At 37.3% G+C, this 72089-nt stretch overlaps 1 protein-coding gene across 1 annotated transcript; it reads right to left on the reverse strand.

Annotated features, from left to right (window-relative positions):
* Positions 1-1932: 1932 nt before the first annotated feature.
* TNFRSF19 (TNF receptor superfamily member 19) lies at positions 1933-45071 on the reverse strand (the record flags this gene model as incomplete). The annotated part of the gene is made up of 9 exons (XM_084227032.1): positions 1933-2025; positions 4425-4825; positions 6886-6988; positions 7799-7924; positions 9175-9339; positions 32117-32202; positions 34861-35039; positions 44337-44447; positions 45006-45071. 8 exons carry the CDS (start codon positions 45069-45071, stop codon positions 4432-4434), a joined length of 1230 nt encoding a protein of 409 aa, XP_084083158.1. The 3' UTR covers positions 1933-2025; positions 4425-4431.
* Between the last annotated feature and the right edge of the window lie 27018 nt (positions 45072-72089).

A 72089-nucleotide genomic window follows, 5' to 3' on the forward strand; every position in this document is an offset into this window, starting at 1 on the left:
TAGCTAAAAAACACTCTCTTAATTTTTTCCTCCCAATTTGCTCTCAAGCTTTCACTCATAAAAAAAAAATAGTATCTTTTTCTAGGGTTGCTGGATAAAAACAATTATACAAAGTTTAAATTCCAATGGGAAAACACACTGTGGCAGATGCTGGCAAAATTTTTGAACATTGCTTTTTCAAGAACTGTTATTAGTGAAAAGTTAAATCTCTGTATGTTCTGGAAATATTTTGCCATATACTGAAATGCACATTGGATTATTTTCTATTTACAAAGTATATACAAAGAAGCACACATCTCTTCATGTGCATGTAGTGAAAAATAATGTTTTGTAACTTCTTAAATGTATGAAAGTATACAAAGAAATTATTCAAAACTACTCATATTTAAATATATATGTGAAAGTATTTATCTGAGTAATTGTATTGTAGAACTGCTTATTATTCCATCAGTGACCAAAAGGTGGTATCTACTACGTAAAACACCAAACCCAACAACAGCCAGAAAATCACTTGGGCAACTTGTTCCCATTGGTTTGAATTTGGGAACTGTTATTCATGGCTTTGCACAAAGGAATAATCTCACTGGGGAAGAGCTGGAGCACCTCTCTGCCATGGCTGCTTGTACTGTTTTTAGCTATCTTCGTGCAGGTCCAACCTTCTTCTGTGTGCTTCAAAGCAAAAGTCTTTTTCCATATTGGATTCTGAACACTGTCTCAACATTTCCATTGCCACACAAACCATGTGTGGAAAGATGAGTAATATTTATTGCCAATTTGTTGGCATCTGTTTTGCTGATTGGTTTGCTTTAGTCAAGGCACATTGGGTACATTAAGGAAAAATTGCTAGAGTTCATCACAGACATGTGAGAGCCTGTTGAGTGTCATGAATCAGTGGAGGTTACTGGCATTATCCACCAAAACAAAAACTATTTTAGGGATGAAAATGGCTGAGAAAAAATGATATTAAGGGATGTGATAAAGCAAACCCTTCTTACGTTTTGTGTGCAAAATTTGAATTGACGCAGTACTACAGTGAGAAGGACAGAGGGTCTTGAATGAAAGGGACTCCTAAATGAATGAATCAGCTCACCACAGAGCTTGACCCTCAAAAATAATGCACTAATAAAAACATCTTGGTAACAGTCTCACTGTATAAATACTTTCATGGCACACCTGCTATAGTCTGACGTTCTGATTTGACAGTTGATTACAATTATTTCAACATTCAAAATTATATGCTATAACAAGAAGTGCTGTATTCCAATACTGAGACTACTAATTAAACACAATGTCCTTATCTATATGTCTGACCTTCATTAAACTAAATCTAATTTAAAGCTAATCTCCTGCTACACTTAACAGAACAATGCCACCTCCCAAAAATGTAATAATTGGATGGAGGGGACTTCAACCACACATACTGTACCATGCTAATTCTCTAACTCCCCAAACTAGCTTATTGACTAAAATGTAATACATAATAAAAGCTTCAGTTTATTAATAGATGATCCTTTTATAAACAGAAATGGATTTTTTAAAATAAATTTTATGTCCTTCAATAGCAGGAATATTATTTAAAATTAGAACCAGCAGAAAAAAAAATCCTAATGCATGCACAAATCTGCAGGCAGAGTAACTGGCACCATGTTGTCCCACATCATCTGACACCTGTAGCCATATTTGAGACCCCCCCTAAACACTCTGAAGCATTTCTATTTCTTGCTGTATTTACATATACTATTAAGCTCACTCCATTAGACCTTTTGAGACTCTGAGGAAATAGGAATAGAGATTGGAAAGGTCATAAATCCACTTTCAGGGTCCTCATAGGATGCTCCTTGAAGTTTAACTTCACAGCTGTTACAGCTCAGGCACAACTGCTCAGAAGGTGCGAAATGATGCCATTTTTTTCCACCTGGATTGGATACCATGCAACACTGAAGACCAGACTATGTTTGATGAGAATCAGCAGGGGAGTGTAAGGGAAGCATTCAGCTTTAGTTCTGGGAGAAACAGCTCCAGTCCCTAAAAAAAAGGAAAGAAAAGAAGTTGTATAAATTCATAAGAAACCTGTATGCACGTCTGTATTTGACTAAACACTAAAAGAGTAGAGGTATACTTACTGCTTGCTGTAAAACTCACCTAAACCTGAAGATTAAACCTGTATTAAAACCCACATTAAAAAGCTTAGACTTGTGTGTACCTATATAAAATATGCTATATTCTGATTTTGTGTTATTCTTTTGAAATAAAAAACCAGTGACCTATGAAAGACTGTAATACATCCTCAGGAAGTACAAAGACCATCCTTGCCTCAAAATATTTCAAAAAGACATGAAAGATGAAGAGCAGATGGGAAAAAATGCTATAGACTGAGATGAACTAATTGTCTTGGAGTTGTACAGCTGGCCAGTGTTCATCCTGAAAATACATCTCAACTAAGCCTAGTCCTGGTCCTCTCTGTCAACACGACTGAAATTTCTCTGCCAAAAAATGCACACATAATGATGCACTGTAGAGTCTGAATGGGGAGAAATTGTACAAAATGAATCAGTAGGGTCTATTATAGGAAAAAAAAATGAAGAAAAAAATTAACCCTCCTGAAGACCTTGATTATTCAAAATTATTCACAAATCTCAGTGGTAATAGAGGACAGCAGAAGACTATCAAAGCATACAGGATTTTGAGATGCTAGAAAAGCTGTCTACATACACATAGAAATCAATAAGAAAATTTACAGTTCATAGACTGTAAAAAGTATAGTGAAATAAAAGCTAATTTTTGTAGTTATATTTTGAAATCCTGTGGTTCTTTTGATCTAAGAAAATTCTTAAGTAATATTAATTGCATACCTCTGAAGTTGATGCATGGTTTGGTGGGAAAACACCCACAAATTTCTGATTTTTAAAATCTTGTTAATATGGAAACGCATTCCCTTAAAACATCAAGAACTGCTAAGAACTAGCAATGCTGAGATCTGAAGTTGCATCCATGTCACTGTCCCCTCCTACACATAGCTACCCAATACAAATGTCACCAAATGATATTGGGCACACACAAAAATAAAACTGTCAGTGCTGCTATCTGACACATGGGCAGTTAGTGCCCAGCATTGTTAGAGAAAAAACTTTACACTAAATAATACATTGAGAGAAAGATGTGCCACCTGGACAAGGCTGGTGTTGTCAGTGACACAGCAGATTTTCAGGGTGACAAGTTCCACTGAAGTCAATGGCAAAGCCATTCTTGATTTAACAGTCAGTTCCCTTCCCTTTCCTCCTTTTGACAATGTCACCTAAACAATTAAGGATTTACAAAGAAACTACTGCACTTACATGCTTTCAGAATATGTGTGGTTTTTGCTAAATACTAATTACTTTCTACTTCATATTTAGGAATAACACAGAAGTGTTAATGCAAACCAAATGGAAGAGGATCAAAGGAATGCAGTTTTACTTCTGCAGATGGCCCAAAACTTTCTTAATTACAGATAGCGTAATTTTCTTAATTAAAGTTGGTGCATTATTAATATTAGTGGCAACTTCTTGTGCTCCTGCCTCTGAGTTCATACACAGGAGACTGTTTCTCCTTTCCAGCCACAGCCTGCATAGGCCTGGAGTAACAACACCACTTGCCATCAGAACGCAGGCCATAACTTGGGATCCTTTCCAGATTAGTTACTTGAGGCTCCAGATTACTTCCAAAAGTAGAAAATTCCATTTTAAAAGTACAGAGCACAGCTAATATCTAAAAAGATATAATGATGAAGCAGCAGCAATGTGACTTTTTGCAACAGTTCTGTTGTTACATAGTTGAGACAATTGTTTATCACCTCTTTGCATTTTGACCTCAGACCTGCATTTTCTCTGAGCTTTTAGAAAGTTGCATTTTATGGACTAACTTACATTTTATTTGATGACATGGGAATATCAATGGCATTATAAGGCATTTGAGATTCTCTTGTGTTTCTAGTACTACTGCAGTAACTCCACAGAAAGGCTTTGTAAATATTTTTAAATGAACACTTGTATGTCTTTTATGCTTTGTTTGCAAAAAGCAAAGCCAACTCCTCGGTTCTCACTCATAAACAAAGGCTAGCAGCCTCACAAGGCTATTAAACTGAATTTTTCTCTTAAAATTTAATGAAAAAAATCCTTGATAAAAGCTGACTGATGTACAGACTTACTCCTGTATTCTGAATAATATTTCAACACCACAGTTTGCGTAATTACGCCTTTCAAATTTAGTTAATTATTTTAAAATGTGAAACTGCTGGATCTCTTGTAGAGGTTTAATTTATTTCAGCAATAGCTAGGTGTAACCTATGGAGAAATATAACCCTAGAACTTCTTACAATTCTATATTTATCTAGCTCTACATGCCTGGAGCACTTATTCTCATTCCTTTGTAGTTATGTTTTTTACCTCTTTATCAGTCTGTAGAGTCATTTGTTGTTCCATTACACTTCGTCTTTGGCTGGCCTTCAGCAGTCACCGAGTTCTGAAGTGATGAAACTTCTGTGCATGTTCTATGTTCGGAGATTTCAAAGGACTTTGCAACATTTCCATCAAGAGACTTAGCTGAAAGAAGTACTTCACTTGGTTCCTGGTTATTATCCAATTCAACAGCGGCTGCATTTTCAGTCTCAGGGCTGCAGGATTTTGCAGATCCTCCAGCCAGTTCTGAATATGATTCACAGATAGAAATGCTGTCACAACAAGCTGAGTTTTGCATAAGAGGCCAAGCATCTGGAATGTCTCCACAGGCAGAGTGTGAAAGAGAACCAAGGAAAGCAGGAATCATTTCTCCAACAGAATCAGAAGCTCTGCAGAAAGATAAAAGGCGCATGGTTTTACAAAGCATTCCAGAAAATATTATCAGTATTTTAATTACTGATCATTTATAATAGGTATTTCAAGAAGGTTTAACAGGGTTATATTAATACTCTAGAGACACCCTGTACAAACTAATTCTATTGAGAAAGAATACAGTCTGTTCCTTGGCTGGAAATAACAAAAGCTCTGGCGACCAATACTTTGGACAGTGAATTCAGGATTCCACAAATGTCAACTACAGTTGGAGTTGTTTAGGGTCAGAAATATGACAAAAAATACCATAGTAGTGTTCAGGTATAAACACTGTCACAAAGAAGAAGGATTTTTTTTTTCTCAGTGCATGGATAGGGGAGTATTAAGACAAGATGTAACAGGCTTAAAATGCAGCAACAAAGATGGTTGGGCAGAATCTATAATCTTCAACACTGGGGGGGGCTTGGTTGGTTTGGTTTTTTAATTCCCCAAATTAAAATTTTTTCTGTCTGTAGACAGACAAATGTCTAATGGAAGTAAAAAATGTAAAGTGGCTTCAGACTGGAAGAATGGAATAGGCAACGAGGCTTCTTGAAACTGTGTTTGCTTTAAACCTGAAAACGTATTCACTTTAGATTTTTCAGTTTGTTCTGTCTAGCCTTCAAAATGTGAAACGTTTTTCTTCTATTCTCTTTTACATGTAAAGGACATAATGTTAAAGAAGAGCAAGCATTATTTTTTTTTTAATGGAAAATGTAAGAAAGTATAAGTGGAAACTCAGTATTACCTACCTCAAGTGTATTTAAAGTACATGATAATAGTGACATGTGCCAAACACTGTTGAAAGTCTAGTAGTGTTTTTCACTATATATACACACCAAAATAAGTATTAACAAAGCCAGGAAGTCACACCAATGTTTTATTTCCAAAAACCGTCTGGTTTTTAAGAAATGCAAAGGCTATCTTAAGTCTGATATGCAGTGTGACAAAACTCGTCCCATATTAACATGCCTAGAATAGTTTTTAAGTAGCCATACTCATTTCCAAAACATGAGACTTTAATAGCTTTGATATACACACAAAGCATTTTCAGAGATGAGGCCAAAAGTCAGGACATTGCACCACAATTGAAGGAAATGCATTATTCTGGCCAAGGAAATTGGCACAAGCTCCATTTCTACTGGAAGGAACCACAGGATCTTTGATGTCCACATAGCATGGATATTACAGTTATTTTTAAAGCCTTAACCAAAAGATTCCTCAAAAAGTACACAACTCTCAATTTGTCAGCCTCGGTGGTATACAAGGATGACTCAAGCTTGTTGGTATTTAAACAAGTTGTTAGAGAAAACTTAGATATTTGTACTTAGGTCGCTAAGTCACCTTGCACAAACAATACTTACGAAGAAGCCGCCTCTACATTTTTAGTAACATGTGGCCATAAGAACAAAACAGCTGAAGACCAATTTAAACCTTATATGGAAAATCATTCTAGCTAAAAGAAATAAATACATCCTGTATTAAAATCTGTAACCAGGAAACTCTGAAGGACACCATAAATTTTATATATTTAGCTTGTGGCCCTGCTGTAAAAATAACTACTCCTATACTTATACTCAGCTGATTGGGAGAAAATAAAGGCTAAAACCTGCTAGAAATTCAGAAATAATAGATATTTCAAATCTTGCAATTCCAAAGAGTTCCTTAAAAAAAATCTTCATGCCACTTGTGAACTGCGCCTCAATGCCCTCAGATTCACGGGTGTATGCAGCAATTTGCTAACCATTAGCAGAAGAGGGGGTGGCCAAAGCCTATAAGGTGCCACAGGGTAGAAGGAACATTATCTGCTTGTGAGAGAAGCTACTTCTTCAGAGAAATCCATGGATCAAGTCAGCATTTACTAAGTAATACTTAATTTTTTCACCATAAACCTGTTCTTGCACAACACGGGATGATATGGGTACAGCTCATCAAAATCCCTCATTCCACCACAAGCAGCTGTTGTCTCTGTATAAATATTAATTTGACTGCATAAAAAATACTTCATGTTTAATACACATTTGTAAAACTAGGTTACCTTTCATTGAGCGTGGTCTGTGAGTGGAAAGCACAACTGTGACTGCTGTGCTCCATGCTACAGGTTTCATCACAGCACAGTGAGGGAATCAAGTGAACTGGTCCTGAGGAATGAAAATTAATTTTAATTGTGTTAAAACTATCAAAGCTCTGTATAAACTTAGTCTCTGATCTTTTTCAAACTTGAGTATTAGTTTGCCAGTTACATTAAAATACATGAATTAGGAAATGTTTTTACATCAAGAGATTTCTTGCTGTAAAAACATTTTTGAAAACCTCTTTATTCCTTTAAAATTGAAATATTTATAAAAGCCAAGTCCTTCCTCTAGTAGTAACATAGAAACCAGTCATGAGTACCTATTTTTTAAATTAATTTTCTTCTCAGTTGAATACACATAAGTGGAAGCTTTCTGAGTAAAGCTATGAGGATGATATTTAATCCTGTGCTTTTGTGTTAAATTATGTATTTCTTAATTATTCTTATTATTTCTTATTGTCTTATTATATCTTCTTATTATTATTTCTTAATGTCATAACTGCATCTGTTCTGATATGACTTCACAAAATGGCAATGATTTGAATTGTCCAGGTTGTTAATGTCCTTTAGCATTTATACCAAATTCTTATATACTATCTGGTAAATCCTTCACACTAATTTAAGTCTCAAAGCCATATGCAGTGCTATTTTTATCAGAAATAAATGAGATACACATTTTAATTTTTTTTTCAAGTAACTGAAATGAATATAGGAAGAAACAAAAAACAAAAACCAAATAGCTACTTAAAAATCCTTTCTGCTTATTAAGAAATTAGCCTAGGACAAAGGTTAGTTTGACAGTGTTAGCTCTGCAGTTGAATTGCCACAACTCAAGTGTTAGATAAAATAAAGTCACCTTTCAGTAGACACAACATACCACATGTCTGTGATGCACTTCTTTGGCACTGGCAGCATGTTCTGTGGTCATATTCACTTAGCCGTGGTCTATCAAAACATGACAATTCAGAGCCATTGTAGTGAATGTCTTGTGATCTCAGAGACCCTTTGAACAAAGTGAATAAAAATCCATGTCAGTAAGGGTTACCCTTTCTCCTGCTCAGAGCCCTCTATCTTCATGCTATAAAGTATGTCCATACATTTTCCAATTGAAAGACCCACAGTGACCGTGTGGTTTCCAATAATGTAAACCACAGATTTTGCAACAAAGCCTAGAACAGCTGGTTCAACTACAGCCTCTTCTAGGAAGACATCTGCTCTCATTTTGATGATTTGAGAGTATATCTTATTCACTGTTACATTTTTGCAGTGTGTAATGATTCTCAGTGATTCCCATCTGAAATTTTCCAGAGTCAGCTTTCAGCCACTGGGATTTTGTTTATATTATCTTAAAGAGCTTTATATTAACAGCAGACTACCTTTAATCTCTATAATTGTAGGCCAAGGCAAACAAGTTACTGCACTTCATGAAATGAAGTCTGAATTCACTGTGTCAGAATTTCTTAAAATTCATGTGTAAAGCAAATTCTAGGGTAGGAACTATTCTTACAATGCCTCTGTAAACCTTTTCATTTCTGCTTGTGCTGTGAGCAGCAATAACAATACCAATTGATCCTAGATAGTATTCTTGTTTGGCATCCAGGGTTCATTATATGCTATAAACACATTTTAATAAAAGTTTTATAAAACTATAAATGGAAACTAGAGTGCTTTTCACTTTTTTCTTTCTTGATTTAAATTAAGCGACAGAAAATTGTTTCTTATAAACAAATTACACTGATGAGCTGTTAAGGATTTAAAAGAAATTTACAGATCTGTCTCAGGCATTTAATTCATCTTGAATATGCCCATAAAACCAAAACTGTTAAGGACAAATCTCTCATCTACACTGGCCACATTCATTATCTTGATGACCTAATCTGTGTTTCACAATAGCATTTGATGCACAGATCTTCCAAAACTGGTATTTCCACATTGACATTGCAACTCTGTAATGTCCCATCTTGGATCATGAATAGCCCAAATGTATCTGTGCAGCCTCTAGCAGAGTATGGCATGGGAGTGATGTAATTGGAGTATTTCTGGGCATTTACACAGCATTTTCTCAGTAGCAGCTGAAACTTTCACACCGAGATGACAAACTTGGATGGAGTCCTGGGCTCTGCTGTATTGACCATCTCAATCTAAACTTGCTTAAATGATGCAGACATTTCATTTCTTTACCTACAGAGGGATCTGCCAAACTGATACCACTCTATAAATACTACCAAGAAACAGGAGAAATTGGAAACTCACAGCTTGGTTTCTTCTCCATGAACTGCCTCTTGCAATAGATAACACAAAGGATGAGAAGAGCCAAGAGCACTGTTGCAAGTGCACTGCAGATAACAGCTGCCAGAGCAGTGTCTCGAGGGCTTGAAGCAGTTGAAGGGATCTTCACAAGATTTACCTTGGTAGTACCTGAAATAAAATTAAATAATAATTAAGGCAAACTGCAGACATTTCCAGAATATAGTCATGTAAATGAAAGTCTGGGAAATAAAAGAGGTTTGTGGCACAGAAAAAAAGAGAATGTTTTTCAAAAAAATGAAAATGTATTTCTATGTGCAACATTAGTTGTACATGTGGATATGACCATCAGCACCTTCAGTATGAAAATGAGTCTTAGAAGAGATATATTGCAAAATGTGCTATAATGAGTGGAGATGCACACCAATACATTCAGACTGTCCATGAGAATGGAATCAGATCCTCACCATGAAAACAAAGACATTTGAATGTTTAATGCCACATGAATTTAATATGGAGAACATTCCTAGGGCAGAGTTGAGACAGTGATCCACTAGAGGGAGGCACAAATACATGAACTTCCCTTAATAAGGAAACTTTCTGGGTACTGAGACACCCACAGAAGTTCAAATGCTGCCAAAATTATCATCCTGCTTTGTTGCATATGTCATGACACGATGGTCACTTCCAAGATCAAACCCAAGATTTCAACTCTGCAAACTCTTTTTCTTCAGTGATTTTTTTTTAATACTAGATAATACCTCTAGTCAACATTCAACAGATTTTTATACCCAAATTAGTGAAGACTTAAGCAATGTTTCCAGCTACAAATGTTTTCACCTTTAGGTGGAAAGTGAAAAATATTTTTAAGGGATCACAAATTCAACGACAACTGTTGAAACTGTCGTAAATTATGTATTTTAAAATTAAATTATTTTTTAAACAATCTGTGAATTTTGACAGCCCATCTATTTCAATCTTCTGTGAAGTCTTCCTAAATTCAGTAAGAAAAACAGAATAAAACATAGAAGTTGAACTTCTATGACAGCAAAATTTTAAGAAACTGCAAACCATATTTTACTAACTTTCAAAAATAAATTACTGTGCCTATTTACCCCAGAAGATATTTGGTTAAAACTTAAAGACTATAATATCCTAAGTAATGGTCCATGCAGTCATAAGTTTAAATTGTGAGATAAATGTCTGCCAAAGTATATTAAAACCTCTAATCAAATTGCACATAAATACAATTGTTCAATATCATCACTGCAATTTCATGATGGCAGGAAAGAACTTCCTAGCTTAGCTAGTGCAATCAGTGGAATTGTATTACTGAGGAATAATTTTCTGCAACAATTATGGTATTTCCTCTACACACATCAACCATGGGCACCAAAGTGTTTGTGATACTGTGTTGCTTTGTTATAATACCTATAAGGATTGACAAAACCTAGGCATTTTGAAAAATTTACTTAATTCTAAGACTTTAGACCACTTAATGCCAAAGAAAAAACACTATTCTATGAAATAAAGAATCCAGAAAATTAAAGAAATAACCCACTAAATGAATTAAATAAAAACAGTTTCTGCAGCTTATAGTATCATGTAGTTGCTAGTAAATAGGGTAATATAAAAAAGTGGAGAGATCAGATCATGGCCATTATACAGAAGAAAGTTAGTTAAGTTGCTCATTTCCTGATTTCAGCATGAAGAGAAACCAGTATTATTGCATTTTCACCTGCTTAAATATTTCCATTTACCTTCTATTTGTACTATTATGTTCCACTATCACATCAAAATCTGAAGAGCAAATTCATAGCAGATCTTTTTTACATGTTTTCAACTTACCAAATTGCACAGAGTGGAGCAACTGGAGAAAGTACAACAGAGAGCCACAAAAATGACTGAGGAACTGAAGATTCTCTCTCATGATCAAAGTTTGAGAGAGCTGGGATGGCTCAAGCTCAAGAAGGCTCAGAGGAACCACATCAGTTTGTATAAATCCTTGGAGGGAGCATGCAAAGAGGACAGAGCCATGCTCCTTTCTCAATCAGAGAGAAGTTCTGTGGCCTCTTTTCCAAATCTCCAATATTACTTTTAAAGAAAATGCAATAAGTGTCATAATAATTTGTCATAACTTGAATGCTCTTGGCAGGAGCACCTCAATCTCCCACAGAAAAAAACTTTTCACTCAGTTTCTAGGATTCTTGCAGCTGTAGTTTATATTTTAAGCAGAGTGAAAAATTTCTGCATGAAGTTCCAGGATATCTGTGAGAAGCAGTAAATATATATAAAATCCTGCCTATATAGCAAGGTGTGCTGGCTTTGGTGTGAAGATCAGACTGTACTTTGGTATCAGGCTTTCAATTTTAGTTAACTGCCTGATCTAATCTTTAGAAGATTAAAGACAGACTGAACAAGTATTTAAAAACCAGACAATAAAAAAAGTGATCTGAACATCTTCAAATATCTTTCATATCAATACACCTATTTGTATTAATGTACATAAGAGCACTAAACAGTTCTTAGCAATTAGGCCTTCATAATTTGCAGAAAAAAGAATTATCAATTTTGAAGGGCAAAAAAGAAAAAGAGGACAGGAGACAAAGCTTCTATTTTTTTGTCTCATTTGCTTGCAAAATACATCTATTTTCAAGTATGGTTACATATCATGTATTCTAGGAAAACATAAATTATATATTTCTTTAACGTCCACCAGCAATATTCAAACTGGAAATGCAGTGATTTCATTTTGAATAGGGATAGCAAAACTGAAAAGTTTTTTAGCCATCTAGCTATTTAAGATTTATTTTGTTATTTTTTTTCACTTGAGAAAGCAATTTTCTATTCCTGAGAATGTCTACCACTCATCTTCACCTTCAAAGAACTTTTTGGAATAGCTACTCTGAGCAGTCCATTGTAGTCTAGCTCTAATTATAATGATAGTGATCTTCCCTGCAGAGACCAACATTTCAGAAGTGGATTGCTATTGTAGAAGTGGCCCGTTGGGCATTGCTGAACTCTGCCTTCAGTGTTACTCAGACATGTATGCATTTTCATAAACTCTTTCTTTTCACAGACTTAATGGTCCCACTCCAGTAAAGCAAGGAGTTGCATTTTAAATTTCAACTTGTACTTACATCTATTAGATGATTACATGATTAAATTTAAATATGCAATTAAACACTTTGTGAACTGGATGGGATACATTCAGAAAGGAGGGAGGAGGTGCACGCTGTTTTCTGATTGTGGAAAGCATGTGCATATTATCCGTATTTTATTTAAGAAATCGATTTCCTTTTTTAAGTCTTAGTTCTAACATATTCTGAAAATGTGCTAATGTTGAAGGAGAATTACCCAAATTATCAAACTGTCTCCTGCATAATTTTGAGCAGGAAGCCTAAATACACATTCTTCCCTTAATTAATCAATATTACATTATAATGGCAGTATATGCAAAGGTGTGGTCCTTAAAAGCAAGTAAACTTTCTGTTAATCCAAGACAGTTAAACAGCAGTAACTCAGCTAATATGGAACATATGAATCCCAGCTGTATCACTAAAATCTCTGCCAATAAACAGAATAGCTGAATTTTCGGCCTGTTATACCAAACAACAAGAGACAGGACAAAATATAAAAAGACTTCCTTTGTCACTGATTTCATGTTTGTTTTCTCCATTTTTATTTATTTTATTTTTCAGAACCATGATTCATTACAGTCGCTACTAGAATCAGCAAACCTAAAAGATTTTTGTGCAAGATCAACCATGTGAAAAATAACTTGTAATGCTGTATGTTTCTTCCATGGATACAGGAAACATCTACTAACTAGTAAAGCTGACAAGAATGAAATGTAGAATATTATGTTTGGGTTTCTTTCTTAATGTGTCCAGTCAATGCTAACCTAAAGAGAGTTTACTCAAAATAACAAAGTTAATCCAAAATGCACTTAAAAAGCAGCTAAATGGTAACATTGTACAGAGTGCCATCTGTTACTATCAGGATTGGAAGTAAAATGTAAAGCTTAAAATGTTAATTCCTGGAATATGGGTATTCCTGGTTGACAGGGGAAAGGAGTATTTGCCTATTACAAAAACTGTTTTCCCATTACCTTTGTGTTGAATGGCCCAACTCAGTGGTATCAGCCTTAATTTGACATGAATTAAGGGCTCAGACATACCCTGGAGTTATGTAATTTAACAAGTTGCTGCCTGTCAGCCGCACTGCAGTGGCTATCTGTGTGTGTGCCCTCGATCCACGGGAAAGGCAAGCCAGTGTAAGGCAATGTGGCTCACTTTGAAATTCCTCCATTTTGAAAAAAAACAAAAAAGAAGTAAAGATGTTTATATTCACTTAAAAGTAAGAAGGGAATATGTTTACCTCACCCCAAACAAGCTAAAGGATGTATTATATACCCTTATACATCATATAGACAATTCAGATACTACAAGATCCATATACATAGATTAAATACATATGTTTTATATACTGAGCACCAACATAAATGGAAAGCAAGTTTCCCCAAATACATCTTTGATTCTTTACAAAGCAGCAGATTGCCTCCCTTCTCCTGGTCTTTCAAGTAGGAGGTAAGAGACTTTATTAAACATTACTGTTGGAGACTGTGGTAAACAGTGGGGACAGAGTCTCCCGACATCTGTAAAAAGACAGCCTTTTGCGTGCACAGCCTACACCCAAAGTTCATCATGTCAAACCACATTTTTCAAATATGCTCCAAGTGCTGACTACAATTTTTTCTTTTTGTTTGTTTTATTTTGCTGGTTTTGTTATTTTTTAAATAAATGTACCAAAAAGCCCTAAGGGAGAAAATGACTATTCAAGTATTTATCCATTGTTTGGAAATCCTGAGAAATATGCTTATAAATTAAAATCTTTGAAATTTGATTTATTCATTTCCAAGACCATTTCTCTTGCACTGTGTATTTTCACAAACTCCAGCTGCTGACAGGCTTTTATGTTTAAAATAGTAGAACAATTGCACTGTGTATGTGAATTTAAAATATATATGCACTCCACAGTACTGGATACACACCACAATGTCTGTAAGACACAGTCAACCTCTGCTACACATTTTGCTACACATTTTTCTTTTAGCAATTCAGAGATGTGAAATCTCGTTATTACCATAGTGAACTAATTGAGCCGTTGTAGGGGCACAAAAGCAACATTGTTTCATACACAAAACTTCCAACTTCAAGAATTGTCTAGCATGTGAATATAGAAGTCCATGAGAGTAACAGCTCAGACCACTGCTACCCTCAAATAACAAAAACCCAAGAGTAAGAAAACAAAAAATAAAATCAGAGGAAGTTGGATGAAATCTGTGTCACCACTGAACTACACATTCTACCCCCCAACATAAGTGGTTATTAATAAGAAAAGACAGCTCTCTCCTCCATAAAGTGGAAACACCCAGCATGATCTGACGGCACCAGGTCTGTGTTGCTGTTAATGACTGTGGAGGTACCAACAATTTCCTTTCTGACTTTTGCTTCTAGAAGTCAACTTTACATTGGTGACAGTTCAGGGTGGGCAACACCTATTTTCTGAAAATGCAACTTCTTTTTTAAGTGTTTCCATGTGTTAATGTCCCATAAAGCTTATGTCAGAATATATGAGATTGCTTGATACAGCAGAAAATCTATTTTCTTACATCACCTCTAACTTGTACTTTCAAACGTATTCTTTGCCAGATATGTTCTGTGAAACAGAACACGCTATTTTAGGCTATTCTCTTGTTCAAATCCAACTCTAGACTCTATCCATCTCACACAGGCTATGAAAGCTGTTTCATCTTTTCAACAGAAAATGAAAGCAGGAAGTATTTTTTTGTATTTTTGTACTTAGTATCTGTATGTGCAGTCCTATTTAATCTTTAGGACTACCCAGTTAGAGAACAGAACGCCCCTGTGCAGAATTTGAGTCAGTTTGGTCTGTGTATGACACTTTCTGCTCTATTCAGTCTCTGTACACACTCTGCTGCTCTCAGTCCCAAAACACTTCCACAAGACACGGCCCTCATAAGCATTGATGAAAAGCAAACTGTGTTCATGTGGGCAACTGCTGCCATCACCCATTTGCTAAGGGAGGAGAGGGGGCCATGAACCCTTCAGAATCTACCTGTATATTCACCAGCTAAATGACAATGGCACTCGTGTAAATAGAAGAGTAAGCACATCTGAAGGTTGTCTCTTTAGCCAATAGAGAATAACCCACCTTCATTAAACAAAACTGTAATTGAACACTGGGACTCCCATGCATACAGGTTACAGATCTGTTCCAAAAGGTTCAAACAAGCTCTCAAAGCTGCTCTGTGATGAGGTTGGATTGGTGCATAGGTTGGTTTTCAGTAAGTTGAAATATGACAGTGTGCAAAGCTCTGTCCTGTGTCCATGACTGAGGGCTGGTAGAGCAGCTAAGCCTTCCCCTAGGCAGGGAACAGACATGCTCTTCTATACACATCAATGTATGTATTTGTACAGATCCCAGTAAAGCAAGAAATTACATGTAAATCAATCATAAAAGAGTTTTTTTTTCTATGATTCAACAAGAAGCAGTTTCTAACACTTCACTTTCTCTCCCAAATATTTCCCTCCTTATCCTGATTCAGCTGTGGTAACACCAAGGGAGTAAAGCAAAAGATTTCATAATGATTGCAAGACTGTGCCCTAAGTTTGTTGACACAAATTTCCATAAACATCACTATGCAATAAGTATTGCATATGTCTATGCAGTACATTTTCAAGAACTATGGCTTTTGTCCTTGCTTTAAAAATTCTTTGTAAAGGTAACAGCACTCAACTATGTTACTTCTGTTTGCAAGCTGTCATCAGAATAGCAGAGTATACTGTGATATAATTAATTCATAAAGTTTCTAAAGCTTTAGAAAATAGTGATTATATATTCAAAACCAAAAATACCAATAAGTGATACATTAAGAAAAACTACTCTATTTGAATATCAAATTAGGTGCAGGAATAATTTCCTTATTTTGGTCAAAAAGCAGCTTCTTGAATTTGCCAAATAACTTATCTAGTCCAGACATCTAGATGCTCCAGCATCTACCAGAAAATTTAATAAAGTTTTAGTAGCTTTACCTTGTTGCCTCCTGGCCTAAAATTAAAATCTGAAATAACTGGGAAAGGAAAACAAATTCCAGATAGTTAGGTTTCACTATTCAAACTCTCTGTAATGTACTAATATTTTTGCTACCAAATATGAAAAATATAAATGCCAAGGGACTTCTTCCAAGTATTAGAAATCCCATGCAGAAAGAGCCTAGTTATTAGATATGAATAATAAAAAAATTAGTACTCAAAGAGATCTGGAAATACATGCACACATGTGCATGTGTGTTCAACACTGGGCTATTTATTACATTAAAATTTTAAAAGATTATTTCCAAATCGAGAGAATTTATGAGAAATAAAAAAAAAGAAGACCCACAACTTTCAGATTGCAGATAATTCAGGGTAATCTAAAGTCAATACACATAAAATATTGATGCCATTGTATTTTGGTATCCATTTTGAAAAGTGACAAAGGGACAAGGCATAAGTACGCAAAAGTTAAGCTGTGAAATCCGTAATTTTAAAATACAAATCTATCTGGGAAGCTAAAGGCCTCTATTAGGTCACAAACTTCCTATACAGTGTGAAGAAAAGGTTAAATACAGAATAGAATTTGAAATATCTGTCATATGAGTAACACAGTTCCTTATGTCACCATGCTCAGCCTATAGACACAGAAACCTGGAGAAGGGTAATGTACTTTGCTCTTCCCACAAATTGCTCAGAGGCAGAGAGAAGCCTCCACTTCTCTTAAAACTCTATGGAGAACAAAAATCTATGATCTTATTTTAAAATTAAATTAAGAGACAAATCACAAGCATGGCTTATAATGCCTTTCAGATGCAGCTCTTGAAAGAGGAGGTAATGATGATGTTCCTGCCTTCTGAGAAAGCTTAAGAGCCCTTTGCCAAGACATATGAAATGAAGACTCTTCTACCACCTTCATGGAGATTGTTTTAGTGACTAGGCTAGAAGCTGAGCTAGATAAAAGCTTATTTCTCCTCTTCAGCTGAATTGTAAAGCTTTGGTAGAGGGAGTAAGGGCCCCTCTTTGCACAGCCGACAGTCACGTGATATGTAGACCAGAGCAAAATTAAATAAACTAGACTTAGCCTTGCTCAGCAATTACATTTTTCCTGTTTACAATTATTTTTAAATATCACTAAGTTACCTTAAATTCTCCACACAAGGCACATGTTGGGTAGAGAAATAAGTCTGCACTAGGGAAAACAAAAAGTATGTTTATGTAATTAAGACAGTTTCATAATACACTCCATTGAGCTGAATTACAATTCTGAATTAAGGTTAAGAGTTGCACAACCAATGCTACTAGTATTTTTAAAATTTTTAACCTTGCAATCCCAAGACCTTTTAAAACCCCTTTTTGCAGGGGTAAGTAACACAAAATATGTGTGATTAAATATAAATTTTCAAAATTCTGGTACATAGAGCTTAACACCTTTAGAAGTTGGCCATGCATCCCCAGCTTGTTGTATTAGTGCAGAAATCATAAATGCTCTAATTTACTGCAAAGAAATTACCTACAGTGCATCAGTGTGCATGCACATGCAAACTGTATTACAAATGAAAAAGCTGTAGCTTTGACATCAGAAATAACAATAGCTTATGAAAAGCAGTTATTAATTCACCACTTAGAGCTGTGGGGATCAGAAATCCAAGTTACACAAAACAAAAGGCTGCTCTATACCAGATCCTTGCTTTGTTATATTACTTAATCTGAAACATAACATCTCCCCTCTTTAACAGAAGGCAGTAGGAATTAGCCATGGAATACGGAAGACATTCTGAAAGGTTATCTTTGAAAAATCAAGCTTTACAAATGAGATTCATCTGACCAAAGCAAAGATCTGCTTTGGAGGGAATCACCTGAATTTTCTTTACAGGGGATGGGGAGGGCTGGAGGGGTGTGTGGGTAGGAGAAATTAGGGTGTAATTAGTCTGATTTGTTTTAAACACCACCCTCGATCTCACCATATAGAGAGAACTTCAGATCACCAGCTCACAGATGTAACCCTTACACATATTCACAGTCAAGAAGGTGGCATCCTACTCTGGTTTGTCAAGAAACAATGAAAGGTTTTGAGGGCCTTTGACTTCCTCTGTTTCAGTTTGTTAACAGATGTTAAACATTTCACGCCACTTCCATTGAAAAGATAAAAGTCAGTCACAACTGCAAAAGCTGTAACAACTTCTTTACAGCGGCAGAACCCCAGAAAAGTCCAGCAGTATTTAATACCTCACAATCTGCATGGAATATAAAATAGTGCGCAGCAAATAAAGTGAGATTTTCAGAATTACAGGTTTTGCCTATCCTGTGCTTTAAGTGAACAAAGGTCCAGTGGGAAATAATATGCAACAATGTAAATACAACCTGTATTAGAGTAACTATATATGAGGGAATCTCATGGTTGCAGGCCTCAATTCTGACATGTTCTAACTTTAGCAAGTTCTCTTAGAATATGGGCTTTGGTTTGTAAGAGACATTTTATCAAAAAGTAAGAAAAAAGGTTTTCTAAATTTTTTATTTGTGTTTTTACTTATATAGCAGGAGTGAAAAAAAAATCTACACTGTAAAAAGTAATTTTCCTCCTTACAATGAATTGAAAAGAAAAAAAGAGTAAGAGTCAGACACAATCGTTCAACACTGAATTGCAGCTTTCATCTAATCTGATATTGGCATCTAGGTGAAATTCATTACTATAGAAGTCTGAAGGTCTGAAGACAAAGCCAGAGCTAGACACCTTAGGCTCTCTTTCTAAAACAAAGCCAGAAACAGAATCTCCTGAGAAGTAATTATTCTGAAAAGGCTTGAAAGACTGCTTAGCCTTAGTCAGTGAAGCTTACCTTATCTGGCTTGCCTGAACTTTTGAGGTACCTAATTCTCACCCCTGATTGGGAGTTTGGGCTGGCAACTTCAGGGCTAAGCATTAAGATGCCCAAATTAGGGTGCACTAATTCCATCTTAAATTTCCACATGCAGACAGGGTAACTATAAATCCCATTCAGTAATATGCACATAGAATCATACCACTGGACTGAAATGAAACTTTACTAAAACTTCTGGACACAACCCTTTATTTAAAAAAGCTCTAACAAAGAGCTCATGTTTTTAGGAAATAGTCACGGACTATACCTCAAAGGCACTGCCTTTGTCACTGCCTAAAATAACATGTGAGATTATTCTGTGATCTTTGTAATAGGGGTGTTTGGCAGTATATTGTTTTAGCACAAGTGAACCAGAGAGAGTGAGAATGTGTGAGGTCTATCACCCAAAAAATCAAAGGTGAGCAAAGTAGAGGACAATGATTTGAAGGATACAATTGATCTGTAAGAACATTAGGCCCTTCTTCTATAAGGCTGCTCCAGCTCTGAGGTGTTGGTTTATAATGAATCATTACTGCTAAGGTCCTCAGCACACAACTCTTGTTATAAGGCTACTGCATTTTATCCTACTTCCAATTCCAGTCCTCCAGGTAATTCCAGTCCTCTGGTGTGGTATTTCAGTGTTCTTTTGCTTGACAATGATTCTCTTAATAGAGAGCTGGCAGTATGGAAAGTTTGAGCCAAATAGATTCTATGTTTTCTTCTGTATTTTCTTAAAAACAAGAAACAAGTGGAACACAGCCAAAGAATTTTGTAGCTGAGCAACTTAGAATCACTGAATCTTTAGAAGTTGGGAAAGACCTGTAAGATCATTGAGTAAAATACCTACCAGCAGCAAGTAGAATAAAAACCCCAACACACTACTGTGCACTTGTTTAGCAGTATTTTATATTCATATGCCTGTCAGAGCTTGGACTCTGTGCCCAAAGTCACAACAGTCAGCATGGATTTATGCCAGAGATACCAAAACTCAGCGCTTCTGAAGTGGTGCTAATGCAACCATTCCCTGTGGGACTATGAGAGATACATTTGAACCAGTATTTTCAGTCTGAATGCAGCTTAAAAGCATGTTATTAAATTAATATATTTGAAACAGCTAATGCTTCTGTAATTAGAAATTGTCTAAAAAATACTGAAAAGCTGAAACCAGTACTTTTTTTTTTCAGATTGCCCCTAAAAACAATAAAGTAAAAGTTAAATGAAAAAAAATAATTTTGCAGCTTTACTGCAATGCATGCAATCCTGGAATAATTTTGAATAACCCAATGGCCAAGTTAAATAAGAACCTTGCAAATCCACTCCATACAGAAAATAGATAATTGCTTATAGCTACTGCAAGCCCGGGCTGAAGGGCTACCCACAGTAGTAAGTGCACATAAGGCAAAAACCATAGGAAATAGTACTTATTCACTACAGGTCACAGATTAGCCCCTTCTCTGTAACTCAGGAATTTCAAGCTCACTTTAATCTAGTGTAATTGAGCTAACCAGCTCTTACATTAAAAAGTAATGATTAAGTTAAATTTCTTGCAGACTTTCTGTACCTAAAACAAACATGCAGTATGCCTCTGGCAAAGAAGGATACTAATTATAGGATTGACTCATAAGATGAAAGGTTGCACAAGTTACTACTAGAAGCTGAAGTATGGTAGGCTGCTTTGAAAAAACACATTGAAATTCTCATAGTCTGCAGTTGAGAATTTAATGTCCTAACTGTACTTAACAGTGACAAGAAACAAAACTAAATATGCTTGCAAACTGCTTGTTCACATTTTAGATGAACAAGCTAGAAGGGAATAGTGATTACTTCATCATTCTGTAACAAGGATTTTTAAACGTAATAAAGAAGTGAGCTCTACAGTGAGTTTTTATTACATGAAAGCATGAGAAATTAAGTATTTTTGGTCATTCTTAGCTTCCTTTTGTAATATAAAACATGGTCTTACAATGGGTATTTGAGGATTCATTGCCTGACTTCACTCTTAATGCAACAATTAATTCCCTAATTTAACAGGAATCACAAAAGAAACACATCTCCAAGGCTTCAGACATCTCTGGGAAAGGATATGCAAGTTCAAAAGTAGTTTTGCATTTCCAGCTGCAGCTTTCTCTGGGATTAGCAGACAGAGTTGCCAGCTGTGAGTTGGAACAAAGATACAAAATATGCCCTATGTGTTGTCGTGAACTGGTCAGATGCAACCTTCTAAGGCCAGATGGGTACAGCTTATGCAAACTCCTATTATCAGCTGCATGAGCTTGGGATGGGAATTCATGAAATAAATGAAATTTGATTCAATTTTGTTCAAAAATCACTTGCTGACATTTCTACTTTCATTTTAAGATATATACTTTCCATCATATCCTAACAAGAAACAAGAAATGTATTTTCCAAGAACACTGTGGAATAGTGTTCTCTCCAAAATACATTAATACATGCTTTAGTAGATAAAAAAGAATTACATATAATTAGTGCAATTCTCATGCTGAAACTAGACAGCCAAGGCCATTCTGAGCACTTCAGCTTGGTCAAACTTTGCATCTACTTTAACTGGATTATGACCATATATATTTTATATATTACATTTCCAGAGATTATGAACAAGTAGTGAAAAAAGACATTTTTATTCCTAATTTATTCTATGATTTACATCTGTATTATGGAGCCATTTGCATTATATTTTCTCACTCTGAAATAAATTAATATTTATATTGCTAGCATCTTACTAAGTAGGGACTGCTAATACTAATCTAGATTTTATATTAGATAGATGATTTTTTTAAAGTTTCAAACTCAAGTATTCACATTTTTCTGTTCTTTCCTCCCAGTCATAATAAATGAATGTTTCCATGAGGTTCAGCAATTATAATTAGTTTTCCATTATTTTCTTTTCTGTACATTTTCCGCAATCAAGAAATGTGGTAGGAGTTTATGCCACAACATTCTCATCTCAGTAAGTGCCCTAATGTGGCTCTCTCTTCACTAATCATTCGTTTTTGTAAAATCTGAAAATTCTTTGTCTGAGATCTGTTACTCTGTCAGCACAGACAAATTAGTCATCATGGTCAAAAGGATTAAAAAGGGATAAATGACAACAATATAGATACATTGTGTTCACCTAGGAAAGCAAACTGAAAAAACCCACAATTCTGTTCTTAACATGTATCTTAAAAAGTTTACAATAACACTTAAATTTACAATTCCGAAATTATTTTTAGCAGACAAAAATGACAACTGTCACACCTATGGGCCACTGGCAACATTCACCATGCTTAAATACATAATAGTTAAAAGCAATGGAAGGAAAATTCCCTCTTCTCAGAAATCTAGCCTTCTGTGGCAAGGGAGGAAAAAGCAGTTTCCCCCAAAGAATAAAAGGAAAATTCTTTTAAAGATCCAGAGATTAGTGTAATGCAGGCATTAAGGAAATGATCCATGTCCTCAGTAATAACCACCAAGTGCTTTGATAGGTGTTCAGTCAACAAAGCCAAGCCAGTTCTTTACTCAGAACTTAAAAGAGAGTGATGTACAATGACAGGAGATGTTTGGCTGTGAGCAATAAAGCCTTTTGTAACTGCAGCAGTATCTGTGAGAGACAATCGGCACAAGTGTGGGACACAAGCTCATCCAATTCTGGAAGAGAAAACCTTATGGCTGCATCCCACTTCTGTTACATCACAAGCCTGCACAAAGTAACAGCAGGAAAGGACTCAGAAAGAACTAGGCTTTTCCAGTTTGGTATTTTTCCTCTGTTGCACAAGCTACAGCATTCCTTCATACGTAAAAACTCTTCAGTATGGAACTTTTTATGTATCTTTTGATCCAGAAGAGCATGTCACAATTCATCTCACACAACCCTAATTATGGAAACCCGTGTCAAATCAATCTAACGAACCACGTTTTGTCAAAAGAAAAATCACATATTAAAATTACCGTATGTAGTTAAAGGAAAGGTTTAACAATTTCCTGGGAAATTGACACAGAGAAAAGGGGAATTCAAAGCAAATTTTCTAAAGCCTCCAGGAAGAAATACTACCAATATGCATTAAAATCCAAATTTTGTTTGGCTTTATATTTCTACTGCAAACTCTGTTACTGAACCATTCCCTGGTCTTGCATACTCCACAGAAATATTTATTTGTATATCAAGGATATTTTGTCTTTTTACACAGAAAATATTTGCATTTCAGAAGTGTAAATGCAATTATAATGAGGGAAAGACAAGAAGACAATACATTTCTGAATTAAAAGGGGCTAAACCCACACCAGTTAACACAGCAAAATGTCTTCCAGTGATTCTTTTGTGTAGATTCATTCCCTGATGTAGAGGATTACTCATTATAGTGCATGAAGCAAGGCATTAAATCTTTGCAAAGCCTTTACAGTGTCATATTCAGCTTTTTAAGTTTCCATTGGATATTATCAACAGACCTCCTTTATGACTTGCTGGTCAGTCTGAATGCATCTAATAATACAAAAGTAGTAACAACCAAAACAGAGGACTGCCCATTATTTGAGATTAAAGAGCAGAATAACTGAAAGTCTGACCCAATCACCTGTCCTTTACACACATAAAGCAGGAAGTACGGAATAGAGTTGAGTTGATTAGTCAGATAATAATTTAAATGGAAATTCACTATTTTATATCCCAAACTGTACTTCAAAAACACAACTCAAATTCTTAACTGTTTGAACAATTTCTAGTCAAAAAAAAGAGAACAGTTTTACTGGTATACTTTCATCAGGATGTCCAAACAGGAAACAGAGCAGATATGCTTTCCCCCTCACTTTGAAAAGCTGTGAGTAATAAATTAGATTCTATTATTTAACCATGACTGGGTTGCAGTCAGAACATGAAAATTATCAACACGGTAATTACCTCAACAAGCAATCTTAGAGCCTGTTGAACTGTATTGGACTGTATTGCAACTTGCTATTTTGAGAAGGAATGAAACCAGGATCTCAAACAGTCCCAGGCCCTGCAGTGCCAAGCAGGCAACACCTGGGCTGCATCCTCAGCCCTGGGAACACACCTGGGACAGGAACACACTGGCGATGGAAGAACCAGAGCACTGGCGGGCAGCCAACACACAGTCAGCACTCGCGGGAAGGGAAGAATTCTGCACTCAAAGGAGTCACCAAGAAAAGGACACCCAGACATTATCACAACCTGCTCTGCTGAGTTTGCCATCAGAAGGCACCACAGAACAGACTGCTCAGAGGTGAGCAACAGGGCAATCAGCTCATAGATCCTGATGGCTTCGGCGCCAGCTGCGCACCTAACTGCTCAGTGTTGCAAAAGCCTTAGGATGACCACGGAAGGGTACAGAGAAATTTGGAGGTGCCTCCTTAAATTGCAATTCCATTACCTCTTGGATCAGCTGTGATAGAGAATGGGGTCTGTATTGTCCGGTTATACACCTGTTTTGAGCACCCTGCTCAGTCCACACATATGTTCTTCCTTCCAGGGCAGTCAGGGCAAAGCAGGTAAACCAAACCTTTTAGCTTAAACTAAAGCTGCAATGTGTCCAAGCCTCCTGGACCCAGAATTACTGGAATACTCCTGGAGAGCAAATGAATTGTTGTAGGGCTTTTAAATGTTTGCACAGTTAGGTAGCTACCATCAAGTTGGTGATGCAATTTTGGAGTCAGAATCCTGGGTCTATTTGAATATTTACTCCTTACATACCTCTAGATGCTTGACAGGGCTAATGTTACCTATAATGAGACACCCCTAAAGCATTTGCTACTAGCCTAGTGCTTTCAGTTTGTACCTTGAACTGGGCTACTTGAAACACACTCAGTGAAATGAAATTTCACTGTGCAAAGAAATCTAAGCTAGACTTTAGGTAGCAGGCACAAAATAAGGACCTTGCTTATTGTCATTGTAAGAGCTTCAAAGAAGATAAAGAAATTTCAAACACTCATTACTTGAGGTCACTGTAGACTTTCATAAGAGAGCAGACATGCTATACTGAGTACTTCTGTTCTACCGAAGTTACTAGTAAGTGAATCAATTCATTGGAAGAGCCCTCACACCTACAGTTTTGCAGAATTAAGCTGTAATAGATGTGATTAGAAATCTTTCTCATAAAACAAATTTTCCACTGTAAAAAAAACTAACTGAATGGTAGAAAACATTTAAGGATAGTGCAACAAAGTGGGCAGAAGTTCAGCACTTTCAACTGATCGGATGCCCTGAAAGCTTCAGCTTCCAAATCTTGATTTCTTGGTAAATATTTGTAAATTCCTTGGTACAGTGTCTGGCTTACTTAACAGAAATTCTGTTAGGTTTGGGAGTTGCACCTCCTTGCAATGTCATTTCAATTCATAAGCTAAATTTTCTTCTATGGAAAATTTGTGGTGTTTTTTGGTTTGTTTAGGCTTGGGTTTATTTTTTAATTTCCTTTTTTTTTTTTAAGAGGCAGGATAGACAGGATAGCAGATAGAAACGAGGGAAATACTTCTGACCATTTCTGTCTGCTAACCATAGTACATATGTAATGTTAACAAGCTACATAATGAAGTGTTTTCATACATATAGGCACAGAAATGAGAGGTACATGCAAGGAAAGTTGATGAGAGTAAGCTGGGAAAGTTTTAGAACATGATTAAACTGCAATGTATTTGAATTTCCTCTCCATTAAGTAACACTTCAGAACTATTTAAACCCATTTTAGTGGTAATATCTCTGTTATTAAAGTAAAATCTCCCCTCTCTTTTTTACAACCTTCTTTAGAAGAGGAGCCTAACATATAAAGTAAATTCAGAACAGTAAGAAAAGGAGCTGTTTGACTCTAAGTTATACATGAACCCTAAAGGGTCAGAACCAACTCAATTACCAAGGACAATGAATTCAAAACATTAAGGTTTCCTAAGTCTCTTTATGATGAGTGAAAGAAATGAAATTGTAATAAAACTTTTTAAGACATGAATAGCAATTCTCATCTCTCTTAAACACCTCGTGGAATTTGTTCCAGACTTCCTGAAGATAAGATACTCTATCATCAGGTCACATATGGAAAATATCAGACTGACTTACCACATTTTTACAAAAGTCTACATTTCAGTTTTGAAATAATGGGAAGGCAATGTCTCTGTAATAAAACAGTGATGATATTTATAAGCTAATGATGCTATTATCTGTACTTAAATTAGCTGTCACTGCTTATGAATGTTGTGAAAGGTTTATGAAATATTCCAGCTGCTTTCTATCACAGTGTTCAAAATGGCAGAGAGGACTATGAGAGATGTTATTAGGTAATCTCAAATCAGAACAAATACTGAAATAAGAAGGGGATATATGTTGGAACAGAACCAAATAATTAGGAATAATTTCACTTGCTATATACTTTCAGATGCCATTTGCCTCATGCACATAAGCAGCCTTCCTTGAAAGGCTGCTTTGCATTAGTAATACAAAGTTTACTGTACAAAGCAACCAAATAAAATTACAGAAAAATTCAATTGATGGAAAAACATTATCTGGAGCCTGACAGCTTTAAAATCACAAAATTCTGTAAACAGAAAGAAGAAAGTGACACAAATAAATTAAAAATCCACCATATAAACAGTGGAACTAATGTGGAATTGAATGTCATCCAAAAGTTACTCTCAAGTTAAAAAGCTATATTTATGTTTAATGAAATAATATAAAAAGTTGCAGCAAAGCTGATACAGTGGGATTTTTTCTGTTTTACCACTAGTGAAATTATTTTACAGAATACACATGCAGCCAGCAAGCTTCCAGCTCCCCCCTTACAAAACAATGTAAGTTATAACCCTGCAGACTGCAATTTCTAGCTTTTCAGCTTCTTTGTTCTGATGTTTAGTCCTTGCATACCCCCAATACCCATTACACTCACAGGAAAGTTTACAAAGTCACAGATCCTAATCTTGGTAATGTAAATAAGTAGATCTATGTGAAATTTTACTTTTCCTACACCATCTACTTCTTTTAACACCAGGAAGAAGGAAACAACACAAGATTTTGTCCCCTAAATAGCACTTTTCATTACTGAAACAACATACCTTGTAGATTTGAAGAGTGACACTCAGCTCCAGAACACTTATATTTAGTTCCCAGATAAACGAATACTGCAAACCTACAGAAAGTAACTAATAATAAATCTACACAAGAAAACTGTAAAGGGAACTTGGTGGTCAACCTTAGGTAAGGCAGTCAAAATGTCATGGGAGTTCCTTAAAGGAACAAAATTTAAAGCAGGTAGAGTTATGGATTCCTCAAGAAAATGTAATGTTTTCACATTTAATGATCTTCTTTATGTATTTTGTCTCAACAAGCCATAGTCTCTACTTTTATTCCACACCTTAGTAAAAACCTGTTTCTTTTCTAGTTTGAAACATTCTTTATAATTGAAATCAATCTGGTTCATGGCAAAGTAGCAATTTTAGACCTGATAGCCAGTTTATTTCAAATGCACATGATCTTACAATCAAACTGCAGATATGTCCACTGCTGGGACTTACTCAACAAAACATTTCTGCTTCATTGAAGCAAAGAATGTGTTTATTTCCTGGAACATGTAGAGGCTAGTTTCCCAAGCTCCACATGGAATGGTATCCCTCCCCCATCCTGTCTCCCCCAGATTCCCATGCTCCTTGATCTATGCCAGGAAGACAAGCAGAAATAGTCATGGAGAAGGAAGAATGAATTTGGCTGGAAAACCTGTGCAATTTTTCATGATGCAAAAAATTTGTATTTTTATAAATGGAACAGTGTGGTTACTAGAGGAAGAAAAAAGCAAAGTCTGGAAAAATAAGTCTGTTCTTTTGGTGACTGGTTGGCTGTAAAATACTCTCTTGTGCCTAGGTGTTAATTTTCTCATTTCCTCTACTCTCTCAATTTATTCCAAATTAACTGTTTGTACAACCAAATGATACACTGAATGTGCACATAAAAGGGGAACATCACTGATTTTAGATTGACAGAGAAAAGAACATTATTGTGGGAGTTCTAGGAACTATTTTTGTAATACATCTCAAAAAAGGTCCATGCCACAGCCTCTTCTGCTTAGTAGAAAGCCTGTCCAGAAACTAAAGGATTCTTGTGACTCTGGGGCTTCTCTGCATTTTGAGTTGAGCAATACAAAAGGAACCACTCATAAGAATATCTGACATAATAATTCTCTTGCTTCAATTTTAATCTGCCATCTTCTTATGACTGAAAAAAGGTAAGTATGATTTCTAATGGTGGTTGGTTTTTTTTAAATTTGCTAAGACAGACTATGAAAACATAATGGTTGTTCCAAGAAAGCAATGGTATCTTCAGAAAATCTGCTCGTTACCTGAACCATTCCCACATCTCTCCTTAACTTCACCACAAGTGTTTTGAGGGCAATGAGCTCATTAGGCTTAAAAATAACCTTTAGAAGGGAGTTATTTTAATTCTTTTTCTATCACAGATAGATTCACAGTCCAGCTTACTGAGCAGTTTCAGTGGGGAAAGCACAGCAGTGCCTGAGAAGACAGGAGAGTGAACTCTGCAAATCTTAATTGGTACTGAGAAAAGAGAATCATTGAACCCTATCAATGCTACTGTTTCAACACTTTTGGACAGTCTATATTACCTTCTATTTCAGAATTTACACCTATGAGAAATTCTAATTCCACTCAAATTCCCAGTTCAAAGAATTCATATTCTGTCATTCGGATGAGAAAAAAAAAATAAGTCTTCAGGTGAGAAAAATGTCTTTAGTTTACAAAGTGAGCATAAATCACAATTTTAAAAACATGCTTTCATTTCTAATGTTTAGATGCTGACCAAATACGTAAGATTGGTCTGTACAGTTTATTTACCTGAACTAAGTAAATTAAAATATAACCATATAATTGTGTATTTAATTGTCTGACATTTTAAAAACACACATAAGTCATTGTGTCCCCCTTTAAAGTTTGCACAAAGGTGATAGCAATTCTCCTGGCCTCTAATACTCTCTTTACTTGTTCATTATAGAATCCTTTCAACTTTGCCTCCAGCAGTTCACAAACTCATTTTTTCATGAGTAAATATTTAAACCAGATCTGCTTTAAAATGTCTACAGAAAGGAGATAAAAGCAAGTATTTAGATTTATAGCTAACTAGGTAATAATCAACTGCTACTAGAAAGAATTTGATCCATGTCTCAGCTTTAACATGAACCTGTAGTCCAGGTAGGGGGCTGGAGCCTTTGTGCCCTTATGGTAATGTTCTTAAGCAAACAAAAGATTGCCACACACCTTGGAGGACAATTAATTCATTGAAACAAGACATTTAAACTTTTCCTTTTCATCTGTAACATAAGAGCTAGCTGCACTAATATTTGACTTTCAGTTTCACAGTGGAAAGAGAGAAGAATAAGAAAGGCAGAGAATTAGAACTTAGTTCACTGATCATTGAGAGCTTGTCCCACACACTTAATGGTCTATCTCCACTTAGCTTCAAGTAATGCAGTCTTAACTATCAAAATAGATCCATTATTGAAATAGACCACTAACATTTTCAGCATTACCTGTAAAATGTTCCACACGTTATTTATGTATCCTTACAGTATCATAGTTTTTACTTGGACCTAAATTTTCCCCTATTTAATGCTAAGTACAACTCCAAAGTACTTCAGTTCATTTAGGGACTGCTGTAGGAAAAACTTCCTAGGCTGCTTGAGGAAGGCATATACACTTTGCAAAACTGAGGCAGCTGCTGTTAGTACCTGAAGAATCAACACACAAATTCTGAACAAAAGCCTTCTGAAAACCACAGCAACATATGGCAACTGTACTTCATGTAGGATTTCTGTTATTTAGGATTTTAATGGGCGGTTACTATGCAAATAACAGACATTTAAACGATTTCAAACCTTTTATTATTGCTTCTGTAAAAGCTAGAAATACTTGCCAATTCTCACAACTTTGCTGTTTCCACTTCTGTCATTTAGCCAAAGGTGGTGTGCCAGACATGAGAGTAGGGAATGAAAATGTCTCTAATCTAGATTTACCACTGCAGCTTGTGCCAGAGAAAATGCTCTTTTCCATGGGGTTGCCTGTTGTCCATTTAAAATGAGTAATAGCTTCCTAATGGTTCCATTTAGGATCCAAGCTCAGGCTCAATTATGAAAGCCAAATCACTATAAAATAAACAATCTGAGTTATTTCAGAAGACTCGGCAACTGTTCTTTCATCACCTTTTCAAAATAGTAACTTGTGACTTTGAAAAATATGAAATACACAAGTCACTAACTACAGTCAAAGGCAAATGATAAGACAGATAATTTCCTCTTCCCTTCTTTGATTATGCTAGAGAACAGAATTCATGCTTGAAGAGCACACTTTCTTAGAAGAGAACAAACAAGAAAAGACAAAAAAACACGTAAAATGAATTTATAAGTTAGAGATACTCCATTAGAATGACATTGTTGCACTTTACATTTCACTAACTTTCTTTTTTTTTTTTAGATTAAAAATGAGTAAAAACAGATGAAGCGGATAATACTGAATTTGCCCAGTTGAAGGAATTAAAATACATACATATATGAAATGACATGTCTATACCCTGTCTAGAAATATCTTCTGCAACTCATTGAATTTGAGTGATTTACTTCAGTAAGTCGAGATCAGCATTTCATTCTTGGCATCAAACCCGACAATGTTTGATATGAAGAACATTCTTTCTAAATGCTCTGAGATATTGTCTAGACTACAAAAATGCTTGAACATTTTTGAATTTACTTTCTAGGCTTATGTTATACATGGGCATGAGTTACTGCTGCAAACATTAGAACTTATTTGACTTATTCTCTGATTTACCGGCTTTGAGTGTTGCAGTCCTTAAAAGTAAAAGTTTTTATATAAAAGTATTTTTATAGATGTGGAAAATGTTTGAAAATCTGGTTTTAGAAGTTTATTACCCAAAAGGCACTAAAACTAGGATGGAAAAAAAAGAAGGAAGTTTGGTTTATTTGTAAAAGACTATTTAAGCAATATATGAAATGCTGAAGAAGAATTGTTTCAATGAAGTTAATACAATATAAAACTATTGAAAAGTATGGGTTTAACGCACAATAGTATACTCTTGGTTTTATTTTAATTTTACACAATTAAAAAAAAGGAAGGATATTTATAAGAAACTGTGTGTATTTATTAAAGTAGCATAAAGTATTTCAGGACCCCGACAATTTATTCTTTCTATAAACAAATGGTCCAGTTTGAACTAGAGGGAAAAAAACTCCTAAAACATAACTTCACCATTACAGAAACAAACAAGTAACCCCAAGATTTTCTACACAACTATTTTGAATCACATGTATTTTTTTATTTTATAAAGTAGACAGCAATAAACACAAAAAGAATAGTTCACTTTTTTCATTGAATTAAAAACATGATGCAATATAGACCACCAACAGTCTTGGAAGAAGTAGTAACAAGGCTTCTGCTACAGAATAAAGAGATTCTCTCCTTTTGAAGAGATTCTAAATCTCTCATTGGCAAAAAACAAATAGACAAACCAATTACTTACTTCCTTTTAACAGTATACAAGAATATAAAGTTATTATCATCTATATTCTCTCTCACTGTAACTGTAGTATAAAAGTTATTTTTAAATGGATCAACAAATATCTTTTTGGGTGTCAGGAAAGGATACTACCCTACCTGATAGTTTTCAGAGGGTCTACGAACATTGCTTTTCTTTTGGCATTAACAGAGAAATTAAAAAATTATAAGACAAGATCAGAAGTAGAATCAAGACTCCCTGGCCATGTGGTGTGACAGGAATGTTTATCTGCAAGGGACTGGCTATTTGTGGGAAGTTCTCAATGATAGTACTGGACCTGCTGAAATGTATGAACAAAATCATTAACTAACAAGAAAATGAATTTCAAAAAGAGTTTGTAACTGTGCCTGACAATTTTTTTTTGGCCAGGCTTTAAAGTTAAAAGAGAAAACAGGAAAACCAGCACTTACAGTGAGGCTCATAGGGAGGAGGAGGATCACCACAAGGAACACATTCCATGTCTTGAAAGCCTCCAAGCTTAGTCTTCCTATAAAATCTAGAAGATAGGAGAATGTGAAAAAATAGTTAATCGAAACCAGTTATTATTCCTCACAAAATAATTCAGGTGTTTTAACAAAATCTTCTATAATTGCAAGTTTTGTCAATCTGTGTCTCAATGCAAACAATCAGGAAACAGAAGAATATAAAAGTAAACAAAAGTACATTAGCTATTAATTAATAGGACAAGACAGATTGAAAATAAATTGAGGAAAACATCTAGATCTGTTAGTCCAAATGCATGGTTACCATAATCTTATATTCACAGAAGAAATAAACAGTTCTGGAGATTTTGGACAGAAATCAATATCCCATTTTCCACACAGATCACAACATACATTAATGACACACAGTAAGAACTTACCTTATGCAAGCTTAGTTACATGTCTAAAAACTAAAAGTGAGGTGATTGATCTATATATTACAAGGTAATTATCACCTCTAAAAATATATAATAGGCTGGATATCAGAGGCATTCTATTTAAAGACTCTTCAAGAACTTTATTACTGAGCTAATGTTTGAAGATCATACTGACTACAGTGACTAGCAAAACCCTACATTCCCAATCAGGGAACAAGAGCAGCTCCAAAGAAAAAGCAGAAGTTTAGAATGCTGTATTTCATATTTTTATATATGACGTCCTCTAAAAACTTACCTACAGCTCCTAATCAAATAGGTCTGTCTGTCTTTCGACCATTCATTAGTACTAAGACAGAATCAGTAGCAGTGGCCTGTTCAAGAAGAGTACATGGACTTTTTTCTGTAGTGGTAGTGGCACATTAAAAGGTACTAACTCTACTGATGTTATATTCCTAACACTGCAAATGCCATTAGAGTATGAAGCTTTTATCAGCTAATGCAAACAGCTTTCCAACTGCTCAAGAAACTCCCACTTTATCAATGTGAACAGAAACAGATCCATAGGCTGCAAGACTGAAGGGGTCACTGTGATCATTTACTCTGAACAAAATGTGTTAATATTTGTTTTTAGCTGACATGCTCACTGCATTATTTTGAAGCTGAACAATAGACAATGGCACATTGGAAACCCATGCTAAACAGAAATAAATAAGACTGCTGAGAGGTAAAACATCAGTCAAACTCTTTGGTTAGCCTACCTGTATCCTCCATTTGTTTGAGCAGCATCAACTAAAGGACAGGTATGAGTGGTGGTGTGTTTTAAAGTTCTTTTGCTCAAAACATCCAGATCTGGTGTCCTGTGACTACCCTTGCCATGGCCATGACTCCCTCCCTCCTTCCTCCTGTTTCCAGCTTTGCTGCCAGAAAACTCAGGCTGTAGAAGCAGCTCTCATTTTAAAACATACTCAACAGACCTATCTAGGAGGCATTCTTGATGGGAATACTGAGAGGCATTCCCATGTCCTCCAGTTGAGCTTTACCTTTAATTCATGTCCTAATGTGGCTTCTTTTTTAATCCTTTCTCTTTTTCCAAAATTCAGCTTATATTGTTTACAGAAGAAGAAAATCTTCTCCTTGCTGACAACCAAGTAAGCCCTACAATAATTATACATTAATATGCTATAAGAGCATAAATCAATGTACCATGTGGCTGCAAGTAGTATCAAAAGTGGTTGTGAGTAACATCTATAATGCCTGGGGCTGCACCTTCTCATACAGTGACTTAAGCTAAGATTAGCTACCAAACCTGTACTAGGTGCTTTTAAATGCAGAGATTTCACCTCTAGCCTGAGAAGGAGTAATGGCAGAAGCTTCAACAGTGTTCAGGTATTTGATAGTTGGTATTAAAAAAACAAACAAATAAATATATAAAATAAAACAACTGAAACATAGATACTAAAGAAATTTATGAACTTTTAAGCATGTCCGAAATATATACTCCGAAAAACCAAAAGCTGTTACAATTGCAAATCAGTTCTCATACACTACTCCTATCAGTTAAATTACCAGTTCAAAAAAGCAACAAAATTGTCTTTTTACAAATTCATGGCGGGTGTTTATAATATCAGAACTTGGCAATGATGTAAAGAATAGCCTTTTAGAGATCTTAAGATTTAATAGTACAAACAGAGAAAATTAGTAACAGAGCTTTGGGATGACAGGACGACAAATGAAGCAGCACAGCTCTTGATTTACAACAACAGTTTCAGCAAACAATTTTTTCAGATTCATTTATGATTTTCAGCTAGGATCATGTTTTATGAATTTTGAAGAAAAGAAAGGTGAAAGAAATTTCAGAAAGTAAACCACAGCCACTGCTTTTGACCTAAGAATCAATGTGCATGAGAATTATTAGGCATTGACCTAAGGAGGGAAAAAATGCAAGGAAATAATGTGATAATTTTTGAAGAAGGTGGCAGCGTATGTTTTCAAATGTTTAAATGTTTATAACAATGAACTAAGTCACCAGTAACACTGTTTGAGGTATTTTGCTCAGGTGCTGTACAGACAATACTCTCTTAGACCAAGTAGGTAATTATCAAACCATTTTTGTAGATAACTATTACTGCAATTCAGAAATTATGTGCTCAAATAATACAGTAATGCCAAGATTAGACACAGGACCTTCATACACACACAAAGGATACCAACATTTATCCAGAAAACATGAACAAGCAATTTTAACGTAAATTAGGTGCGAATTTGTTCAAGTCTCATCCTCAGAAACGGTCTTACCCTGGTAAACAGTCCCCACATAGTGCATTGCTGGTGGCAGAACAGTTGGCCTTCTGAAACCTGTTAACCAAGGCACAATCCAGACAAGGCTTGCACTTCTGAAAGCCCCAGTCTTCCTTGAATCTGTTTGGCCTGCATGTCATGCACTGTGCATCCTCCCCGTATCCAAAGCCGCATTCCTGCAGGGATTAACAAGCAATAGCAAGCTATTCAGTCACTGAAAGCATGAGCAAGAAGAGAATGCTGGGATAAAATGAAGACCTGGTATAATTATTACTGAGAGTAGGTCTTTCTCGAGACAAAAGCCAGCCTTTCAGCAAGTTCAAATGTGTCTTCCACTGCTAATAATCTCCCTTACTTCTATAAGTAATACTTAGTCATCCACTTTATTCATGAAACCACTGTGTATTTGAATGATAAAGGGCTTCAAGGACTCCCACAGTTTCATTATTACGAGCTTATGGTAGAATTATTGAGCTGTCTGTTTTTTAATTAGGTCAGTCATGTGAAAGCGGAGAAACTGGGACAAGTGAAGTATGAAGGCACTTACTCAGTTACAAAAACAGCAAAGAAACACTTTGATATTAAGGTTCATAGCTAAGGTGAACAAAGTTAATTGCCAAAGAGAGTGCACTGATCTTCAAAAGCTTAGGACTTCTGTTACCAAATAAACCAGAGCCGGTTAATGACCATCAGCTGGGCACAAAATGTTGCTTAGCCACTAAGAATCTCAAAAGCTCAACCCACTACAGCTCTAACAGTTCTCAAACTGTCAGAAAAGTTTAATAGATCTGCAGATCACAGGGAGGCACAATATTATACTATACATGTAATAGTGCTATGGTTGGTTATTTCTTCCAAATTTAGCAGTTTAAAGGCATTATTTCCATTCATTTTCAAAAGGGCGCCTAATACAATGGACAAGCTGCAAAGATAAACACCAGGCCATATGTAAAAGTTTGGGGACTGAATCCTATGAACTGATTACCAAGAACTATCAAACAACTTCTTAGGAGTTATCAAGTTACTAGGAGCTGCTATTCCCTCTTATCATCCAAATATCCTAACAATTTGGCTTGGTACTTTGAAGTTGGATTTGATGCATTGGTGATACACCATAAAACTGCAAGGGGAGCACAACAAGTTGCCAGAAAGAGCTAATTAGGAAAGGCACAATATGGGGACCTTGCTCTCCTATGTATTTTCAGTGGAAGAATAGGGCATCTTCCCAGTAGGAAAGCTGCAGGAAATCTTCAACTAGGGCAACTTCAGAGGAGGTTTCCACTTGTTTGATGCAAATAAACATGCATATGTTTGATGCATATAAAAAACTTTTTCCAAAGTCACCAACCTAATCAAATCTGCTGCAAAAAAACCCCCGCTTTTAAACTTTAGAAACACTCTCAGATTCTCCAAGATCCAACACACTTGGATTCTCCAAGGCTTTGTGCTGTGAAAGCATCTATGGGAGGACCTTTGTGATCAAGCTGGCCAATAAGCCTCTAACTTGAAATGATAAAGTAACAATAAACAATTTCAGATGCATTTTACAGGACATTCTAAGAATTTTTAATTTTCCTTCATTCCTTTATTCTTTCCTACGAAAAAACTTTACTCCCCTCTGAGGAACAAGCCCTCAAGTATGCAGAAAATGAAAAATTTATGAAAGCAACTACAAAAAGACAGTAAAAATGGATCCAAAAACTTAATCTCTAGATTCACAAACTTAGACAATTATTTTTAGTTTTTGTTTTGCTTTCTTTTAGCTGAAATGTAATTTATTACTACTGAGTATTTTTCAGATCAAGGACCAGACAGACAAATCATTGCAATTAGTAACAAAACCAAAGAATATCCTACAGTTTCATGCACTGTACAGCACGGTCCTCCTGTGATATACTGCGACCATATTAAAGCTGGGAGGCAAAAAGTTTTAAAAAATATAAAAATATTTATTTTCTTTTTTTAAATTAACTCAGATATAGAGCATTTTATACAATTTTATTTCAAATTGACAAATTTCTACTAGGAATCAATGCCAAAGCCATGTCAGTTTTAGCTGCATCTTCCTGTGTTAATTTTTACACTCCATTTCATTTATGTACTTGTAAGACTGTATACAAAGCTACATGATTACCACTAGGGACTGGAACCAGACAAACTTGTGTTAGATTTTGCTCTCCCTAAGTCTAAATAAACTTTTTGATTGAATATCATTAATCTTTAACACACTCTTTCTAAATACCTACTCTTTCTAGTTAGCTTATCCAAACAGTAGCATTATGGAATGTATTATACTACTCAGTTAAACCATTTACATTTGGATCTTTTGATAAATCACTTGGAATCAGTCCCTCCCAAGTCCTATCAAACTTTCAAATATAAGGCTTGAATAAACTTAATTATAAGTTTTCCTTCCCAGACTACCTTTGAAGCTTTGGATCAAAAAACAAGCAGGAAAAAAAAGTTAGAATTAAATGCTTTCACTCACTGGCCCAAACTACCAAAGCTGAGTAAATTGTTTCTAGATCAGATCTGCTTTGCTATAGCTGGATGTATGGACACATCTTCATGATCCTTTGCATCATGGAATGGTTTACTTTAAAGCTATAAAAATGGTGGATGCAACATAAAGAAATCTTCTGCCCAAGGAATTTACAATCTCCCATCTTTGCAAAGATGGTTTCTAAGTCCTTGCCAGGAATTCCACAGATACCAGTTCATAACAACTAAAACTTTATGTATGTGCTTTTTCTGTTCACATAATATTTGAGGTAGTTAACTGCCTGGCAGGTGCAAATAAATATTTAAGCTTGTAAACCAGGCAGAACTTCAAAAAGATCTGTACTCATAATTAACCACATTCCCCAAACCAAAGGATATGATTTAGATGATGGATTCAAACCCTTTGAAATCTTGGACTTTATAATTCAGCAGTCCAGCAAAGATACAAAAAATTGACTGTTCATTTTTTATCAGTGCATGTGCAAAACTGATGTGCACCAGTTTTCTCTGTGTTCTATTTGCAAAGCTGTCAAGTTATATGGCTGATGAGATCTGAATAGTTCCCAACTCCCCTCACCGTCTCCATCCTCCCACTCTTAACTTTAAAAGAGAGCTCATCTCCTGTGGCATTTGACCTCCGAACTGCAGAAAGAGAAATAAAATTTGCAATAGCGATCAGTTCTATTTCAAAAAAACATTTTTTATTTTTGTGCCAGAAAAAAAAAGAGCACAAATATATGCTGCCTTTATTTTTGCTGTTGCAAAGCTTTCTGTGAAGAACACTTAGCACACTCCTCCCTTTCTACTTTCCCTTTTCAATTAATGAAAATTTTCTCTCTCAAAAGATATGCAGTACAAGCCATAAAACTCAAACACTTCTTTATAAAATTGAATTCAAATTAAAAAAAGTTCAAGTTACAAAAAAACCTTCAAAATTCAAATGCACCTCAATTTTCTTGATATCTATACAGCTTTCACTACCACAGTAATGTGCCATCTCTTGACCTTTAATTTATGTATCTCCAGAACAACTATTTTCAGAAGTGTTTCACTGAGGTATCAAGTGGGGTGACTGGTCAAGGTTGCCTAGGAATCTGCGGCAACCTAGTTAACCAAACTCATAATTTTGTTTCTAGCTAAAAATATTAAAAGCACAGAATAATGCAGACACCTCTTCAAGAATTACCAGGCCACTGTTAAAATTTTCTATCACTATGTACTACTCAAACATTGATCCAGACAGAACAACCATAAGTTGAGCAGACTATAAAGGGTACTGGAGTTAAGTGGTATGGTTTTTCCCTAAAAGTTGAATCCAACACAGACAGTAAATGAAGAGTATATTAGATTTTAAACATTATTTCAATTAAAATAACCTCAAATTTCATTTAAAAAATGCTTTCAGGCATCATTAAGATCATAATCTGCAAGTGTATTTTAGAATTGTTTCTAGTTCCACTGATTATCCACAAACTATGTAAATCCCTAGACAACACAGCCAAAGCAGTCCCACTTATGCCATGATGATTACAAGAATACTTGGTATTCTCAAGGAAAAGTCTTCCAGGCATTAAGACACTTAATTGGTGTCGGGTCATGTAACACGTTGTGGCACTACACTGGTGCTGGGAAATGAAGCTTTTCCTAATACCTTTGAGTACATGGCCTTTTTAAATAGCACACAGTTTTAGCTTCCTAAAGTACCTCAGGCTGTGGGTCAGCCTCATCTAGAATCCAATAATGAGCTAGATCTATCAGCAGAAGTCTCTGAGCAGGACAGGCTGTAACAGCATGCTGCAAACATCAGACTTAGCTGCTGTGTCAAAGTGCACAGCTAGGGTCAGAAAAGTTTCATTCTCAGTGAAGATGATTTGACATGCCTACATGCAGCTGCTCCAGTTTCCAGAAACACATGCTGGCCTCTCCTGAGCTGAGATCTGGCAGGCTTCCTCACAAGCAGCTCTCTTGCTTTGAAGATTTAAGAGTGACTGCTAATCATGGCAGCAGCTGCTCTCGGTGGCTTCACTGTGACAACACGTCAGCCCCAGCACAGCACTCTGATGTTCTCGTGTGAGGACTGCCACATTCAGGAGAAGCTTCAAAGAGTACCTGCCTGTTTAATTCACAGTTCCTTTTCTGAGACAACACGCAGGTCTCCTCTTTCCTCATCACACACCTGGTACAAGGAAGCAAGCTGTGATACATAGCCCCACCTCAGCAGCCATCAGGCTGCCTCTGTCCCACCAGCTGTCTCAGTGACAGTATTTATCACGGCTTACTTGATGGCAGTGCTGGCTTCAGGCACTCTCCCTTTCACCTCTTGGTTTTTATTCCTTCCTTGACATATATTGTCCTCAGTGCACTGGCTCAGCTGATAACTTGAAAAAAATGATGGTGAAAGGACTGGAAGGACTTCCATTTCCATACTTTAACATCTTTAAGAAAACGGCTGAAACACAAACTATGTCATTTTTTTTTCTGCATTCATTGTGATTTGTATAAATTTCTATAATATACAAGGTTTGATTCATTTCAGAGACATATATGAGATAGAATGAAGGGCTGTTACTATCAAGCCAAACCAATAACTATTCAGGCACTGGCAAACTGAAGCCACTTAAAGAATAAAGGACATTAAATGATTTGGGCATCACTATGTGATGCTTTGCTGTCTACTAAATGAATGAGAAATGCAAGAATGCTGACCCACATGAAGCAAACACTTCCCTCTGAATCAACACAACCATTTCAGCCTCCCACCCCAGAAGAAAGCACTGCTTAACAAAAAAAAGAAAAAAACCTGAAAACCTAACAAAAACCCCCAAACAAAAAAATAACATGAAACAAAGACTGCCCACACTGAAAACTAAGCTAATTCAGTGATTCAACAGCTTCACAAACATTACCAAAGACATGTTTACGAGAAGAAAAGGCTATACAGAGGTTGTTGGTTTTAAATTAACAAATAGAAGCAAAAAAAAAAACCATGGGAAGGAGCTTTCACTCTCTTCCCCATCAATTCCATTGATACAAGAACAAACCTTCCTTTCTTCTGATGGCAATATGTTAAAAGTACTTAATAAAAATACAATTAACATAAGTGATCAATGGATTTTAGTTCTTAGCTAATGTAACATTGCAGCATTGTGGTTAGAACAGCATATAGGCAATCAGAAAGGAAAAGCTGAGGGTGGTACTATTTCTTTCTTACTTGAAGGAAAAAAAATTACTTCAAAAACATTTTTGAAAAAGAGAGCCCCATTAAACTGTTACAGCAAAAGCCGAAAAGAATGGTCTGGATTCAGAATTAGTTACATGAAATAAGGCTGGGTTTTTTGCTGGTTTTGTTTAGTTTCATGCTATCAAGGGTGTCTGAAGTTGCTTACCTATACAGAAAAGTCAATCCAATAGACTGAGCATTGGTTTGCAACCAAAATTAAAGGACTCACCATTGGATCACAGAACAGACAGGTTAGAGGGAACCTTGAAAGAACATCTGAAGCAAACTTTCATGGCTCAGGGACCTGATCTGAGATGATCTAGCACCCTGTCCAGTTGCACCCCAAAAGCTCCAAGTGATGGGGACTCTAGGGAAATTGCTTCAGTGAATGAATGTTCTCACTACAAAAAAAAAATATTCTCCTGGTACAATTTGTGCCCATCACCCTTTGTCTTGTCTATATGGTGCCTTGTGAAGAGAAAGCTTCTGTTACACACTATGGCCTCTGTCTACTCTGTTCTACCAAAATATTCCTGCATTACCATGGGCAAGTTGATTTATGTTAGTGTCTCATGTATAAATTGAGAAAGGGCATTTCCCTCATTTAGAAAGGTGAAATGCTCATAAAGCATAGTAACAAAGATACATATATCTCAGTGAAGTTGTCAAAACAAGTATACATACATAAATATGTAGACACATATACATACATGCAGTCTGTACAGCTGGGTTTTTGCCCTGTATTTTTGTAAAGTCAGTCATGACAAGAAAGAAAATGACATATTTATACTGTAACAGATGAGTAATTTCTCATACACAAAATGAGAAAAGCTGAGCTTTTGCATTCAAAAATACAGACTGATGTGTTTTGTTACAAATATAAAAATGAAACCTGTGTGTCAATTGCTTCAAACACTCAGGGGGAACTGAACCAAAAACCCCACCACTAACATTACATTTTATTATACACTTTGACACACAATCATGCTCACACATCCAGCAGTACATCTAGTTTTATCCAGGAGCACTAAATATTTAATAGGAAAACTGTCATATTATTTAGTGTTAAGAAACTGTTATTAAACATTATAAAGCATTATTATATCATTGCTTTCTCATATGGGAAAAAACCAAGCAAACAAAACTTCTCCTGGGCTGCAAATTACTTCAAGTGTATCATTAAAGGCCTCTTCCCTTTGCATTCTGACCTTTGACTTTACATATTTGTTGCTTCAAGCTGTAGTTCTACATGACTACTTTCAACCACATCTCAGTTACAGCCACAGCATCACATCCTTCACTATGATTCACAGAGAATTGTACCTCTATTTATAAAGGAAATTACGATTCCAATAATTTAGGTTTAAACAAAATCTGTTGTTTCATTTCTAGTATAAAAGAAAGAATATTTTTGAAAGTCTATTACTGTCTGTGACAAGTAATTGCTTACATAGTGAAATTACCTATTTTCAAAACCACCAAACTAGTCCTAGAAGAATCAGGACTATAAACAAAAAAACTATCAGTTTTGTAAACAGTCTGTAAACTATCAGACTGTAAACAAAAATAGGTGAAGCAAAACCATGACTTCAATGCTGTACTACTGCAAACTATAATCTTGTTGTTTGAATTCAGCATTTCTTTATTAAATTGAGTGTAATTACTGAGGGTCTGAGTTTTTATGCTTTTGGGTTTTGTTTGCCAACTAGATAAGTACATTATCTGACTATTTAAATGCACATAGTACCGGCCCACTGTTACAAAGTGACATATTTACAAGTGCCTTTATAAATTAAAACATCCCCTGGAACATCTGAGTTCTCAAATTTAAAGCCAATCTGAAAAAATCCAAACTAAACCACATCCATGTTGTAAGTCATGTCTAAATCTCTACTTTGAGAGCATTGCTTGTATGACTAAACCTTAACTAATGCTGCCCAACACACAAAGGGATTCCCACTAAAGTGTGAAACTAAGTATTTCTGTTAATGCACTGAACAATCACCACAGGGGGTCAAGAGATAGAGAAAAGGTGTCATTCAATTTCAGTAAATCCCTTCAAATCTCACACAAGTCACAATACTTAACTTGTGCTTTTTTTCAGAGCTGAACATAATAGGAACTACAGAGCCATAAACTGAATGCTTCTCTTTCCCCTTGCAGTTTGAACACACATACACACCAAACTTAGTGACAGTTCATGTTTCAAAATTTTCAAAATAAACATTTCAAATTCCCTTAAACACCCTAAATTCCACCTTCAGCATCCTTTTTACACTATCAGTAGAAGTACAAGACTGTGTTTGCCCTTCTGCATGCAAATGGCCCCAAATGGCTCTTTATGGCCCCAGCTCCCAGGTATGCATCTGACTGCACAGTTACGTCAGGGTCGCAGCTTCACACTCCAACGATGGGCAAGATGTGGGTTTAGAGCTGGACACTGAAGAAAGGGATTTACACTTGCACGAGTCTTGGTAGGTCTACTCACCCTTCCTAACACCACCCTGCACTCTTCTTTGCCTTACCATCCTCAGGTCTCTGGCAGGACACTCTTGCTCCCTCAAGACATCTAATCTCCCAAGACACGTAACCCATTTTGCTGCCTCTTTCACCTCCAGGAGCTGAGTTAATGAATCCCAACATATTCCTCCCTTTCAGCTATGTTCTCCTTCATTGTTCTCCATCCCTGCTCATGCACAGCACCTACTTTCTCTGAACTGAAAACAACTACGATCCCCCTTGTGACTTGCATTCAGACTTGGAATTTTGTTAAAAATTTTGCCAAGTAAACGTTCTATTCTACTGAATCTCAGCCTGTAATCACAGCCAGCATTCATCTCCATTGATTCATTTCCACTGTCCTAAAATCCTAGCAATTCAAAAACTTTTATGGGGTTTTCTTTTGGAAGAAATGCAATTGTTACAAAAGCAAAATGCAATTGCATAAGATTCACAATAGTATTTCCTTCTCCATGAAATCAAAAGAACTTATGTGCTTTCTAAATATTATCATGTATTTTTCTGGCCTCAGCTTTTTCAATTAATTTACATGACATAAAGATAAGAATTAGATTTACAGTATTTCTAATGAGTTGTAAAACAAAGAAATTGTTCAAGCCTGACTTGAGTCTGGCTTCCTAAAGTGCTCCAACCACAGACCCAGTGAAAACAGAACAATCACCTGTCTCCCTCCTGTTCTAAGGAAGTATATTAGCTCTCATTTGAATCTTATTCTGTATTTATTTACTTATGACCTTTTTATTATAAACTATTCTGTTAAGACAAAAAAGTCATATATAAAATATTTAAACTTTGTCACCAAAAGTCCAGAACCAATGGTGAATGTCAGCACAGTAAAAATTAAGCCTCTCCATGTCCACAGTCTGTACCAATCACTGGTTTGAAATTAATTTTTCACATTCTCTTCTACAGAGTAAGGTTATGCAGTCTTAACTCCCTGTAGTTTTTTCCCCTTTGTAGCTTTTCCCCTCCTTTGTTGTTACCTTTAAAACAATAATTTGAGAGCCCATCCAGATGGTACTGCCTGCTTTATTAGTGGCATCATCATTTTCTGAACTGAGCATTTTATATAAAATGAAACAGATAACATGGTTCTTGAAAAACTGCAGAAGGCTCAAATGCCAAAAGAGTTGTACTTATTTTCATGTAAGTACAGATATTCATTTTAGATCAAATACATAAATGCACTCATCAGAAATAAATTAAATTCAAGAAAGCATGATTTCCTTACCTTTGAGAGTTCCATTCCAGGACCACATTGTTTGCAGAGGATACAGTTTCCAGTCTGGTCTCTAAATTCTTGCTCTCTGCAGTCTCCAGTCTCACAAGTTACCTTACTTAGCTAAAACACCCAAACCAACAACAAAACCAAAAAAAAAGTAAATTCATCAAAATATATTAAATCTAAGAAATAAAACCATGTTCTGATCTTAAAAATAACTTTCTGAATTATTAATTACCCTTAGTTCTACAGCAAGCCAGAGTAAAGTACACTGAGCAGGCAAGGTAGTCGTGTGCTGTGCTACTATCTGTCCATAAACTGAATACTCCAAGCACCTAAACTATGTACAGCACACTGGAGTGAGAGATGGCCACCCCTGAGGCGAAGCAGCATCACCTCCACAGCACTGTATTCACTTATATTTTCTGTTCTAGTCCACTCCTTCATCCATGAAGAGACTCACAAGGTAAAATTTTGCAATTGTGTATGAGGAGCAGTCAGAAATTATATGAATCAATGGACCAAGCTTAAGCTCAAATCAATAAAATGTGTAAGCACTGTTTTCATGCAGCATTTGAAGACCTTTAGTGTTAGTAGTAATGTGTAAAACAAAAGACAGAGTTTCTGCGTTCAGTACAATTTTTTCAGCATGGAGGGAAATATCAATCTTTAACTTACCAAATATGCTAGTAAAATGACAAGCACCTTCAGTTTATTATCTCTTTGTAATCCTTTAGCATCCATTTCTTGTGATTAAACCTTTCTTCCTAGAAAAATATAAAAAGAAAAAAAATTATATTTACATTGCTTAAATTGCAGAAGTCACATGTCCATCATACTTCATGACACTTGGCATGTCAAAATACGATCTGCCAATGCCATTAACATTTTCAAATGGATTCCTGGAAGCTGCTAAACAACAAATATATGCTTTAAAAACTATATGCCTTTTGAAGACAAGATAATAAACACAAAGTTTTTATAGTTTTAAATCTCAAAAGAAGAGATGGCTATCAGTCCAGATTACAGAATATCAGCATTTATTAATCTAACATCCCTAACATATATTTCTTGCTTGTTAAACACTCAACTAAGTATGTGATCAACAGACAAAAATAAATTTCTTCAAATATATCATGTTGTTTTTATCATTTAAGAGTAGAGACTGACATATGAAAGGATGGAAACCAAAACAAAAGGAAAATATCTGAGAAAAACATTAAAAACAGTCGCAAAATGCTTTTCAACATGGAATACTGCAAGCATAATATGTTCTCAAAAATATACAACCAGAATGAACAAAAACTATAATTATACACAATTCCACATTTTATTGCATGAATACCCCAGTTAACAAATTCTAATCAATAAGAAGAAAGTATACTTCAGTGGTACTATTGATATTTTTTAAGATAGCTGTATCTTGAAGCGTAAAAAGAGCAAAATCTACTAGAAAGAGCAGAGCAGGTAGAGATGTGTCAGACAGCACTCCACAGAAAAGCCAAGATGACATTTTTATGGTTATTTCTCACTTAGTGATGGCAACGGTCTAGGGGACAATGACAATTACCAGATGAAATGCATGTCAACATGGGTAAAAAAGAAGACATACTCTCAAGGAATACAAATACATCCAGATATAGTATTTGACATAGGTTTCTTTTTTAAGTCAGAGGGAAAAAAATCAAGGCAAGAAACATTAAATGGAAAAATCTCAGAAATAATTCTGGATGACCAAAACACAACTTCATGTAAAAAGTACTGTAGGACACCTAGAAAAATGAAAAAGGAGAGTCAACAAATTTTAGAAGTTCTGAAGTCATGAGAATCTGACAATTCTAATGCTGAAAAAAAATAGGTATGCATGAACAAAACAATTTCTAGTAATAGCAAAGAGCAAATGGTGGACAGAGACAGTAAAAATACTGTTAAGGGAACTCAGAAATTTCAAGAAACATTTCTCATCTGTTTTTAGAAATGTAGAAAATGGGTAAATACACACATCATACATTATATTGTGTACTGGCCAACAAGTAACCAAATACCTTCCAAGTAAAACCAGATTAGATAAGAGACAAATTGTGACACTTTGCACCTCAGTAACCTTGAAATAAGTATCAAGAAACTCTTAATTTTCATCTGGTTCAATTTTGCTGTTCATTCCCCTTGGAATGCTACAGAAATTCAAGAGTAATATATGAAGAAATTTAAAAATAACTAAGAATTATTGTACAATAAACAACTCTACACTGCATTACAGAAAAGCAGTCCTGTAAAACAAGCTTGACTTCACTTGATTCAGAGAAGACAAGACAGAAAAGCTAAAAGTCTAAGTGTTAAATGAAATAAACTGGTTAAATATTGATTCAAAGAATCATGCTGAAATTAATGGGACTTGGGAGAAAAATCCCCATTAACTTTTTTATTTCATGTAATACTGTTTGGGGGAAAAAATAAATACTACATGTGCTCTCAATTACTATAGGACTTAAAACTTTACAGAAGTGTGAAAGGGAAATAAAGTTGTAAATATAATTGAATGTCTTACATTTGAATGTCAAGTGATTACTCCAAGTCATATGTATTACTTAATATTTAAAAAATAGCTAAATCATAATACAATTCTAATGCAATTATGACCATCTATAGAATACTACCAAAACTTCAAAACCAGGATTCTAAGGTTAAAAGTAAGTTTCATTTTAAGTTTCAATATTTACTTTTGCTTCTGAAAATAGACGTGTAACATATCAAAAAGAAACTGACAAGTGTAATAGTTGTATATTTTTGTGTCAAGTTTCACATTGAATTTTCAATCAAAAAAATACTGCTGAGCTGTAATAAGCCTAATGATCTAAAATATGGAGCTGTAACATAATCCAAGAGGCCTAATTTTCTGTGCAAGCCACCTGAAGCACGGAAAAAATACAGCAAATTAAGAACAGCCCAATTAACTGCCCTGCAGACTAATTATCTACAATAAAACTATATTAGCTTAATGTAATCCAGGTATATTAACCCTATACCTTTTCTCCAATACACAATAACTTGAAGATTTAATATTGTTAAAAATCAGTATATATACAACTTATCAAAATCAATACTGAAACAAAGATAATTATGTGTTTTCCTCTTTTAGTATTCTGGAGTCACAATGCAATAAAAATCAAATGACAGTACAGAACAAAAAGCAATATTAAAAATCTTGCTGGTCATGCTGAATCTTGTATCTCAGTTTTGGAATTGCCCTATCTGTCATAAGATGATCTTCTTATAGCAAGTATCTCAAAGACTTTTAGAACATAAAAAGCACACGGCACACCATCCTGTACCACAATACAGTTTGTACACTTGGGTGTGAAATTTGATTGCAGCTGTGAAATATTCTCTATTTAAAAGAAAATCTACTGCCTTTATAACAGTCTTGGCAAGTCCAATCACCAGGAGTTTTCAGAATCCAGAGTAAATTTTTAAAATCAAGTGTTTTATTACTGACATCAAACTAGCAAGGACTTCTCCAACTTACCCTACGCTTGACTAAGGTTCAGGTTTTTGACTGATCATTACAAGTTTGATGGGATTTTACAGCTTTAGGCCTATGATATATCTTCTATATAATGAGTCTTCTATGATCAACAAAGATTCCAAAAGAAACTTGCAGGTCTATGGACATTAAACTTCAGAGCACTTCAGCAGCACCAAACACATTTAAATAATTTCAGCAGACGTGTATAAATGCCTGTGGTACTCTATCATGCCATCATTGTGCCCATTGTCACCACTCCTGCCAAAACAACACCAAAGACTCTATAGTGACTAACATGAGAGAGAAATGAGCCCGTGTACAAGAAGTAACAGTTGTCAAGAGGACAAATAAAATGTTTCTTTCATGACAACATTTTGATAAGAATAATTGAACAGCACCTTAATAACTCATGGTATTGAATGCAAAGTAAAAAGTCCTGCTTAAAAAGCACTTAATAATAGGTTGCCATTGGGCAAATTTCTTCTCTTAAGATATCAAGAGGCATTATACTGCTGTCTGTTGGACACTAGCCATTCACCTCATGCTTTCAAGTAAGAGGTTATTAGAAGTTTTTTGCCTCTAAAACACGTGTGAGTAAACAGAGGTTCCATACCTTTAAAGACTATTTGCTCTTGTCCAGATATGGATGTTAAACTGAGTTCAGTTATACTCAGTTTTATTAGAAGAAAGAAATCTGTGGACAGAGTTTTTGAGGTCACTAAATCATTCCAAATACATCTTATTAGGTTAACAGTAATATGCTTGCCTAAAATACTCAAGGAAAAGTAATCGTTACGGGTAATGTACTGAACTCAGGATAAGGAACTTGCATCAGGAAATGCAGTTGCATAATTTTAAGGTCATTTGGGGCCTACTATGCATATGCATAAAGAGGGCAATGTCAAACAATAAATTAGAAACATGTAATAAATGTATTGTGGAAGTAAGAACTTCCAGCCTTTGAGGGTTCTAGAATCCATGGCCCTCTAACATTTACTCCCACATTGACCGTCTTGCTTGAATAGCACTCACCATTTTATTTCAAAGTCCATGTCAGAAAAATATGTCTTTTTTCTCTCCAAAAAACTTCAAATTCCACTGTGAAAGACACACCTCCTCAAGAACCAAAGCAGCATGACTAAATTATGGCTGACTAGCAGGTTTCTCAGACACAGAAGCACCAAAACTTTGAAGTCAATATCATCCATCTTCTAAGGGAAACTTTAGAAATGGTGAAGAGTGCCGACTTCACATTGACTTAACTTGAAGTTGTGAATTCTCAGTTAATTCACAACCAGGTCTTTGAAATCTCTCATATTTGATTTGTTTTTTTAACTCGATTTTACTTACACTTTCCCCGCACTATAACACCGGCAGAGCACTCTGAGAAGTTCTGGGTAAGAAAGAGGGATGAAAATATAATCATCTTATCTTGCCAACAGAGGTCTCTGGTATCCAACAAATAGGGTCTCAGCTCCTTTCTAACCACCTACTTCCCACCCGCAGCTGTCAACTGCATGCAATAAAACAAGGAGTGGCAGATGGCTTTAGCAGAGTCAGTGCCCCAGGGGCAAGAAACAAGAGAAGGGAAAGTACTCATGCTGCTGCAATGACAAAGACAAAGCAAGGGAGCAAGTTCGGGACAAGAACTTCCACTACAGCCCTGCACATTGTTATTTCTGTCTCACAGGTCCAGAGCACCTTCCCCTTACACCCTGCCCACAACCCTTGCAGTCCTCCCCTTTGTGAAGTAAATGAGGTCTTGTCTGACCACATTTGCTCCAACTTTTCCAAGAAATGTGGGGAAAAAAACTCCATACTGTCAGTTAGGGCACGTTCATCACATTAAATATCACGTTGAAAAGATCTGTATTTATGAACCTGCCATACATGAAATGTACGACATTAGGCCGCTATGGGATTTATTTCAAATTTTGTAAAGGCAGAGGTAGCAGATCAAAGTTAGAATCTTGCTGGTGATCGAAAACACTTAGATGTATTTTAGGGGCTGAGGGAGATGAGAAGACAGGGCCACAGGACACAGTCAGGAAATATTTGTGCACCACACACTTCAAGTTACGTTAATTGAAGTACTTGTCTTTACAGGAATAATGGTGATAAAGCAGTTTATCGTTTGTGTCCTTCAACATATCCAGCTTATCATTAATTAGATATTAGAGTGAAATAGTGTAACAAAGGTGCAATGTGGCAACATTTTTCCTACACATAAACAAAGCATTTTAGAGGATCAGAGCCTGTGATTCACACAAGAACTCCCACTCTCACCAAAGCTTATGAGCCTACTCACACAACATCAAAACTGTGGTAAAAAAATGTTGCTCCTTCTGTTTAATACATCTAACCCAACTCAAGTTCTAGGAGACACTGGTTTGCTAGATGAAAGCTCAGCATCAAAATGCACTTGCACTTTTGTGCTCAGATACGTGAATAAGTAATACATTGAGAATGTCAGGATTATAGTCATACTTCACTTACATCAAAATATACTAATAGTTCTTTTTCAAAGTAGTTTTTAGGGATCATGAATTATAAAGCATTGGGCTGGTTAATACACCTTGCAATGGTGCAATGCCAATATGCTACATTTATCCAGCCAGCCTTGAGCAGTTTTGGATGGCATGCAACGTCTTAAAAACCACAGACACGAGTTACTTTCATTCACACCATTCTCTTCTATGAGGATTGCAAGTTGTTGAAAGTGAGAAAAAGTGACTTATTACCTCCTTAACAGACATTTTAAGCATCTTGCTAATAAACTAATAAAGAAGTTTACTTCTAGGTCTAAAAGAAACAATAAAACCCCCAACAAACCAACCAACCAAAAACAACAACAAAAAAAAACCCACTCCAAAAACCCAACCCTCTTCTCTTATGGTAACAAGCTCCCAGGTAACACACCTAAGTAACTCGCTTTACACCTGATGGTGAAGGTGTGCTTGAAAGAGATTATGCAGTAGTTAAGAAACCTACCTACAGATTGAATCAATTTGCCACTTACTCATATTAACTGCTACTGGACCACTTTATAAACTTGATAAAAGCATCCTTCTAAAGTAGTTGTAAATATAAAGGTGGTAAATATAAAGGTGCTAAATAAGTATTTAGACTTTTCACAAACATCAGGTAAAGCTTTCGGTCCAAGGTCAGATTAAATGGAGACAGGAAAGGAAGTCAAACAATCAAAACCTTTTCAATAAACCCAACTGTATGGAGCTTTTAAACCTCTTACCAGCCAAAAGAAAAAGTGAGGAGCTCCTATTCCTTCAACTCCAGCTCTAATATTGTTAGAAGCAAACAGCAGCTTATTAATGCAGCAGACACGAGAAGCGCTGGCGAACATGAAAGCCCGGCTTTCAAGGGCTTTTTGTTCGCCGCCCTCCGGGGCGTGGAGCAGCCACTCCAGGGCTGTCGAGACCTGCAGAACCCACCAGCCGCAGCAGCCGCGGCTCCGTGGCTGCGCCGTGCCCCGCGTACCCACCGCGTACCCACCGCGGGGGCGGCTCGGAGCGGCACAGCCGGCGCGGCCAAGGGGATGCAGGGGCCCGGCCGAGCCCTCCCCGCCCCGCAGCTCTCCGCGGAGCTCGCTGCCATCGCCGAGCTCCCGCCCGCCGCGGGCCCCAGGGGCGGCCGGCGCGGCTCGGTGCCAGGCGGGGCGGCCTCGGGGCGGCGGTGCCCGGCCAGCCCGCGGTGCCCCGGCGGAGCCGCCGCTTCCCCCGCGGCCGCCCCGCTCCGCGGCCCGGCTGCCGCACGCACCCACCTGCCACGGCCGCCCGGCCGGCCCAGGAGCGCTCGCCCCGCAGCAGCAGCGCCGCCGCCGCCGCCTCCCCTCGGCGGGCGCCCCGTCACCCCGGCAACGCCGCGCCCGCCCCGCCCCGCGCCCGTCAGCTGAGCGCGGGCAGCCAATGGGATGGATGGATGGATGGATGGATGGATGGATGGATGGATGGATGGATGGATGGATGGATGGATGGATGGATGGATGGATGGATGGATGGATGGATGGATGGATGGATGGATGGATGGATGGATGGATGGATGGATGGATGGATGGATGGATGGATGGATGGATGGATGGATGGATGGATGGATGGATGGATGGATGGATGGATGGCGCCGTGTGTCTGCACTGGGAGGGCGTGAGTGGGGGTGTGTGCCTCCTACCACTGGTGCGAAGCCAGGGTGAATCCCAAGTGAGGGGGTGGTGTCCCTTTTATCCCACCAGGAGGACAGGATAGCAGGGCACTCCTGTGCCCATCTCTGCTTCCAGATGCTGCCCAGCATTGGGACTGCAGCCTTGGCATTGCTGGTGCCCCTCAGAGGGAGCTCAGGCTTGTGGCTGCTGGGCTGTTCTAAAGGTACTGGCTCTTGGCCACGTTCAGGTGAGTGTACAATGAGTCCTTGTAATTCAGCAAAGCCCTTTCCACCTCTCCTGCCCAAAAAACACGACAAAGGCTTTCTGACAACACACTGTAAATTCTCCTTTCTTCAGTAGCTTTTTTTGCTAGCTCAGAGCCTGAAATATTTTATCCATTCTGCAGGTAATAAGTTACCCAGCTGTAAGCACAGTGTCAATACCAAATGTGAGTATCCATGGAGAAATAGAGAAATCCAGTCCTTCACAGATAGTAAATTTTTCATAGTCACTAGGTTGGGTGTTACTGTGACTTACTGTGACGTAAATTAGGAGCTTTTCTGGAGTTAGTGATGCTCCAACATTGGTGAAGCTAATCTTGGAGACCTTGATAAAAGTACTGCTGCTGCAGGGATTTCAGGTTATTAGTTTTACTTCTAAGGAAAAAGTTAATAATCCACTTACAGTCTAGACTGTATGGACACACAAGAAACAGGGTTAGGCTCTGAAAAAAATGAACAAATTATTATACTAGGTGGTAAAGCACTTTCAAATTAACAGAATTTTTGGATCTCCTCATCAAAAAAGTTTGAAGATCACCAGCCAAAGGGCTTCTCTAAAAACAAGGAGTGCTTATTGAAATCCAGCAAGTTGTATGCAAAGAGAGAAATGATTGCTGCAAAACTAGTTGTTTCCAATTATAAAATCCAAACAACTCTGAATGTACAGGGGTTGTCATGTAATTCTCTTCTAAAGGGCCTTCAAAGAAGAGCTTAGCTTCAGGACCCTTGCCAGGAGGAGCTCTGCAAGAGGCTGGAATTTCAGTGAGGAATGGCATGCTGCGGCGCAACAGCAGCGCATCTGTTGTGAATAGCAGCTGCTGCACAGCACTGAGCATTAAACACAGTCTCACTATTTACAGACAATCTTTTGTATGTTATCTGTTTTCTGGAGCCACCAGTGAAACTATTGTGTGAGTTCTTCTTAGTAGAATCATCATGTAGGTTTCAGATACTTGTTTTAAAGCAGTATAGTTAGACAAAGGTATTAAAATATCTCGGAGTTCTTGAAGTGTTGACTAAACACTCAGGATTACCATATAAAGAAACATTAAGACTTTCATCAGACAGTGGGTTACTATGCTAATGAACTCAGAGCAACATGTTGTCTGTAACACTGGAACTTAAACATTTAAGTCCTTGTTGTAGCATGCAAAATCTTTCCTCGGAATGGAAAATGGATGAATTAGTTACATTCATCATTGAAAGGTATTGAGAATTGTAGAGTTTACATTGTTTTAAATCATGATGCTTCTCAGGAAACTGAAGAAGTGAATTGTTAGAACTAGTACAGAGATTTTCACTACAACAGAGAAAGAAAAAAAGAAATATTTGGAAAGCAGTTTCAGCTGACCCCTTTGATAAGACTAAGTTGTGTGACATATCTGATGTGGAAGCAGAAATTGTACAGCAATAGGAAGTTGTTATCTCCATATCTCAAATGCTAACACAGTTCCCCCAGTCAACTGTGAGATAGATCTACTCTTGTTATGACAGCTGTTGGAAACTGATGTCAGTATAACTGTGCAATGTCTTTTGATAATCTTAACTATTACAAACCTTAAAATATGTTTATGATGTTATCTAAGGCACACTGTTTGAAATGGCTCTATTTATAATCAGAAATTGCTCAAGCTATTTTAATAAATAAAACATATACTTGGGAGTTTCCTAGTCAGATCTGCTTGAAAAAGCATTGTGAACTTTTTGTTTCTGAAGGCTTAAGCCTGAGGATTAATTAATGTTTATACAGCTCTTAGTAAAAGCAAAGTTACTAGTGCCAAGAATTATTACTATTTAATCTTTAAAAGTCAGATCAATGACAGGCTAAACTGTCAGAGAACTGCTATTTAAAACAACAAAAATTGCTGAAAATCCTCTTCCCACCATGCTTGAATGTGTTCAAGTGTGCTTTCATTTCAGCCTCACTTACATACAGACGAGCAAAGATATTTTTCAGCTTAATTGGGTTGACGCCCATCTTTGTTTAAATATCTGGGGGATCACCTAAAATCCTAGGGGCTTCTTACAAAATTTTAAAAAAATTTGTTTCTTAAGTGCATTTTCAGGGCCTAAGTGTTGCAAATAATTATCTATAAAAATCCTACTCAACAGTGTAATCTATCTGATTAACCAGGGTTCCTCCTGTGTGCAACTTCACCCGTTGTGTGTTTGGTCAGACCCTTGTAGGGGTAGTTTGTGTTAGACTTGCACAGCTATTTTGACATCTGAGGAAAAAGACTCCTTGTGTTATTTTTTAAAATTTTCTTCCCTTTCTACTTTACACCAAGCAGAGGTAAAGTTTAGAAACAATTTTCCTCAGAAAATAAATGTACATATTGGAAAACAAGAAACAAGCAAGAGGGGACTGGAAAGGCAGAGAAGCTCATCAGCAAAGTATAGCATTAATAAATAAAGCCATCTTTTCAGGGTTACAGGAACATATTTTAGTACATCATTGTTACTTAGGGAGAAATGCTACATTTTGCTTTGGCTATGCCTTAAATTATATTCTTTCTTGACAGCTATACACATATTATTCATACAGTGCTAATTACTTTCCTTATAATATAATTGACTTGTTAAGTAAGAATACGAATTAATTGGTGGCATAGAAAACTAAGTGATTCCAAGTCAGGCCTAGTTAATCTGTGTCTGGCATATTATCTCTTGATATTCAGTAAATTGAAGCTTTATATATACAAATATTGTTCTAATTAGAAGAAACAAACTTTGCAGACTGACTAATGAAAGTGTTGATAACTTGATCTTACTCAGATGCAAGCAGACTGGTAAAATTTGGGTTTGCATGTTGCACTATGGTCCACACTGAAATAGGAACATCTTGAAGGTCCTGTGGACTGGTAGACATCTTAAAGAATAGTGTTCAAGTGATGCTTGACAGCTATAATTTATGCTGACTTTTAGTTGCAATTTGTAAATAAATGCATTTAAAATTTATATACACTTAAATTTAGACCTAAGACTATATAAGTCAGTATTACTAGCCACCATTAAGACTAGATCTTCAAAGACCTCAGTGTCTGGAATGTTTGCAAGTCTGGTCCCAATTATGGGTTCTAAGTTCTTCTGAAAATCTAAATTATATTTAAATACTACAGAAGGAATTTGAGTCTTATTTTAACAGTCTGACTCCAGCTGCAGGCACAGAACTCATGGATTTGGCCCAAGCTCACACAAAGATCTGGCCCTTTAAAACTGCAAATGTGTGAATAATCCTAAACCTTCAAAAGACTGTTACCTTATAATGAATTTCTGGAGTAAATGTCTTAAAATTTCTTCAACACAATACTTTTCATAAATATGAGTTTGAGGAACAGAATACAAAACACTGTGAGTGGAAATTGCATCACTGAAATGCAGCAAAACTTCTATGAGGTTCAGCAAAACTAGCTGCTGGCTCTAGACAAACCTAAGATTTCTTTAATATATTTATTAAAATGCCTTAGAGGAAACTTCTATCATCAGGTTAGAAGATTACTTTTTTTTTCAATATTTCATATTGTACAGCTGAACTATAACCCCTTCAATCAAAATAAAACCATTTCTTTCTGTAAAACAAACTTTGTTCTAATAATTTGTGGAAGTGGAGACATTTTTCATCTCAAGTATGGAACTATTAGGCTTAAAAGTGCTGTCTGAAGAAGACACAGTTTAATAAATGCACTGAGAGCAAACAAAGTATTACAGTGTGTAGGAGATATGGTTGGTCTTTCCTTAGAAAATAAGTTCTCCCCTGAGTCATGTAATGCATGAATTCAAATACAAATTTACAAAACTATAGATGGTATGAATCAGCAGTGCAACCCAAAGTCTTACATACCCCCAAAGCACTGAAAAATACTGGGTTTGCTTCAGTTTTTCTATTATTCTAGATAGTCTGTTCTCTATTTAATTCTGCCCAAGAGCTGCAAACAAAATTCTGCATAAATTACAAACTATTTTTTGAACTTTGTACACACAATGACGTGTAGTAGTATTGGTTATGCGAACTTTATAATTCCTTAAATTCTTGCAACACAAAACTGAGAAACAACCCCAAAATTCAGTACCTGTTATCTGATGAAGTTTTCCAGTGCCAGAGTTTCTGCAGCTTAATTTCACTCCGCCGGAGCTTCTGTATTAAATGCTTTTACCTCCTTAAAAAAAAAAAAGGAAAGAAAAAGAAAAAGAAAAGAAAAAAAAAAGTATGTCAGCACAAGCCCAGACGAAACTCCAAATCCGGGAAAATAAAATTAACCATGCAGATCAAAGGCAGACGAGCACTGAGACCAAATGCCTGTAATCTGATCAGTGATCAGTTGCCGTACATCAAAGGCAGTGCTTTGGCGAGGAAAAAGAGCTCCTTTTCCAGCAGGTAGCTGCACTCAAATTCTCCCTTTCAGTGCTCTGCACTGGCCCTTTTCCCCCTCTCCTTGCTTGTGCTGGGAGAATGCACACGATTCTGAAACGCTTGGGGTTGAGTGGCTGGATCTGTAGCTTTTGAGTTCCCAAGCTGTGTTGTGGATTGTGTGTTGGAAGCTTTCCCCAGTGCCAGCGGGTTCCGCTTTATCCCTTTCATCTCGCTGAGCTGCAGATCCCATGACATCATTCAATGCTGTGGGACTGGTTAGAGAGCTGTAATACAGCCTGTGGGGGAATGCAGCTAAAGAGCAGCAAGAGTTTGCATGATTTCTAATCAGGTTAGTCCATTGTAACAAACCCAAGGCTCACTTCAAAGTCTTCGCTGCATTTAAGTTTCTTCCCGAGAAGGGAGAATAGTGTAACTAGAAAGTTCTCTTTAAAAGATGCTTTATAATTTTGTCTGCAAAAGGAAGTTACAGTCTTCCATAAATTTCTGAAAGTCAGACATGAAGGTCGGTTTGCTAGGCAGCTGTATCACACCAGAAAAACTATTTTTGTTTATCTCTTTGTCGAGATTCGGAGCAAAGAAAATGGTGCATTTTGCACGCTGGCATTGGATTTTTGCACTAGCAAAACCAAGCACAATAGAGCATGCTCTTAGTCCCTGGCTCACGTCCTCCCTGCTGCTTACTGTGTGGCCTTTTGCAAATCATTTTATTTGAGCCTGATTCATCTGTGGCTCATGATTCTTTACGTAAATGAGCTGTGAAGCTGCCATAAGTAACTCACTGAAGTGTTTTTCAGCGTAAAGGATTTTTTAGCTAGAGTAGATTTGAAGTGGCTACCACTGAGCTTCTGCAGAGGGAGGGGGAGGCTTTTGGGGTCATGGGAGTATATGGACAGACATTCTCGGTGCTGCTGCAGGTCGTAGCTCTGAGGATTGCCGGATGGTCCTGTGTAGCCCTGGAGAGCAGGGAAATCCTCAAGGCTGCTGCAACTTTCTCTCTTGCAGGGCAGAGGAAAGGCAGAAGAAATGCAGTACTGAATTTCATATTCAGTGATCTGAGGCTAAGTTAGCTTTTGGCACAGAGACTGACTCAGCCCTGTGTACTTCAGCTGTTAATAAAACATACAAATATCACGCAGGATGGATTTTAGGGTAATCAGCCATATTGAAGACGTCACTGAAGTTCCCATCCTTTGGGCATACCACATGTGCACATGAAAGTGATACGAGCCTGTCAACTGGTAGACCCACGCAAATATTTGCACACGGAGTAACCGAGAATTCATTTAAAAGGCAAAAGTAGAAGGAGGCAATATGCTAGACCCATTTGCCTTAAGCGTTAAAACAAAAGCGAACAATCAGCGGATAATGGGCACTGGGTAGCCGAGCTCGGCAGCGATAGAGGGTCCGGCGGGGATCCCTCGTTCTCCCCTCGTGTGTGGGCTGCAGCCTCCTCCCTGCCCGCGCCCGTCCCCCGCTCCTCGCCTTGCGCTCGGGGATGATGCTCCCGCCGCACTCGGTGGCAGAGGGAGCCTTCTGCTGGTGGGACCGGGCACTGTGCGCCGGCAAGGAGCGCTCTGCTTCCCGGGGACGGCAGGGAACGTTTACAGAAAGACTTGAGAATCCTACAAAAGGTGCTGCAGAATGTAATTCTGTTGCTGGTTGGACGGAGTTTAATTATTGGTTTGGGTACCTATGCAGGCAGGCCTCTGAGGGATGTTGGGGTAACCGAGATGGAGAAGAGCTGATGCACGTACAAGGGAGTATGGTGCAGGTAATGAACTGACGTTCAGGTATACACTGCTGGAAAAAAACGTGAACAAACCATATATTTCTATCTTTCTCTAATTTTCACTTCCACCTATTATAAATAAAAGAAAATTATCCAGGCTGCTTACTTCTCTTTCAACATTAATTTACATTCTTCTGACATACAACCCTCTATCACCAGAAAGTTTTTTGATAAGACTTCATTTGTAGCTTTCGTGGTAAAACAGGAAATGCTTATACTGAAATAAAACGTATGGGTGGGCTGTGCTGAACTAAAATAACCACTTCAATTTCAATAGTGCCTTAAGAACAAAGCTCTTCATAGAAAGCACTGCTTATTTCTCTGGATTTTAAGCAAGAACAAGTCCTGATGGTTTATTAGAGGTCTTTGATCTTTCTTTCATACATATGAAAAAGAGAAGTAAGGTTAATTATTGCCAATCTAACCTTCTAAAGCTTAGGCATTGCATTTTACATTTATGGCACTATTTTTCACTGTGGAGTTTGTCAGCCTGAACTATCTGCTACTTCCTATTTTATGGCTCCTCAAAATTTGACCAGATGTGTGTAATAATAGCAACAACAGTTGTTTCTATAGTTCAATATTTTTCCAAAAGCTGATAATGATTTTTTCTCCTTACATAAAATGACGATAATATTGTCATTTGTATAAAGCACCAAACAGACTAGAGTCAGAAACAGAACCTACCTAAGATGACACTTCACTTTTACGCTTTTTGATCATAGCTCATTCTTTCTCTCGTAGTCACTAACATAGCAAGGCATTCTGTGCAGACAAGTGGTCTGAAATCCATTAAGTTCCTCTCTAGATGCTTGATTCTAATCACTGAAATTACTGAGGTAGGGACAGAAATTACTGAAACTGGGGACCCAACTTTTACTCACTCTCTAGGTATCTAAAAAGCTTTTCTGGAAGAAGCACTCATGATTTCTGTGAGAAACCAGAGAGGCGTCTCTGGAGAGGAAGTTCTGCAGAGGGAGATGCTCCCTTCCTAATTAATTGCTTAAAATTTTCTAAATTTAGACAGAATCTTCCTTGAGAAACATTTAGTGGGTTTACCCTTATCTTTTTGCCACATGAGGATCTCAGGCTCTTAGATTCCTCTTTAAGAATTTTTAGGGAAACAGAACAAAGCCCAGGGCAACTATTCATAGCCAGTGCTTAACTGGGTCAAAGCCATAAAACACTGTCAGTTGATAGAAATAAGAACTTTCTGGAGATGTTTCTTAAATGTAACTAAATATTGGGGAAAATTATTTGTGGAAGAAACAGTCAAGCCAAATAAAGGGGTTTGTACCCCTGCCCTATTCTTAATATATCTAATATTCATAATACTCAAGCTATGCCTTATATACTTGTATCATATCCATCAAATGATTGATCAGGTTGCTTTATACATGAGCTGTCTGCACCTCTTTTCTGCACCTCTTCTGCACCTTTGCTTTCCCTCAGTACACAAGAGCTCCAACAGACATCCAACTATCATCAGGAACCATGGCAGGAAAAGCAGCGCCATTGTTACAACCCACTCACTGGCCATGCAGCCACTGTTTGTGCTAGCTGCAGCCTTTCTAAGAGTGGTATAAATGCTATTATAAATATCCTGTTATAAATACCACACAAGCAGCACTGGTGCAGTTACAAGCTTTCATCATTCACATCTACTGTGACTGCTGTGTCCTGAAGATAAGTGACGGGATACTGATTTATAGAGGTGGAAGACCATTTTCAGAACCTTTTATGGCAGATCAGTGCTATCTCTGAAGCAATGCTTATCTATCCTGGTCCCAGTTGATGTCAGAAGTGTTGATCATTGCTCTCCTAAAGCATTAGGAGGATATTGTTCCATGAGGCAAGTCAGTCCTGTGGTCAGGAGAGATGCTTTAGAATACCCAAATCCAACCACCTGCATTATCTGCGTTGCCATCCCGAGAAAAGCCAACATCCTGTTTCTGCTGGATCACAGGGCTGTTGTTAGGCCAGGTGTTGCTGATACCTACTCCCACTTCCTGCTTCAGCACTTGCAAGCTCCTTGAGAGTCATGATGTGTAAGAACTTCAGATACAGCACCTTTAGGCAGAAAAATCAAGACCCTTCAGCATATCCTGAAAAACTGGCTCACTGTTATCACCTAGTGTGTCATCAGACTCACCCCAATCTGCAGCGCTCTGCACAGCCAATTGCAGTGCAACTTGCTCTAGTTAATACTAGCTTCGGATGTAGTTCCATTAGTTTTTGATTTTCAGGGAGAAAAATTCTGCCTGCCGTTTATGTGTTCTGCAATAGCAGGTCTCTGACCCCGTGACTCGGGTGGAGAAAACAGCTTTTTTTTGCCTGTCTTTGGTCTTGAATTTTTATTGCAGTTTGCTTGCCTGTGGGTTTTTTCCCCCGTGGGTCTTCATAGGAGACAGCTTTGACTTGTTCCCTTATGAGTACCTTGAGATCTAAGCAAAATGGAGATTTTTAGTTCTTGGCTCACCAGGTGGATCACTCTGAGGGAAGCCTCACGGGCATTGCCACATCTAGATAACATGGAAAGTTTTGAATTTGGCTTTGAGGTTGTCCTCAAGGATAATGTAGATGCATGCTGTAGGAAGTAATAGCTAATTTACCTGTGATTGGGAGTCAGAAATTGTGGTTTTATTCCTGGTTCTATTACATGGCTATGGCTGGAGGCAAGTTACTTTTTCTCACTGTGTTAGATCCTCAGTTGTGTAAGTTTTAGCTAAAATTAAATCAAAGGAATAGTGTTGGTTTATGCTGTATGACCATCCAGTTTCCCTCAGTTTCCCTCAGTATGTTTTCCTATCCCTTTAGAATAATATAAAAATAATTTGTTGTAATACTATACCTGAAATAATGCAAAGCAATGCTGCATGAATTACAACCCAAAATAATCTGGTTCTGAAACTTCAAAAGTTTCTGTATTGAAAGTGTTCTTGAAGTTAAATAAGAACAACAAGCATCCCTAGGGCAATAGTGTGCTTCTCAATTTGCTTTGCACTGAAGTTTCACAGCCCTTACCTCTCCTCACACACATCCAGAAAGTGAAGAAAGAAGTTTCTACCCTGTATTCATTCTTTATTGTTTCACTAAATGAAAACACAGAGTTTCTTCCCTCTTCTATATAGAGTTTATCTTGTACTGAAATGGTCCACTATGATTTTCTGCCTCTTAGGCTGGGTGAAGTTCTGCACCAGCCTGCAAACTTTAATAACTTAGTACTCTTTCCAGAGGTGCTGGTGGAGTTGTGTCAGTGAATTGACTTCCCTAAGGCTGCTGAAGCTTGATTAGAAGTATTGCTCATGTAGCTGAAATGGGAGATTCAATGATTTTGTAATTTGTATTTCAGAAGTCAGCAGATATTTTTGAAGCACTGTATTCTTGCCCTACTTTAAAGAAAAATTACATACCTTGTAGCACACCCTTTTCTTCAAAGCACTTAATTACCCAACCTTTACTCTTAAAACATGCTGAGGTTTCCCCCATGAGATGTCATGTTTTGCAGAAAACAATATCAACCCCCCAAAACTCCAAATCCAATTCTAACTGCTCTATAGAAGATGCAATGAAATCAGGCTAAGCGGAAAGAAAGGGAATGGAGGAACAAATCTGAGATGTGCAATTCAGTGATCCAGAGTAGAGATCCTAGCTGGCCACCTGCCTAGTTGTTATCAAAACACAGAGTTTCAGAAGCATTCCTTTAAGGAAACTCCAGCAAAATAATTTCTAAAAGATCAAAAAGTTAGTTGCAACTAGAAAGAGTGTTCTTATTTTAGACAAAATGTTGTTTATAAATGCTTCTGTCTGATCATAGAGACATTGCAGACACATCACTATGCTTCTATCTTCGAGCATTTGTTCAGTTTTGCCCTTTATTCTCACGTCATAGTTCAGAATTTGCCCCATTTAAATAAAACACTCTCAGTCTGTTTCACAGATCTTGTACTAATTTTCCCTTCCTCTTATATTTTTTCTGCCAATCTTAAGCAGAATTGGCCTTCTCTCCCAATCTATATTTTCCCCACAAATACTCAAGAAAACAAGCTAAGAACAAGTTTACTGACTTCTTTTTGGTCAGTGCTGCATTTGAAATTGGTTTTTTGTAGGTGCTTTATTTGAAATTGTGTTCTAAAACGCTCTTTTATACCAGAGCTTTGGTTCAGTACCCATTTAGTGGAAGCATGAACCTGTAGGAAAGCAGTAGTCAAGCTGCACAAATAATACTTGTAGTCTCCTGTGAATTATATAGTACAGACCTAAACAAGACAATTCTAGTTTCCCTTGTTTGTCATTAGTTTGTCATCAAGGAGTTCACTTCAGTAGTTCAAATGAAAAATCCTGTACTGCCTAAATGCTGTATTCCAAAGTACACATACTCCAAACAAAAATCCAAGTGTCTGCCCTGAGCAATTCAAGTTCCTTATGGAATGACTGCAAACTGTGGGCACTCACTCCCTCTGCAGTCAAAAGCCTAATCTTCATCACTAAAAAACATAATTATATTCAAAAGTCAAGAGGGGGAGACAGTTGAGGCTTCTTTAGTTCCATCTGTATATATCCATATAGCAAAGCATTTATAGGTCCATATTTTTAAGTAGGAGACAGTCAGTAGGACATAAATAAATGCATATTTCTGAACTGAGGCCTAGCCTGCATGTTATTTTTGGGTATTCAGACATAAAGAACCTGTCCTCAGATGATGATATATGGTAACTGACTCATAGAGCAGCATCAGTGTAATTTTTGGCCGAGTTTCACCTCCCTGAGAAGAGTAGGTTTATTTGAAGAAATTAAAGACAAGAAGATATACAGATTGTCACCACTCTTAAATAGGCAGCTTTGATAAATAGCACTATCATTAAGAAGACATCTGAACAGAATCAATGTTTTAGAAGAAATAGTAACTAGATCTAATCCCTAAGCAATTGTCTGCAGTCCCAGTTGCAATACATCATTTTTTTTCACATATTCTACTTTGAAAGAGTTGATAGATTTGCTCTTTTTTTTTCCCTGTTTCCTGGTTATAGATGATAAACTATACTTTTCCTGTATGAAGTATTCACAGCTTTATCCTACTGTCCTTAAGAAATCTTCCATATTAGCTACAGCCATAAAAATACCAAATGAATAAGGAAAAATATAAACAAAAGAGCAGAGGTTATAAAAGACATCAGGCTCAGCTGATCTGCTGCCAACTTTTTTCAAAGCAGATGTTCTTCTTCTGACATTCATCTGTTTTCAGTCTGGAGTTCTGTATCTACTTTAACACATTTCCTAGCTCATGATTTGCAAAGGTTCGGTTTATTTTCCCTAGACACATTTTTGTGCTCTTCCTCACCTTAAAGCTCTTTGTGCTCTTCAAAAAAGCAATGAGTTATGAAAAGATAGTTGAAAACAATGGAAAAAACAAGCGACTATAAACACTAAGTGAAGATGACTCAGGAAAAGCAATCATAAGTTCTAATAGTATCTTCAAAGTCATAGTGTAAGTGATGAGAGGGCAACTTTTAAAAATTCCTTACTGAAGTTCCACAGAAAAGTAATTTCTTAGAAGCCTGTTTATTCTGTGGAGGATGCCCTTGCATTACAAAGTGTTTAATTTCTGGATCTATTTTTGAGTGATGTACTTGTTTGCTCTCAAAACATTGAGCTATAGAAACGTGGATCCATTATTTATGTGATATATCCCAGCTTCTGACCTATTCTATGCACTTGTTTATTAAACAGACACTTTTATCAAGGAATGAACTGAACTTCATAGCATGACCAAAGCCATTAGTAAAATGAAAATGCCCCCATTGTTCTGCAACTTCACATCACACTGGATGAAGCAATTCCTTCTTTTGTTTATTCTGGACCTTGTGACTTGTTTTATTTGATACCCACAAATTCTCATACTGAAATAAACAGGGAAAATTTGTTCCATACCAACATTTGGGATTTTATTTTAAGTTTTAGTGGCAATAACTAGCAATTGAAGGGTGCCATGATCTATGAGATATTTGATTCCTATATGGTCCATAAGATCACAGCAAATGTCCAGATGAAGCCCTCTGTCTCGTTGGACTCCTTTTGTAAGCAGGAGCTGTGTGAAGATGCAGTCTACAAGAAGCTGCAGAATGGGAGTAGATCTATAGGGTAATTCTGGGTCATATACTCACCATCATCAGTAGCAAGTGTTTTCAGAAATTTTAGGTGTTGCAGCTCTGTCAGTGTAACAGTTTGCAGTGATCTTTTATTCTGTTCCTCCTGAACCTGCAGCATCTGGCCCTACTTAACCCTGCCTTTGTCCCGCAAGCCAGAGCAGATGTTATTTGCAGAAGTTCCCTTCTTGAGGAAAAGAAGAGCCTTGAAACTCTCTGTGTTTTCACATCCTTTTCTCTGTCTTTTGAAACACCTGCCTCAGAGCAGACTGGAGATTTCAGCAGAGAATTCTCATGTCCTAAAAGAAGAAGAGGATGACAGAGTGGGTCCTGTGAGGCAGGAGACAGGAACACAGAGGAGACCTCAGGCCTCTGAGAACCAGTCTGCTTTGTGGCACCCACAGAAGTCAGAGAGTCAGATTGAGAGTTATTCTCAATCACAGAGTCAATCACAAAATACCAGGTTAGAAGGGACCTCACGGATCATCTGATCCAACCTTTCTTGGCAAAAGCATGGCTAGAAAAGATGGCCCAGCACCTTGTTCAGCCAAATCATAAAATTGTCCAGTGTTGGGTAATCCACCACTTCCCTGGAGATGTTATTCCAGAGATTCATTTTCCTCATTGAGAAAAATGTTCCTCTTGTGTCGGATTGGACTCTCCCCAGGAGTAACTTGTACCCATGACCTCCCACCTTTTCCATATGACTCCTTGTAAAAAGGCAGTCTCCATTGTCTTTGTAGCCATGCTTTAAATGCTGGAACATGATGATAAGGTCTCCTCTGAGCCTTCTTTTGTCAAGGCTGAACAAGCCCTGCTCTCTCAGTCTTTCCTCAAATGGCAGGTTTCCTTCATCTCTGTGGCCCTTCTCCAACCTGTCTCCAACATCTTTTATTGTATAGTGGGGATCCAAACTGAGCACAGTATTTTAGAGGAAGACATCCTGTGTCCTCCATGGTACAAAAGTGACGGATCTGGAATGGCACTGACTGTTTCTGCAGAAGATTGTGGTAAGACTAAAACACTGATGACTTCATGATACTTATTGATACTTCATGATACTTCATGATACTGGTACTCGTAGCTGTGAAAGGTTCACAAAGTATCAGTCATCACTACTACGGGAAAAACACGTATGAAAGGATTTCTGAGAACAGTTTGCTCTTATTTCCTGATCTTTGATGATCTTTGCTGTATTTGTTTAAAGTGAATAAACATCAGCTTCTGTATGTCTGTCCCCAGTATTTTATTTGTTCAGGTACAGAAAAATAAATAATTCAAAGCAGCTCTAAGTACCTGTTCTGTACAGCTATGCTGTGCTCACATTCTGGTAAACTGCAGCTACACTGACTTCTCCAGCCTTGGTTAGGCGCTGGGCTTCCTACAGAGGTATCTTTTGTGCCAAACAAAAGCCTGCCAGTATTCAAATTTCTTTACTGAGAATTAATGCAAGAACCTGTTTGACCTTCCCTTTCACATGCTGGAAAGTGTTTGTAACATGCCAACAACTTAAATTCAATAAAACACATAAGGCAATGCCCAGTCTTACTTCACTCTGTGACCTGAGTTACAGCCATATCCAAAGAGCAGTGCTTTATTGCAGGGTCTCCTTCTGTAGGAAGCAGAAAGGCCACCAATTTCAAGAGCTTTGGCTTTCCCTCTGGAGGATTCAGTGAGGGGCTGGTGGGACAAAAATGCAGAGTTGCCTGTGAACTTGGCATTATGTCGACACCCAGTGCTGGTTTTAATTAGCTGTGTTATCTTCTGAGCTAAACAGTGGTTGGAAGCAGGTTGGCTGATGCTACATGTTGTCAGGCTACATGCAGGCTGCCATCAGTTCTGTCATACCGAGCAGCCAGAACTTCTGTCAAGTGCTACCTGGAGATATTCTGGTTAGAGGAAGAAAATCTGCATTGGTGGGCATTTGTGAGATAATTATTCCTGTGATTTAATCCAACCTGCATGAGCAGGGTTGATGAACAAGCACCTTACTGGGATAAGGGAACAGCTAGAACAATCCATTTTATATGGGTGCTCTTTATTTTAATTCATATCTCCACTGGGTAAATATACATAAATAACTAAAAATTAAGGAATAAGAATTATTTCATTTTATACCTCTTCATCAGCCACAGAAAGAAGAATGAACAAACCCTGGTAATGAGGCAGTGATGGGACATCTGATATCTCTGCGACTCATGTATCTAAGGGATGAGGGGGATCCTACTACCTCCCAATAAATGTACAGGACAACTGTTCATTGTTCATTCAGAGGGCCCAACCTTCCAGTGCCCTGCATCACAAAGCTGTATGTGTACCTGGCAGAAGATCTCATTACTCAAAGACTTGGTGCTTGGTGGTGGTAGAACTTAGGCTGTTTGAAAACAAGCGGCTTTTGTTCTGTAAACCTGTCTGAATAGTGAAGTGACCAGTACTGTTCATGCTGTTTATGCTGCCAGGAAAAAACTTTAGCCAGCAGTGGGTTCAGGATATACTCGATGACAGGTGTGGCTTCAGGAGCCCTCAGAACACCACTACTATCCGGATGTATCAAATAGCAGTCATTTGAGGCATTGTGGTGTGATTTCAAATACACTTATTTCCTGGACTCATTGTGCTGATAGGAGTGTGCAGACACAGGCCAAATCCCATTGCATAGAGAGCTTAACTTCATGAAAGCTGTCTTTTTCTGGTGATGGCTGACACATCATTTTAAGAATGAAATCAGTGGAAGATGCTAAATCACTGGAAAAGATCTCTAGTACAGAATAAGTCAGTGGGCAGAGTGGCAGGTGAACACAGATGAAAATGTGTTGAAATTTGCATTAAGACGATAATCTGCAATTAAGAGGTTTGCTGTGGTATTTATGAAAATGCACAGAGATTTACAGATTAGTGCTACATTTTCAGGCAACACTTATGGCACAGCAACCTTGAAAAGTATGGGACCTTGCATAATGTTATAATAACTCAAAGACAGAATTACAAATAGCAAGTGCTATAATAAAGACCCTATCTTTAGCAACATAAAATGGAAAGTTCTGATGTAAGAACTTTTCAGGATCCTCAATGCTGTAAATATGTTTGTGCATGCTATTGGAACTATGATTTACTACAACATTTTCTCACCATTAAAAGCTTATCTTTTAGCCAGCTTTGGGAAAGCGACTGAATTGCCAGTGGTTGGGGCAGTACGAACATGCTGTGTAGGTCAGCTCTGCACATCTGCCCTTCCTTCAGCCCTGCTGGTTCAGCCTGGCCAAAGCTCACTGTTGCCTGGCTCAGATCACACAAAGGTTTTGCGGGGGTGTTGACTCCTTTGCTGGAAAGCAGCTTGCCTGCATATCCTGCTCAGCAGAAAGCCCTTCATCCTGCTGTCCCCAGACACAGTCTGTGCAGGCTCCCTGGGGTCCTGCCTGCAGGGACAGATGCTGCCCTGTGTCACTGGTCAGTGAGCTGTCTGGTGGGGCAGAGACCCACTCTGAGCCAGGGAGCAGATGCTCCTGCCATCCTGTGGGAAAGGCAGTGTGCAGCACTGTGTGCTCCTTGATTCCTTCTGCCTGGCATGTAGGGAGCAGCATGTCCCACCACTTCAAAATGGACAGAATCAGTATAAATAACTGTACTACTTAGTGGATCTTTAATCCTTTGAAAATCATGTTGGTATGTCTCTTGCCATTTTGATATCCACAGCTTTCATGTGCCTCTTCCTCAGCATACACACTTTGAAAAGAGACATCCGCCTTGGAAGGTTGTACAGAAGGAGGAGAGTATAAGCTTTACATTTTGGGAACTGGTAATCTCTCTGGTTTAAAAGGCTTTGACAGCTACCTTTTAATTAAAGATGTGCCAACAGTAATCTTCATCCCTGTTTCACAAGAAACGTAGTTCTGTTCAAAGCTGCATTTTAGTGTCATGGTATGGTTGCCCCAGCTGCTTTTTAGAGCTAGGCTCTTTCTCTTCATGCTGAAAACATACAGAAATTTATGTTGAAATAGAAGGTACTGTGGATATGATTCAATTTGTCTGTCATTATGTCCATTTCACCTTTATCTTTTGTGAATAGTATTTTGTATTTCCAATAAGAGATTTAACTTAACCACTGCCTTCCACAGAAGCTCACAGTTAAACCCTAAATGTTATTTACTTCCCTTTAATTATAAAAATACACCAGGTTAGTTTGTAATTAAAGATAATGATAATGTTGTTTGATACCTTGTGGCAAAAATTTTAAATATTTCATGACCAAGGAGTTCTAGAAAGGAGGGCAGCAAAAATAGCCGAAGGTTCTTTTTCCCCTCTCTCTTCTGGCATGGAGAACAAAGATAACAGCCCCAGGAAATCTGATATGTAAACAAAATGCAGCAAGCTGGTAAAAGCTGAAGACTCACTGGATGCAAGAGAGGTAACACTGAAAACCCCATAGATGAGCTCACACAGACCTTGAGAGCCACCTCCAAGAGGTCATCACACCCTTCCCAGATAAGTGCTTGTGCTGTGCCAACAGAGACAGCAGGAACACACACCAGGGGCTTCTGTCCAGACCTGCCTCTCAGAAGCACAGAATCATAGAACATCCTGAGTTGGAAGGGACCCACAGGGATCACTGAGTCCAACTCCTGGCCCTGCACAGAGCAGCCCAAGAACTACACCGTGTGTTTGAGCACATTGTGCAAGCACTCCTTGAGCTCTGCCAGGCTGCTGCTGTGACCACCTCCTTGGAGAGCCTGTGCCATGCCCAGCCACCCCCTGGGTGAAGAACCTTGTTTTAATATCCAACCTAAACGTGTCTGTGAGAGAGAGTTTCTTTCACTTGATTTAAGCTGTGAGTCAAAAGGGGTTATCAAGATGCTAGGCTTGTCACAAAAGTGGCAGAGGCTTTGTTTTAGATCCCCCTTGAAGGAATCTTCTTCCAAAGAAGTGGAATGGACAGTTAGAGCTCCTAGTTTTGCTAAGCCACCACAGCAATGTGCACTGGGAGTGCTTTGTCAGCACTCTTGAGCAGAACAGAGCACTGGGGAATGACATCTTTGCATCCTCATGATTAGAAATATATCTACTATGGAAAAACACGTATATTTGAAATTCTTTTGTGCTTTGTCAAGGCTGAATAATTCTTGAAAAGATTGTTTTATATCTGATATTCAGACATAATGAATTTTTCTGCATCTGTGCTTATTGTGTCTTTATAAAAGGGAGGAAATAGTGAGAGTGAGGGCCACTCTTTCACAACTATCTCTATTTGAAAATTCAATATAACCTCCTGCCATATAAATGAAAAATTTACCTTGGCCATTCCTATTGTTTCAAACTGTGAATGCTCAGCAATATATTTACTTTATGTGCCTCTGAAGATTTTAAATTCCAGCCCATAAAACAGTTTATGGGGGATGACTTTCCTTCCCTGCCTATTTAGAGGAGGATAAATCTGAACTGGTATTTTTTAATTTGCTGCTATTTCACCTCTTTACTGCTTCATATGTGTATATATTAGTAAAAATCTCATGTGGGAGTTAATCCATCTTGAAGGAGTTCTTTTTACGTGTGAGGTATGCTGATATATGTGGGAGACAACACAAGAATGAAAGAAAAGGTCCTTAACTCGGCTGTAAAGAATGGATGTGAATCAGTCTGTTCTGTCACTTGCTGAACCTGTGGGATGGACTGAAGACTGGATAATTTTCACTGAGTTTGGAAGATTTGATCATTTATTTTGTAAAAAAATTGTAAAATATGCTTTGTGAGACATTGAGAATCTTTAAAAACTGTGTTACAGTAATGTTTTATCTACCACTATTTTAGAAGGCAATAATGTTTACAGCTGAGATCACATTTAAACTAATATTTGTATTACTGTCTGGCTTGATTTTTAAAGATTTTTGACAGATGTGGCTGATCCTTTGTGAATGCAGGGGAAGTGAGCTATTACTCCTAATTCCCTACATTCCTAAAGTTTCTTTAATACAAGGAATGAGAAAAGTACAATTGCATGCTGACTCCGGAGGGATTGGAGAGGGCAAAGAAACTTAGATAACACTTTCTCTGAAAAGACCAGAGCCTCTCCCTTGGTGTAGGTTTGCCACAGCAGAATCAGCTAGAAAGGTTTTGGGTATTCCTGTGACGCCACACCACCACTCTGCCATCCTCAGTACAGGTAGATTACACCCAAAGTAGTGACAAGTTACTGCTGTAAGCAGTAACAACCCCCTTTGGAAAAGTCCTTTTACAACATAAAATGGTTTTTAATAGCACAACCTGTGAGGTTATCCCCACACTGCCATTGGGAGGTGTGAGTGCAGTGTGTGTGGGCATGGTGAGATGACTTTCATGTAGCTAACAGACTTCTTGGTGTCTGTGCTGGCCTTAGGTGGTGCTGGTGGTAAATACTGCCCTGCAGAGGTCTGAAGCAAAAGCCCATCTCTTCCCTTTCTGGCAGTTGCAAAGAGTCTTATGTGGATCTCAAAGAACTGCTGTAGTGGTCAGAAGTGCCCTGAAACATCTGAAGGACACAGCTCACAAGGGCTTTCCACACCTGTCCAGCTGAGCCATCTCAGCCCACGGAGAGGAGAACAAACAGATGCAAACAGATGTGCTAGGGTGGGACTGGCTGTAATTGCCACAACGTTTGCTGTGTAAAGGGCAAGCATTTCTGTTTGATGCTTGTGGCATTTCCTCCAAATAATTACAAATATACTGCTAACTGGTACAAATGCTTGGTAATGGTTAATCACATTTAATGGTGTTGCTGCTACAGTTCACGTAACAGTGCAGCTGTAGTATCTGTAATGGGTTAAATCCATTTGAAACCAGTAGGTTGGACCTTTCATCTTGTTATATTACCTGTTGAAAGAGAATAACTTTCCTTGGGTATGCTGCTAGATTATAGCATTACTACATACTTGGACTTAGATTATTTTGTTCTGTTGAAGTTTGCATTTAGAACAGGCATAAACAGCTTCCACAGCTTAGTTGAGACACAGGACACAGCAACTTCTCTCCTTTCTCAGCCCCTAGTGCAATGACATCCTTCTTTTAAGGTAAACAGAAGAGGAAAATAAACTTTGAGTTTGCTGTCTGAAGGAATCAGAAGCATCTTACAGATGTTTGTTGGTGCGAAGATCCCTGGGAATGTACGGGAGGATATATTTTTTTTATGACCACTATAATAGAAATACTGAAGAAACTCTAAAATAACCAACAAAAGGCAGAACAGAATAAAGGCTACTGTGGTCCAGCACTGCAGAAAAAGATGTTGTAAAAAAGCTTTCAGGATAAGGGCTAACTGGTGCAGAATTTCTGCTCTACTTCCCATTGGTTGAATTATGCTGTGCCAGGGTACTGAGACCCTGCCCAATTTTTGTATCAAAGAAATCCTCAGTTCTGCTTAATAAATTCTTTAGCCCCCAAAAATGGACAGCTTTCAAAGCTAGCTAGTAGGTATGGAAATATGTAAGAATTTTTTTTTATATTAATATGAAGTATATTCCTTTTTTGA

The sequence above is a fragment of the Fringilla coelebs genome (genome assembly GCF_963513975.1).
Source record: "Fringilla coelebs genome assembly, chromosome: 2".
Classification (NCBI taxonomy): domain Eukaryota; kingdom Metazoa; phylum Chordata; class Aves; order Passeriformes; family Fringillidae; genus Fringilla; species Fringilla coelebs.